At 44.5% G+C, this 70,573-nt stretch overlaps 3 protein-coding genes across 17 annotated transcripts in view; 1 reads left to right on the forward strand and 2 right to left on the reverse strand.

The window, feature by feature from the left end:
* Nucleotides 1–1,336: 1,336 nt before the first annotated feature.
* Nucleotides 1,337–30,050, reverse strand: PLA1A (phospholipase A1 member A). 9 transcript variants are annotated; one of them, XM_059391876.1, is made up of 11 exons: nt 29,712–30,044; nt 22,424–22,625; nt 20,266–20,443; nt 19,656–19,764; nt 18,555–18,656; nt 16,132–16,221; nt 13,791–13,958; nt 12,285–12,374; nt 10,345–10,453; nt 5,314–5,478; nt 4,044–4,457 (listed from the first exon to the last, which is right to left on the reverse strand). In XM_059391876.1, the coding sequence occupies exons 1-11, from the start codon at nt 29,782–29,784 to the stop codon at nt 4,373–4,375; spliced, it is 1,371 nt and encodes a 456-aa protein (XP_059247859.1). In that variant the 5' UTR covers nt 29,785–30,044; the 3' UTR covers nt 4,044–4,372. The 9 variants fall into 9 exon arrangements, with proteins under 9 accessions (XP_059247860.1, XP_059247866.1, XP_059247859.1 ...); XM_059391881.1 differs by lacking the exon at nt 4,044–4,457 and adding an exon at nt 8,918–9,022 and having other exon boundaries at nt 5,392–5,478; nt 29,712–30,049; XM_059391878.1 differs by lacking the exon at nt 4,044–4,457 and adding an exon at nt 8,918–9,022 and having other exon boundaries at nt 5,392–5,478; nt 10,341–10,453; nt 29,712–30,049.
* A 9,212-nt stretch (nt 30,051–39,262) lies between these two features.
* ADPRH (ADP-ribosylarginine hydrolase) lies at nt 39,263–60,904 on the reverse strand. 6 transcript variants are annotated; one of them, XM_059391888.1, is made up of 6 exons: nt 60,809–60,896; nt 50,035–50,120; nt 46,288–46,405; nt 44,265–44,590; nt 42,859–43,219; nt 39,263–41,104 (listed from the first exon to the last, which is right to left on the reverse strand). In XM_059391888.1, the coding sequence occupies exons 4-6, from the start codon at nt 44,575–44,577 to the stop codon at nt 40,690–40,692; spliced, it is 1,089 nt and encodes a 362-aa protein (XP_059247871.1). In that variant the 5' UTR covers nt 44,578–44,590; nt 46,288–46,405; nt 50,035–50,120; nt 60,809–60,896; the 3' UTR covers nt 39,263–40,689. The 6 variants fall into 6 exon arrangements, with proteins under 6 accessions (XP_059247871.1, XP_059247873.1, XP_059247872.1 ...); XM_059391890.1 differs by lacking the exon at nt 50,035–50,120 and having other exon boundaries at nt 46,292–46,405; nt 60,809–60,904; XM_059391889.1 differs by lacking the exon at nt 50,035–50,120.
* Nucleotides 57,845–70,573, forward strand: part of CD80 (CD80 molecule) — a 27,396-nt gene continuing 14,667 nt past the window's right edge. The window contains exons 1-4 of one of the 2 annotated variants that reach the window (XM_059391892.1): nt 61,253–61,510; nt 62,685–62,788; nt 62,884–62,994; nt 70,274–70,573. The exon at nt 70,274–70,573 is cut by the window's right edge and continues 18 nt beyond it. In XM_059391892.1, the coding sequence (XP_059247875.1) occupies nt 62,895–62,994; nt 70,274–70,573 (400 nt within the window). In that variant the 5' untranslated portion in view covers nt 61,253–61,510; nt 62,685–62,788; nt 62,884–62,894. Of the gene's footprint in view, nt 58,063–61,252; nt 61,511–62,684; nt 62,995–70,273 lie in introns of those variants that run through there. The other variant, XM_059391891.1, reaches the window with a different exon arrangement.

A 70,573-nucleotide genomic window follows, 5' to 3' on the forward strand; every position in this document is an offset into this window, starting at 1 on the left:
AACTTCACACAGCAGATTTTCCTACCACTGATAATACCAGGGGATCCACCGAGTCATGTGACTCAAACAGGGGAGGCTGCTTGCCTTGCAGTCCTGACTGGTTGCAGAGCCCTTTCCTGTTTTATAGGTCTCAGATCCAGCCACTGCTCTCCTTACTCTGGATATGGGCCATCAAAGAATTCTGGATGCCTCCAGAACCCAGAGACAACTACCTGGCCTCGGGCCTCCATCTTCATTGTAGCTGGTGAAAGGTGTAATAGTTTGTTTTTCTCTTTGGAGGGGATGTCCAGCATGCCTCTGACCATGGGACCATATATTTTTTTAAAATTTTAATTCCCGTATAGTTAACATACAGTGTCTCAGTGTACAAAATTGGTTGCAGTGTACAATAGAGTGATTCAGCAATTCTGTGTATTTCTCGAGCTCATCAAGATCAGTGTAATCTTAATCCCCTTCACTTGTTTCACCCATCCCCCCACCCCTCTTCCCTCTGGTAACAGTCTGTTCGTTCTCTATAGTTAAGAGTCTAGGGGAGGGAAAAAAAGAAATTCCTGATGGGTTGGAGAGACTACAACAATAATATGGAAAGGAATTAGGTTATATGAATAGTTCATTCAGGTTCAAAAAATCTACTCCACATGAAAGCAAGTCAGCTGGATACAATAGAATATAGACTCTTTAAAAATATAAAATAAGAATATAGACCATAAAAATATAGACTCTATAGTTTCCCTCAAGTGACTCTTGGGCTGAATTACTGGAGGATTATAATGAGGAACATGTGAAAATGTACTCCTGGTGTATTCTGTGGGAGGAAGGGCTATGATATCGAGCCTAGTCCTGGAATTATGGCACAAACTAAACATATTCAGGGTAGGGTGACCAGAGAGAAGAAGAGTCTGGAAAGCATGTTTGTAGTACCACATAAGGGCACAAGCTGACTACTGAAGTGAATTACTTCTGTAATAGTCTCTGTCCTTGAAAAGATTTTCAAAGAGGTTGTGACCGACGTGGGTGTGGAGGTAAGACCCACACCCTTGCCTTGCTATCAAGCAGAATCCCCTGTTACCTCTCCCTTCATCCACACATGCCCCACCTACTTAAAGCCGGGTTTCCAGAAGTGTGGGCTGCTGGGCAAGGTGGTTTAAGGTAGCACATAGACCTGGCTTTAAATAACATTAAATTTCATGGTGAGATGGCTATTTCTGTTTTCTTTTTCTATCAGTTCGCTGATTACATACAGAAGAAAGTCTCTGGCCTTAGTCTGGTTTTGACATTTCTCTTGTATTTACCGATCTTCTCTTTATTTTTTATTTATTTATTTTTAAAAGATTTTATTTATTTACTTGACAGATAGGTAGAACACAAGTAGGCAGAGAGAGAGGGAGAAACAGGTTCTCCACTGAGCAGGGAACCTGATGTGGGGCTCGATCCCAGAACCTTGGGATCATGATCTGAGCTGAAGGTAGCCGCTTAACGAACTGAGCCACCCAGGCACCCCTGATCTTCTCTTTTTAAAAAGAAAAAGACAGGCCTGGAGTGTAGAGCCTTCAGCAAGCCACAGTCTCTTGAAATTTTAAACATTATGTTCTCATTGTATTAACTTGTGATAAGGGAAACTGGTTATTCATTTAAGGTGATGACCTAAAGTTTCCCATGGGCAGGAAAATCAAATGTGGGAGAGTCTAATGGCACTTTAACGTATGAAGCTATTAGCAAAGTGACACAAGAGTGTGTCCAAAAGCAAAACTGAAAGTATGAGGACAAGGAAAAACAGGTCAGGTCCGTGTAATCCCAATCAGCATCACGTAATGCAATTCTGATCGTAGAAGCATAATTTGCACACACTTCAAATCGATAAGCTGTAGGAAAAGCCAAGGAAGCGCTATGTGCTACGCAGTATCTCCCAAGATGGCAAATGAGCTGCAAGGAACAGGAAGTGCAGCCTTAACACAGCTCCAGGTGGGGTGGGCCTGTCTCCAGGGAGGTTCTTGCCTGGATCCTGGGTGAAGGAGGGTGGAAGTAAAAGGAAGAGGGATTTTAGATTTTGAAAAATAAAAATGAACTCTAAACCTGTATATTGGGGAAAGTTTCTTCAGACATGTTATTGGTCCTACTGACCATGGTGGACGGTGCGGAAAATAAAGCAGGTAGGTTAGTATTCACAGCGCATCCCCTATCTTCTCGCTGCATTTCTGCAGCCCGGAGAAAGGCCTGAGCTCTCTAGTCTGGGGAGGCAGTCGGCTCAAGGAAAGCATTTGCAGCCTGTGGGTTATGTCATTTTCCTGCCTTTACTATGGTGCATGAGTCAGCAAGTAGCAGTTTCTTTCAAAGCACATTTATTTAGGTTCTTTTTAAAGTCTTGAACAGATATTTGCATGCCTATGTTCACAGCCACATTATTCACAATAGCCAAAACATGGAGTAACCCAAGTGTCCATGGAGGGATGAATCCATAAACTAAATGTGGACTGTACATACAATGGAATATTATTCACCCTTGAAAAGGAAGGAAATTCTGACACATGCTATAACATGGGTGAACCTTGAAAACATTATGCCAAGTGAAGTAAGCCAGATACAAAAGGGCAAATACTGTGTAATTGTATGAGGTATTCTAGAAGGGTAGAAATCACAAAGACAGAAAGTAGAATAGTGATTACTTGGGGCTGTGGGGAGAGGCAATGAGCAGCTGTTTAATGGGGATACAGTTTCAGCTAGGGAAGATGAAAAAGTTCGGGAGATGGAAAGTGGTTAATGGTTGTACAACAGTATGGATGTACTTAAGACTACTGAACTATAGGGGTGCCTGGGTGGCTCAGTGGGTTAAGCCGCTGCCTTCGGCTCAGGTCATGATGTCAGGGTCCTGGGATCGAGTCCCGCATCGGGCTCTCTGCTCAGCAGGGAGCCTGCTTCCTTCTCTCTCTCTCTCTGCCTGCCTCTCAGTGTACTTGTAATTTCTCTCTGTCAAATAAATAAATAAAATCTTTAAAAAAAAAAAAGACTACTGAACTATACACTTAAAAATGATTAAAATGATGTTTTAAAGAGTTAAAGAAAACGATTAAGTCTAGAAGAATTCAGGGAGTACCTGGCTATGGAGAGAGTGGTGAAGGGGTTATTTCATAACATGCGTTATTTCAGTTCCTCACCCCTAGCGCAGCCACTCTCCAGCCCTCCCTGTCCTGCTCTACCCCCTGGCTCACAACAGCATGCCTCTTACTTTCTGGCTTCTGGATGGTGTCATTCAATGGGGGGCACAAGTAGGTCCCCTCCCTGAAGGACTGCTGCCCCGTGACTGTGTCCCTTGGCTGAAGGTCAAGAGCTCCTCTCAGGGGTGCCTGAGTGGCTCAGTGGGTTAGGGCCTCTGCCTTCAGCTCAGGTCATGATCTCAGGGTCCTGGGATCGAGCCCCACATCGGGCTTCCTGCCCAGCGGGGACCCTGCTTCCTCCTCTCTCTCTGCCTGCCTCTCTGCCTACTTGTGATCTCTGTCTGTCAAATAAATAAATAAAATCTTAAAAAAAAAAAAAAAAAGAGCCCCTCTCAGTCTCGGGATTCCGGTGCTTTTCCCTCTTGCCTCTTCAGACCTAGCACAGTAGCAGCTGCCAGGGCCCCTGGCCCCAGGGAGCCGCGCTATCCTTTGTGGTCCTTCCACTTCCTACCAACACCTTTGTCAACAGTCTTGTTATTAAATTCTCCGCAAATTACCCAATTTGAGCACATCATCTGTTTCTTGCTGGACTATGCTGATGCGAGGTAACTTATAACAAAGTTGGGGAAACACCGACCCAAAGAAAATCCACTTCTATTCTCAAAAGATCTCTCTGATCCCCAAAACCTTCCAGATACCCAGAGGAGGCAATGGTAAGGGATCTTCCAGATGGAAGATCCTCCCTGCCTTCCCTCCCCTCTCTTTTTCCAAGAACTTCTTTTCAATTGCTATTTTAGTACAGAGAATTCAGTATCCATTATTTTCTCCAATCCAATCCTATCGACAGTCATTTTTGTACATAACAGAATTCCATTCTAATAAAACAAATCATTCAGATATTCCATGGTAGTTTATTATTTTTTTAAAAAAGCATTTTTGAATGTTTTATTGAATCCTAGATACAGATGTTCAAGGATATGGGGCAATTGCAGTTAAATATGAATAGAAAAAGCTGAAATGGTATTTGTGTAAGGCTGTTCAAATTGCTAATAGAGACAAGGCTCCACTAGATGAGCTATCTGTCCCCTCTAAAGTGGTTAATATGGGGAAAAAACCCCAAAATTTTGCCTTTCTTATAGTAGTAATGGCCTAGAATAAGTTGAACATAGCTCCCCAACCTCCTCTGAAATCCAGGGGGATGTATCTCGTCCAGGCTTATACTACACACATGTTATTTTCAGGTCAAAAGAAACAGTCACACTTGCTTGTAAGGTCACTGGCTCAGGTAAGCAGACAATCTTCTTGCTGTAAAAGAAGAGCAACAAGAAGGTATATACCCTCAGGGCAGGCTCGTGATTAGTCAGGAGAGGGGGCTAGGAGTCGTGCGCTCTTGTGAACCCATAATGTCAGATGAAGGAAGTCTACGATCATCCATTATAGGAGTCTACTACTCCTGTCCTCCGTGTGCCCACAGGTGGTAAGAACAGTATCAATCCCTGCTAGAGGCACAGGAGGGGCCTCTCTCTCTGCCTGCCTCTCTGCCTACTTGTGATATCTGTCTGTCAAATAAATAAATAAAATCTTAAAAAAGAAAAGAAATCTTTGTTCCAATAAAATCATACATAGAAACTAAATAAGACATATACAAAATAGGTTCTATATTTATATATAAAGTTATCCAGCTATATATCAGATAAAATGAAGTTTCTTATATTGAAGTGGGAATGGGAAGTTGAAAGTGATAATTGTTGCACAACAGTATGGATGTACTTAATACTACTGAATTATAAACTTAAAAATAATGTAAATTATTTTTTTAAAGAGTTAAAGAAAACAATTAAGTCTGGGAGAATCCAGGGAGTATCTGGCTATGGATAAAGTGGTGAAGGGGTGTGCGCTATCTCTCTGTTCCTCACCCCCACCCCAGCTATTCTCCACCCTCTTTGGCTTTCTAACACCTCCAACCCAAGATGGCCTCATAGTAAATTCAAGAAAATGCTGGGTCTTTGTCATCTCTTCATTGAGGAAGCTAACCACTGTGATGAGATTGCACCTCAACAAATGTCACATCTAAGGTCAGTATTGGTCCTATGGGTGTACCGGAGTGGGGTAGGGTGGAGTGGGGTGGGGAGGGATGGGTTGGGGTAGATTTGGGGCTTACTTGTCATTGACCGGCAAAGGAGCAGTGCAGAACTTCCCAACAATGGTAGTCCGGTCTTTTCTCCAAACTCGGTGGGAAGAATGAAACTTGAGTTTCACTTGGTTTATCTGGCACTGAGGGTTGGCATGAGCTATTACTCCTTTCCCCTGGAGTTCCTGTCTAGGTCTGCAAGGGAAAGGGAAATTAAGCTACCCAAGCACATTTGGCCTTTGCTTCCCCCTTGGCTCCTGCTAGTAGTGTTGTTCAGCTGTCATGCACAAAAGAACTCCTTGATGGTGGGGATCAAAATCCCTGCGCCTGGGTGGCTCAGTGGGTTAAAGCCTCTTCCTTCAGCTAAGGTCATGATCTCAGGGTCCTAGGATTGAGCCTCACATCGGGCTCTCTGCTCAGCCAGGGAGCCTGCTTCCTCCTCTCTCCTCTCTCTCTGACTGCCTCTCTGCCTACTTGTGATCTCTCAAATAAATAAATAAAATCTTAAAAAAAAAAAAAAATCCCTTGTATCATACTCACCAGCCCCCTGTGCATATACTCACAGCTTTAACATAGTTCAGAAAATAGTTGTTGATTTTTGAAAGCAAACAAGTGGACATGACAGCAAAATAGTAGCTCTTGGATTTTCATATCTGGAAAAAAAGTCTGTGTTCTTAGATTCCAAATTGGAGAAGATCTTCACTTTCAGATCTACCTACTAGAAGTACAGCCTTCTTTTAGGGCATTAAGCTCCATAAATTTTGTGTGAACTAGGCGGAGCTTGGATGTGTGGATGGGAACAAACAAACAAACAAAAAACGGATCTTGAAACCAGACAGAGCTGGCGTGGTACCCAGGATTTGTCTCCTGCCAACTGTGTGGCTTTGGAGTCACACGCCCTGTGTCTAATCTCCGGCTCCCCCACACTCTAGCCATGAGCCTGACCCACAGGGTTAGGTATGCCTCGACTGCAACCTAAGTGACCCAGAGTGAAAGCAAAATTCAGGTCTCTCTTGGCCCAAGATGGAAAGAGTATGAAGTGACCAATCTAGAGAGGTGACAAAGACAAGATTCGGGTGTGGAGCAAGGAAGCCTGCTGGGATTCCACCAAACTGAGCAAAACCCTGGGGTGCAGAGAAGGCACTTGCCTCCTGTGTCGAGCCCACAGCCTCTCCAGGCTCAGAAGCAGTGGGGCCTGTAGAAAGATGAGGAGAGCAGGGGGCGTTGGGGATCATCGAACAGGGGTACATGGCTCAACCACATGGTTTCTCTTTCCTTTCTGGCTTCTTGGAGTGAGAAAATGTCTTCTTCGTGTCCTTTTTAACCCCAGGTTAGTCATATAATTTGTTTTTTTCTTTTGAGGAAGAATCTATATGACTTTAAAAGCTGTTCCTGGTTTGTTTTTGTTTTTGTTTTTTAATTTAAGAAGTGTTTTGGAATATGTCAGAGGGGGGACAAAATAAGATATTTCCTTTTAAGAAGCTGCATGGATTACAGCAGCTAGTTACAAACTAGCAGGGTATGAAGGATGCTGTGAGTGACCTTGAAGAGGAAAATTACCCAGAGCAGGTCCAGGCCCAGAAGGCCAGCAGATAGAAAGTTACTATCTCTGGGGGTAGAGCAAGAGATAACCAGCCCTTTCTGCTTTTATAAACAGGCATCCCGCCACAGGCTCCCTGCACTGTTCCCATTTAAAGCAGCTCCCCCCGCCCCCAGCCCTTGGAACCCGAACCCCTGCACTCCCCTATAAAAAGCTCTATAACCCTGCTTCCCCGGGGCCCAGAATCTCCAGAGTGAGCAGTCTGGGTCTGCCAGAGTAAAATAAACCCGAGTTCTCTTACTTCTCTGAGGGTCACTAGGTTTCTCTCAGGTCTGATTTTTATTTTTTCTGCAACCTAAGGACTTGATTTGGGTAAATTTTCTAATTAGAAGGAAATCCTGGGGGTTCACAAAGCTATAGAAAGTAGGGAAAGACCACACATAAACCCCCCTCCTTTTTTTCGATTTCTATTCTGCAAAAAGGAAAACAAAAACAAAAACCAAGGAATTAAAGATAGCCACGTTTTGAGTCTTCTACAAAAGAGTAAAACAAAAATAGCTTTGGGGAGAAGGAAGAAATAATCTGTGGACGTCCCTTCCAATCACTTGGGGGCCTTTTTTTTTTTTTTTTAAAGATTTTTATTTATTTGTTAGAGAGAGATATAGAGCACAAGCACAGGCAGACAGAGTGGTAGGCTAGAGGCAGAGGGAGAAGCAGGCTCCCTGCCGAGTAAGGAGCCCGATGTGGGACTCGATCCCAGGACGCTGGGATCATGACCTGAGCCAAAGGCAGCCACCAACTGAGCCACCCAGGCGTCCCTTGGGGGGCTTTTTAAAAAGTGTAGCGGTTGAGGGGTGCCTGGGTGGCTCAGGTCATGATCCCAGCGTCCTGGGATGGGGCTCTGCTCAGCAGGGAGCCTGCCTCCACTCCCGCCTACTTGTGATCTCTGTCAAATAAATAAATACATTCTTTTAAAAAAATCCTTTAATTAAAAGTGTAGTGGTTGAGGCTACATCCAGAGACTCAGCAGTAATTGGCCTGGGGCGGGGCTTGGGTGGGGAGGGGTCAGTGGGGTTTATTGCTCTTCTGGTGATTCTCACCAGAGGCCAGTTGTGTGTCATTGTGTTGACTCCTGCTAGCGTCATCTCATCTACCAAAGCACAGGAGAAGCAATGAAAACACCTGGTGGAAATAACACGACCTCAGACTGATCTACTGAAAATTATTCAGCTATTATCTGCAAGACTTAGGTGGGCACATGAAGGTCTGTGTTAGGATCCTGCCTGCCCACCCTCCCTCTCTCTCTGTGGCCTGTGTGAGCCGGAGCCCTGGCTGGTGGCAGGGTGTATGGGAGTCCAGAAGTGTGCTCCTCTGGGCGGAAATTCGTATCTCCTGCTATCTCCTGCTAGTACAATTAATGTCTAACGCTGCAGCCTGAGGAATCTTTCGATTCCAATCCGATCCAGTCACTTTTCTGCTTCAAAGTCCCATTGGCTCCCAAACTGCTCTCGAGATAAAAACCAAAATCCCTAACCGGTCCTTCAAACCTCGCACGGTCTGGCCCTGAGCTGCGCCCCCGCCCCAGCCTTCTCTCCCAGTGCTTCCCCCCTGCTCTCCGCTCCTGCTCCTGGGCTGCATTCTCACCAACCCTCCATTGGGTAACTCCTGCGAATTACTACTCAAACGTCACCTTCTCAGCCTTGGTCTGGCTCTGTCTTATCTGTTCTCCTAACACCCACCACTGTGGACAATTGGACACATCCGTGCACATGCACTACTTATTCCTGTGTTTGCATGTTCGTGCTTCATCCCGCCCCTCGCAACCCACACGTCCGTCTCAGGCTCCCGTGCCGGCAGGTCCCAGCGAGGTCTAACTTGCAGGAGGCACACTTAGTGGGGAGACCACTTCGGACTGTGATTCCAGAGGGGCTGTATTTCCCGGCTCCCACCACGCAGCCCCCTCCCTCGGTGGATCCAGCTGGCACTCTACCAACACCATGACCACCACAACCACCACCAGGGCTCTGTTCCTACAACCCCACAGGCCATTGGCCCCTTCCCTGTTGCTGATCCCTGCACTGCCTCCCCACTAACCTTTTGGGTTTTCAGCTCTCCTTACACATTTGTAATTAATTCCCTGGGTTCGATTCCTTCTCTTGGACTCCGGGCTTGGGCTCTGGTTTCTGGACTGGACCCTGCCTGAGACAGCAACCTCTCATTAGACTGGTTCCTGCTGGCTTATGATTAACTAACCAGTTGCTTTTTATCATTATTTTTATTTTATCTTATCTTATTTTTAGTAAAGAGATAGAAGTTTATTTAAAGTTTTGGTTTTTTTGTTTTGGGGTTTTTTGTTTGTTTGCTTGTTTGACAGAGAAAGACACAGTGAGAGAGGGAACACAAGCAAGGGGAGTGGGAGAGGGAGAAGCAGGCTTCCTGCCTACTGAGCAGGGAGCCTGATGCGGGGCTCAATCCCAGGGCCCTGGGATCATGACTTGAGCTGAAGGCAGATGTTTAACGACTGAGCCACCCAGGCCCCACAAGCAATAGAAGTTTATTAAGTGAAGATACAGAAAAAGCTCTCAAGAGTGAGAGGGGTCCACAGGGTTGCCAACGAGGGCCTCTAGGGCTGGACTTTTATAGAAAGCTAGCCAGGAAACTTAAATCCTTTTAACATCTCTCTTGAAAACACCTTCAGTGGCTTGCTTACTTTTTAGGAGTGGTTATTCTTTGATGGTCACAGGTGATTATCATAAAGACACCTGCCCCACATGACCCACCCCTCAGGCCCAGGGCAGGATGGTGCCCCATGACCAGTTGCTTTTTAAAGAGACAAGCACGTCTGCTGCTGGGTTCATCTCCCTTGCCGGCCTTGAGCCTCCCTATAGTTGAAGTTCTCTATCTTCCCACCTCAAGATGACTCCTGTTAGCGTCAAGATAACATCTGCCAGCTGGTAGACCCAAATGTGCCCCCAAGGGAAGGAAATGCTCAGCCTGGTTCTAAGGATTAGCCACATGGCCTCAAGCCCTGCTCTCCTCCTACTCACTTGCTAACTGACCCTCTGCCTGCGATTCAGTTCTAGGAACTCACCCAGTACCACACCCACTTTCCAGGAGTATCTATTGTAGATAATATCTACAATTCTCAGGCTCTGGTCAGCCCTCCCTGGGCTAGTGGCTGAGGTCCTCCTACTTGCTGACATCACTGATACCCCCTTCCTGGATTTACATGACTAATGTTTCCTATCAGGGACCCAACTCTCATGTTCTTACTAGCCCTGAAGACATCCCATTACTTCTCTCACCGGCCTCCTCTGGTATTATCTAAATACACCATCCTTGGATTCACTACTGATCCTGAACCTGGGACAGTTCCCAGCATGTGTCTGTGGGTGCATCTGTCGTAGGTACTGCCCTCACCCCACCTCTAGACTGATGGGCTCGGGCCATCCCCAGTAAGCACACAGGGCTGTCATGGGAGGGGTGTGTGTGTGTGTGAGTGAGCAGGGACACTTACGTACATGGTGATCTTGACCAAGGAAGTAATATTGCTGCTCAGGAAGGTGACAGAGATGAGGGTGTCCTTGTTCCTTGGCTCCTGCAAGTAAAACTCCACGAGGCTGTGATGCACTGGGAAACCAAAGCAGAGCAGATGCCCAGGCCAGAGGTCAGTGGTGCCCAATGCACACCAAGCCCCAGAGAGCAGCAGGGCAGGAATCTGAGATCTGCCTCTTAGCAGCAGATTACCTGCTGTCCCAGATCCTCATTGTAAACTGGGGGTCATAAAAATAGTTCTGAATGAGAATTAAATGAGATAATATCTACAAAGTCCTTACACAGTGCCTGTGACTAGGAAGCATTCGATACATGTTAATTTTTGTTATTACTTGTAATGCTAGAACATCCCACTCCTCCCTGCTTGCTGACATTATCTTGGTGTTGTGATTTTGAAAGAACTGAAAAAGATGTCTCTTATACTAAATAAGATCTCATAAAATGTAGCACTCACCCTCCTCTCCCCTCCTCCCCAGAGTTTTAGGAAGCCCACTCATGTGTAGGAGATGACTGTCTCCCTCTCTGTGGCAGCCTGGGCGTCTCTGTGGTATCCCCACCCTCCCAGACAGCTTGGATCCTGGGGCTGTCAAAGCTTATGTCATTGACACCGACTGGCTCTCAGAAGCAGAGCAGAGGCCAGTGCGGAAGCGGGTGGTAGCAAGGAAAGAGAATAGATTTGGGAACCAGAGGACCCGGAGTTGAATTCTGCCTTTTCCACCCCACTGTGTAGCCTTGGGCAGAGGCTTCACCTCTCAGAGCCTCTCCTTCCTCACACCTTACTCAGAGTTGTGTTGTCAGGTGAGTGGATATATGTGAGAAGTCCATCGTGGACTTTTGTAGCCCACCTGTTCCAGGAATTCTCTCTAGCATGATAAGCACCCCCATCTAGTATCCTCCGATTCTGACTGATAAAGGGAAAGGGATCATATTACTTATCAAGTTCCCCGTCACTGTGCTAGCAACTTCCTGTATGCTAGTTTATTTTATCCTCACAGCTGATTCTTTGAAGTAGGTATGTTACTGCTCTCATTTTCTACACACAAATGTAGAGGTTCATAAAGGTTAAGTCCTATCTCCTGATCACATGTCTGGCAAGCACAGAAGCTGAGATTCAAATGCAAGTTTGTGACCACAGTCTGAGCTTCAGGCCCCACATCACATGGCACCAGAAGTTCAGTACAGGGAAGGAATGGCCATAAAGATCCCTCCAGCAACCAGACAAAAGCTGACCCCCAAATCAGTTAGAATTAGCATGGCCATATAATTTATCATCCTAACCAGCATAGTTTTGTCCTGTACCTACAATAAACCAGACAAGATCCCAGATAACAGCCTAAAAAAGGAAGTATAGTCCTTCTACTTAAGATGCAAATAGCACAGGGAAAAATGATGCTCCAGCCTGGGCTGGATTTCATAGATTCTTAGACACACTTTCCTCTCACATTGAACATCTTTTACCAGCATCTGCGCTTCAGTGAACTGCCATGGTTAGAAGCAACAGGGAAGAACTGGAATAGGCACATGTATGGGAAGGAGGGCAGAGGACAAGGTTTAATATTCTTCAGAGACCCTGACCTGGGAGGGCTGCCAGGGTGGGAGATGCATAACGTGGACACCAAGGAGGTAGCAAAAAAGTATGCAGGACGGAGGGGTCTGGGGGCCTTCCAGATACCATACTGCAGAGAACCCACACTGGAGGAAGACAGGAGGAGCTAGGAGAAGTATATAGACAGTAACATGTCCTTAAGTCTTCATCTGAAGCAGAGCAATGGGTTGGACCAGCTCTGAAAGTTCAGGATCTAAGACCAGTCGCTGCTGCCCCCCCACCCCTCCTAGACCTCTTTGCCCCAGTCTTTCACCCCCCACCTCGGCCACCACTGAGCTACATGTCTTTCCCCCAACTTACCACAGTACGGAGCCTGGGCAGTGGTCAGGAGGAAGACTTTCACTTCCTTAGGAAGAGGCTCTATCTTGACACCACTTTGTTCCACGAGCCCTGGAAGTAGAGAGGCAAAGACAAAGACAGCAGAACCCTGAGGAGGCCATTGCACTGTCCCATGGCACCCAACCACGTTTGGATTCCTTCATGCACTCGTTCATTCTGCAAACAAGGCCACTGTATGCTCATTCTATGCCATGCCCTACGGCGAGTCCCAGGGTACCTGCAACCCAGTCCAGCCAAGGGTAAACACACAAACAGGAAGTACATTCTTCAAATCATCTGGCCCATTCAAGAGATATTTAACAGAAATTTAAAATTATGTCTCCGATTTCAAAATAATCTATAAGGCAATTGTTTTGACGGCATTTATACCCTGTGCAGACAAAGCACAGGAAAGTGTTTGACCTGAAGAATAGTGGTTGACAAGTTAGGGAAGGGCATTCCAAGCAGAGAGTACAGTTTGGACAAAGACACACAGGGTGAAGAAAAGAAATATTCTTGGAAATTCAAGTAGTCAGTTCAATTAGTTCAAGTAGTTCACGTTTCCCTGGGGTGTTCACGGCCACGGAAAGTGTAGCAAGAGGTGATGCTGGCCGACAGTGTGAGGTGGCTGTTTATATCAGCAGGCCCATCACATCTGGGGGAAACTGTGGCATATGCCCACTGAGTTGGAAGTAACGTTGATTTGCTTTATTGTGGGAAGCTACATCTCCTTTAACATTTTGTCTGGCTGGTATCCGTTTCATTGATAGAAGGAATGACAGGCTGCTGCAGCTCCGAGTGGCAGCCAGGGGTGAGAAGTGAGAAAATGAGGGAGGGGCAGGAGCCATTTGCACTGCCCAGAGTTCTTCCTGAAATCCTTCATCTTGGAAAACCCTAGGATATTCTCAGCAATGACCTGTGGAAGGTGAGTTGAAGCCAGATCCCTCCACCTTTTCCAAGCCCTTCTCCCCAGACTGGCCTGGATCCAGGAATGTGCCCAATCCGACCAGCAATGAGACAGTCCTCCAGCTGGCCCGTGGCCACCACAGCCTCAAGCCTCTAAAGTGGGCCATGGGTGCCATTCTTGAGGGCTCCCCATAACACCTTGATTTAGAGTCCATCAGGTGTTGGAGAATGACTTGCCTAGCTAGAAAGACCTATGGCAAGCATCTGGTCTTGGAGTAGGGGCAGCAGCTCTGGGCTATACCAATGTTTCTAAAGTGTCCTGAGTCTGGACTTGCAGATGAGGGGCTGTGTGTAAAAGGTGTGTACAGAGCAAATATGGCATCAGGCAGCAATATACAGGGTGAGGAGTGGGACGTGGAAGGCCAAATGCCTTCTTCCAAGTGGGAATAGGCTGAACACCTTATTGGTGAATTTCCTTACTCTGGCTGGATAGACTTCTTGATCATAAGAAATCAGGACTTACAGAGGTGGCAACTAGCAAGACTTGAACTTTCCCGAAATTGTCAAAGTGGTGGCATTTACCAATTCTTGGACAGGAAAGTAGAAAAGGGTTAAAACAATCCAGACATTGTCCAGCAAGAAAGGCCTTGTAGTTGACACAGGGAAAGGCCACGAGTGGACAGGAATTCTCCAGGGCACTGATGTAGAGGTGCACAGCCCTCATGTGATCACAGATTAGGTAACTGTAACCTGTACAGGGGGAAAAAAAATACAACCAAGTCTTTAGTTTAAGACAAATGAAAATCTCTCCATCCTGCTTACTGTAATTCTATTGAATTTTATATTCCAGCAGGCAATAAATACATGGTAACTCTTGAGCCACATTTTGAAATGTTAACAGACATGGCTACTATATTCTCCCTCTTCTTTTGAATTTTCCTGAGATACGTAAACTTAATCGATCAAAAAAAAAATTGCTTAAGGGTACCTGGGTGGCTCAGTGGGTTAAAGCCTCTGTCTCCGGCTCAGGTCATGATCCCGGGGTGCTGGGATTGAGCCCTGAATTGGGCTATCTGCTCAGCAGGGAGCCTGCCTCCCACTCTCTCTTTCCCTGCCTCTCTGCCTACTTGTGATCTCTGTCAAATAAATAAATAAAATCTTTATTTAAAAATTCCTTAATTTGAGATCCATCTTCCACGATCACGCAAACTCTCTTTTGGAAAATGGGAGCTTGCTGGGAATTGGTAATCCTGACCCACTTCTTACAATGAGTATCTGTTTGCATATTTTACCTCCTTCATCATCACCTACACAACCCAATTTTTTACAACTTCATGATACCCAGCCTAGCAATGAGACAATCAAGGGAGTCAGCCACAGTTCACGGTAAGTCTCTGAAAGTCAATGTGCTTCAAGCTCACCTGGTCAAATGACTGACACACTGAATGTACCAAATGTCCCAATTTAATAAAAACTTGGTTTTCTTGTTGTTGTTTACTGTATACAAATTTGAAGTAACTCACAATGGATGAGTTGGCGGGGCTAAGAGGTCTATAGTGAACCACAGCTCCAGGATTCTGGGTCTTCAGATTCTCCCTTTACCTTGGGACCCCCACTCTGGGACCAGCAACCAAGTCTGAGCTTGTATTAATTTGCCTTCCCCCATGGTTGGAACACTCTACGGGCAAGTTCCTTCTAGGTGCAACAGGGAGCTGAGGGACACAAACTAAACCCTTCTCAAACTGTGTTATGAAGAAAAATGAAAAGTGGCCACCTAAAATTCCACAAAAATATTCAAAGGTCATCAAAACTAAAAAGATCTTATCTGATTTAAAAAATGCTAGAAAATCTATAAATTGTGAAAAGAAATGTGTTTTTGGAAAATCAATAAATTTGGTAAATTAGAATAGTGGTTATTCAATAAGATTATCAAGAGTCCTTAAAGTGTCGAAAATTTGGTAAAGCGGGAAAAGACTAAAAACATAGTAAACAGAAATCAGGATAAAATTCTCATAAAAAATGCTGATAGGTTGACTATAGTCATAAGAAGAATAAAAAAAGACTAAACAACCATTGATCCTTAACTTTTGACAAATTCAATGTTATTTAAAATTATGCTAAAAAGAATGTATTCAAAGAGAACATTCCAGAATACAACTGAACCCTGAACAACAAGGGGGTTGGGGCACCGTGCAGTTGAAAATCCATGTATAATTTTTCACTCCACCAAAACTTATTTATTAATACCCTACTGTTGACAGGAAGCCTTACTGATAACATAAACAGTTGATTAACACATATCTTATATGTTACATGTATTCTATACTGTATCCTTACAGTAGAGTAAGCTGGAGAAAAGAAAATGTTAAAAATCACAAAGAAGAGAAAGTACATTTATAGTACTCTACTGTATTTATCAAAAAACCCATGTATCAGTGGACCTGTGCAGTTCAAACTCATGCTGTTCAAGCATCAATTGAGTATTTAGAAAGGAAGAAATGTATATTCATTGAATGTACTCAAGATAATTATCTTGAAAACAGTTCTGGGGAACTGCAAATTTAATATTAGGGAAATGGTCAACAGTGGGTTGATCCTTCAGCTAGCCAGGTTTGGGCATGTCTTTCTACTTCTGCCACAATTAGGCTGTTGCACCAGATGTAGTTAGTGTGGACCATGCCACAACAAGGCGCCCAGGAAGAATAGGGTTTATTGGCTTGAGTGATGATCTATCACTGCAGGACCTAAGAAGTGGGGAGGCCAGTGAAAGTATGGTGCAAGCTTTTCATTTCGGGCCCTCCTCCACCAGAATTCCCTGGGCTCCTAAAGACATGCATTCAGTAAGTGCAGGGAAAGGCATTATGGTGCATAGCAAAGGACACTAGGGCTCCACCCAAACCCCAATTCCATCTGGCTTTCTGACCTGCATGAATGAAGGTGGGACAGCCAGGCTGGTCTTGGCCTCCATTGACATAGTAGTCCACGTGTCCAACAGGAATCCGGATACCCAGATCTGAAAGGAGGAAGAATCCCATTATTCTGGATTGCAGAGGCATATTTTCCAGGCCCCACAGGGGGGTCCCCTGGCAGCAGAGCCTGAACTCTGACTTTGGGAGCCCACCCACACTGTGTGCTCATTGGGTGCCTGCCTCATTCCCCAGTGCCAGGACAGGGCAGACCATGCCCTCTGTTTTCTACACTGAAAGGCAGCCAAGAAGAATAAAACCATGAAAAGATAATCATATTTGTCTAATAAATCAAGAAAAATAACTCTGATATTTTCTGATAACTCACCAAATGTTATAAGTTTAGTAAATATCCTTATCAAACAAGCACTTATTTTGTTTGGAGCAATAGTTCAGACAGACAGATATATATATTTGGGGCCACATTTCCACAGTCCCCCTCATATTTTTGTGCTGTCTTGATGGAGCAGAAACCTGGCTAATTTGAAAGATTGTGCCCTGGAATTCCAATTTCATCAATGTGGCCATATCTGACCCTCAGACTGGTTCTGAGCCATCTGCCAAAGACCCCAAGTTTCCTTTTCGTAACATCTTTCCCCTTCCCACATCACTACTGTAAGTGATTGGTTGTATGTTACTCGTTTAATGGCATCTATCCAGGGCTTAGCCAAGGACCTAGAAGTTGTCCTTTCCCTGATTCCCTACACTTAGCCCAACACCTGTCTGGTCAGCTCTACCTCCAAACTGTATTTCAAATCTTTCTACTTCTCAACATCTCTACTCCCCCAACCCCTGTGTAAGCCCCCACCATCTCCCACCCAGACCACTCCTGCAAACACCTTATAATGAACCTCCAGGCTCCCTTAATGTCCCCTGCAGCCAAGTCTCTGCCCAGGAGCCTCAATAATCTTTACAAGAAATCCTAATGCCTCCCTGTTCTCACCAGCTATAGAATAAATGTAAACTCCTCCCCACGGCCAGCCTGAGCAGGACCCCTTCTCCTGCCTCACTCTCTGTTCTCTAACCATGTGGTTTTCTTTGCTGTCCCCACCTACATCCAGGCTTTGCTTTTCTCCACCTCAAATGTTTTCCCAGATCTTCCCAGGGCTGGTTCATTTTCACCTCCAAAGTCTCACCTTGGATAGACTTTCTTCAATAACCTACCTAAAGGGACTCCCCCACCCAAATCACGCTCTGTTCCCCCTCCTCCACCATCATAGTCACAGTGTGTAATTATGTCTGCTTACTTGTTTGTTCTACAGCCTATAGCAGGGACTCTACCTGTCTTTTTTTTTCTGCTATATCCCCAATACCAGCACCATGCCTGTCATATTGTGAGTACCTAATATTTATAGAAGGAAGTAATGAATGAATGCCTGCTCAATTAGTCTCTATTTCCACGTGGGTGGGACCTTCTTCAATGCCCTGTACACTGCCGTATTCTCAGTGCTGACTCATAGCTCAATAAAAATTGGTTAGACAAAATGGAATGCTTCCCCACCCCATCACATTAGAAGGAGGGAGCCCCCAACTTTGAAGAAGACTGAAAGGCCTTGCTCTGGTAAATGGGAACCTAATAAGTCACCTATTTAGCAAATTTAAAAACAGAAGGGTTAAACGTGACAATCAACCGGTTAACCCAACAGCTAGGCAGAGGCCTGTGGGCTTTGTTTTCCTATCTGTGAGATGATGAATGTGGAAAAGAGGGTTAAATAATATGACTGCATGAGTTTCTTCCAGAACTCTGAATCTGTGAGTGCTAGGTGCTAGAAGAAGGCTTCTGACCCAAAGGAATGAGACACGGACACTTCTCACTTGAACTGCACACTCTTCTGGTGAGGGATAGGCATTATTTCTTCCTGCACCCACCATGCTGAGCACAAGGCCTGGCCACTTCTTGGGCATTTCATAAGGGGTAGAAATGAGGAAGAATGCCCACCCACCCCTTTCCCAGATGGTCAGAATAGCTTCATTTGGTCATAATGTATTTAGGGTTGTAGGTCTTTCCTGTGCCTGTCACTGTTGGCGGCAAGGATTCTATTCTTCACTGGTCTGAAGGCCTGGGCTCCTCACTAGGGAGGAGGAAGTCCTGACAGGCCTGAGTATCTGCCCCAGACATGGAATGCCCCAATCGCATGGGGCCAGTCACATTTACCCTGAAAAAGAAGCACGACTTTCCCAGATGCCTGCCAGGCAGCAATGCCCTCCCCCACACAGCCTCATCACAAGGTTTAGTGTTAATCAGAGGTCAAGATGACTCCTCCCTTCAATAAAAGCTCAGGAGGGAGGGAAACTGCCCGGAACCACACAGATACCAGCTACCTAGCCCCTGCTGGGCTCATTTCCTGCCCCTAGGAGGTCCACCCACCCCCACACTCACTGTCAGCATCCGTGTGGATGGCCTCCACGAAGAGGGCATCTCCAGGGTCCAGGCGCTCCTCCAGGCTGGCTTTGGTGTACTCCGGTCCAGCGGGGTCCAGGCCTGCTGGGACAAACTGATGTCAGGGGCCCTTTCCTCTTGGCTGCCGCAGCCCTCGTGGACCCACCACACACCTCTCTGGGCCCTTCCCAGTCAGTTCCTAGAGTCCTCTAGCAAGGACCCAAGGGTAAGAGGACAGCTCAGGACCTCTGCTCCCAGGAAACCCCACGTTGTCATCTACAACTTTCAATGACCTAGCTTCTCTGGCTCTGAAATGAGCTTCATAACATCAGTCATTTGGTAAGGGCTAATGTAAATAATATTGATCCTCATGTACTCATCACAACAGCTATAATCTTTGGAGCAGTTACTGGATGCCAGACCTTGTGCTAGTCCTCATAACAACACAGTGAAGTAAAAATTACTATCCCCGTGTCTTAGTTTGAATGCCTTTTTCTCTCTTTCCCAAAAAACAGAACCTGAGACAAGGACTTAAAGCCCAAGAAGCTTATTTGGGAGAAGATCAGTGAGAGTATAGTGAGGGGGTAGGAAAATTAGAGTATGAAAAAATGAATGTTTTTTCATTTGGGGCAATTGGGTCTTATCCCACTGGGACCCTTCTGAGAGACTTTGTAGAACATGACTCAGAATTGTCCCACTGAAGAGCCAGAAAGATCGGGGTATTTACCACACAGCTCTAGTCCCTTATTCATTGAGAGTAGCTTCTGAAGCATAAAGTCCCCAGTGCTTTTGCAAGTATTTAGCATAATTGTCTAAGGGTGATTTCCACAGTGGGCCAAGCAGATATGAGCTATTACAACTAATTGTACAGAGGTAGTAACTGAGGTTCAGAAGAAATGTGTGGCTTCTTACACTGACATTAGAGATCACACAATAACAACACAATACTGTTTCAGGCAAAAGGGCCACAATAAATAAATTTTAGTGAAAATAGATAATTCAATCATAAGAACAAAGATCTCCTCTGCTCACCTCAACAGAGGCATTTCCAGGGCATTCTCTATCTCTAAACTTGGGAGGATGGGCAGAGAATAACGTTACCTGTGATCCGTCCTAATTGGCCTTTGTAGAAATGTCCCACCATGCCCCCAACGTGGGCCCCCAGGCTAACTCCAATAATGTGGATTGAAGACTCTGGCACACCCAGCACCTAGAATAGGGCATTTACAGGAAACTGCATGTGAGTCACAGTAGCCTCTGGCCTCACGGGCTCACACTTTTCCCTGAAGCTTCAGAATCAGAGGACCCTGGGTATGACATACCTCCACACATGGTTTGGGAGAAGAAGGCAGAATTTTCATCCCATTCATGACTTGCCCTCTTCCTAGACACCCCACCTTAACGACTGCCTCACTTTCTCTTTGGTGACTTAAGTGTGTGAGTAATGACCATGGCCACTTCCTCTTGAGGGACTCTATATCTAACGTCAGTGGCACATTCTACAGAGGAGAAGCAGAGGTTCAGAGTGGGGCAACAACTTGCCCAAAGTCAACACTGTACATGGTAAAGTGGAGATTAGAAGGAAAGACCCACAAGCTACTGGGTGGCTCTGCTTCTGCCCTAAAGCTCCTCTTCATGTGTTGATAACTCTTTTCTGTCCTCTGTCTCCTCATAAGCAGCCAAACTCACCCCCAAGCCCTTCGGCACCTACCAGGAGTTTTCTGAGGAAACGGGAGATCTCAAGTCCCAGCTTAACCACATTTTCCACGGCTGAGAAGTAGACACCTGTAGAACCATAAACCCAGTCCACGGCAATCACATTAGCATTTGCTGCCCGAAGAAGACTGCCAATGAATTTATCAATCCAGGAAGGCTTTGTACCTAAAGCCCTAGACAGAGGGCCAAGAAAGGATGGGAAAATTATCTGTTAAGTCAATATCCATTGTCATGGAAATGATGACACTCTCTATTAACAGAATAAATGGGGGTGTGTGTGAAGGTCAAAACAATGAAGGGGGGTAAATGGGCAATAAATATTACACCACATTGAGCATAGGAGAGCTTAATCCCAAAGTCACCAAGGCTTCAGCCTGTATATATGGAGACTTTGTGTAAATTATAAAAGGGCCTTTTGTTTCTGGTAGATGCAGCCTCATACCAGGGCCTGGAACTCAGGTGGGATTTCAGCCCCACCAGCCCCCAGTCAGGTATCTTTGTGCAGTGCGTACTACACACACCATGTACATTGACACTGCTTGTGTTACTAATGGGGGAGAAAAGATAGCTTTGTACCTTAGAGTTATGATTTGCCATTTTAATTATCATTCTATAATATAAGCACTGTCTTTGAGGTATGATTTTATTTACTTGTTCATTCAGTCATCCTTTCATTAAGTCAATGAGCCAGGCAGTATGTTAGGTGCTTTGTGAGAAATAAAGAAAACTAATGGAACGCCTGGGTGGCCCAGTAGGTTAAGCTTCTGCCTTCGGCTCAGGTCATGATCTCAGGGTCCTGGGATGGAGTTCCACATCAGGCTCCCTGCTCAGTGGGGAGCCTGCCTCTCCCTCTGCCTGCTCTGCCTGCTGCTCCCCCTGCGTGTACTCTCTCTCTGACAAATAAATAAATAAAATCTAAAAAGAAAGAAAGAAAGAAAAATAAGATATATTTTCTATTCTTTTGGAACTTACAGTATAATAGGCTTTTCTAGGAAAAGGAGAATGGTAGAAAAAATTTCATAAAGCTGTCCCAAGAGATTGAGACGGGGAGAAGTTTTCTCAGTGGCCCACAGTAAGGGAACAGTAAGGGCATGCTCATGTGGGCAGAGGAGCCCAAACTGGGTGTGTGCCACAGAACGTGGCTTTGGGGGATCTAGGAACAGACAGAGTAACAACCTGCTGAGCTCTCCAGCTCTGTTAGCTATCTCTGGGTTGGGATACACTCAGCCTTAGAGAGTGGCTGAATATGAGATTTGCTGGAGGAGAGACTTTGGCACAAGAGTGAGGAAGAACGCCTATGGAGGGAAGTGGCTGGGTCCCTGGAGTCCAGTGACTTGAGAAGCAGAAAGAACCCAGAGACTCTGAAACGGTGATCCTTTGTGCAGTGCCTCGGTGTCCACCTCTTCATTGGACGCCCCCATCTCTAGTTGTTTGATATCACTATTATTTCACTGCATTCTCTCCTTTCCTCCCACCAAACTTCCTCTGTTTCTGGCCTTGTCACTGGGCTCTGGAGAGAAGATATTGGAAGGATGGATGGTGGTTAAATTGAGACTCAGTGTTACAACAAAATTTGGACTATAAGGCATCAAAGAAATTGAAGAAGAGAAGTGTCTAGCACCTGAGGAAGGTTAACCTCAGGAGATGATGGAAGTAGCACCCATGAGTGGAAGTTTTTAAATCGTGAAACTAGGGAAGAAATGAAGAAGAGGAAATAAACCCTTGGATAAAAACACCATGCTGTTACTCTGATTGCACAAAGCCTATGACCTCATTGGTTGAAATGAATCATAAAACCCATGCTTCAGGGAGAAAAGGATCACTGAGACCCTCTGTACCACTTCCCTTTTATTCAGACGTGGAAACCAAGGCTCCATGTGCTGGGGCAACTTGTTTGGGATCATACATTATTTACTGTGTGAGAGCTGTAGACAAGACTGAGTGGAGGAGTAATGCACAAGACCCACAAGAATGCACAAAACAATGTGTATTTACGTTGATATGAGACACCTTCAAAGATAGCAGAAGGTAAAAGATGAAACATGGGACTGTCAGTAAATCCATTTTTCCTCTTGCTCCCACTAACTTCCTATGGCATTATGGTCACTTTCTAGTTCCTAGCTGGAATGTTTCTATTGGCTGATTACTCCCACCTGAATCCATGGATGAGTAGTTTGGTTCTCAGAGTGACATTGAACCCAGAGTTTTGGATGTCACTACTTTCCTGCACTAGCTGCCCACAGCTGGGATCCAAAGGGGTGAAGAGGAGAAACTGGACTTTGAGATTGGTGCCTTGGAGAAGATTAGCATTCTGGAAGTCAGTGCACTTTGTCTGTGCGGTAGGAGGTGCATCTCCTAGAGGAAAAAAAAAACAAAAAAACAAAAGAAAAACAAGAAAGATCTAAGGTGAGGTCATCTGTTCTTAGAAGGAAAAAAAGTATTCTTGAGAGGAAGAAAGAAACAGGGACTTACAAGCATTTATTATAAATCAGCTAGTGCACTATTCTGACTAATTTATTAAACACATCACTTTTGTAACCAAAATCTGTGAATAGTTTTCATGTCTAAAGATACAATGCCAGAAAAGGACATGACTATTAACCAGAAAAGACTAAAGGCCATGGTGAAGTGGGTATTGTTATGAAATAAATCAAGTTGCCCCTATAAATTGATATGTTAAAGTCCTAACACTGAGGACCTCAGAATGTGACTGGATTTGGAGATAGTCTTTAAAGAGGTTATTATGTTAAAAATAAAGCCTGAATCACCTAAGCCACAGGCTCCAGGAGCACTCTGCCTGTTCAGCTACTGCTTCCTCTGTTCTGGCCACGTGTCTTCCCAGCTTTTTCTCACACTATACAGTCCTAGACCCCCTGAGGGTGTTTGCACTGGCCATCCCTTTTGCCTGGAGTATCCTCCCACAGACATCCCCTATCTTCTCCTTTAAGTCTTTGCCTGTCAAAGGTAACTACCTCATTTAAATTGCCACCTGCCTGTGCCTTTGACCCAAGTTCTGTCAATCCTCCTCATCCTGATCTATTGTCTCTTATAGCAATCATCCCCTTCTAACCTCCTATGGCATTCACTAGTTTATTATTAAGTGTATTGTTTATTGATTTTTCTACATTAGGATATACTTTCAAAGAAGGCAGGAATTTTTACCCATTTTGTTTACTCTACTGCCTAGAATAGTGTCTGCCACAGACAATAAACATGAAAACCTAGTTTTTTGAAAAGAATAATAAACTAGATGTACTTTTGATAAGGCAGAGTAAGAAAAAAAGAGGGAAGTCACAGGTAAACAATGTAGAGAATAAAAAGGGGATATAAATAGATTAGATTTTTAAAACCATAAAAGAGCATGTTTATATCCACCCAAAAGTTCAAAACACATTTTCTTCCTAGAAAATGGACAATTTCCTAGAAAAGTATAGCTTACTGAAACTTACTCAAGAAAGAAAAAACAGAAAGTCAAATGTCAAACTGTAGCATTAAGGAATTGAAACAGTAGTTTTCAATCTCTTCATCAAAAAAACTCTACCATGCCAGACAGTTTTACAGAAAAATTCTACCAATCCTTCGATTCTCATCACTGTTCTGGAGAATAGAAAAGGGGAGAGAGAATCTAAATTCATTCTATGAAAAGAACGAAGATATCAAAACTGGACAAGGACAGAAGGAGAAAGAAGAATGGAAGGCCAATTTCACTATTAAACAGACACATAAAAACCTGAATTATCAGCAAATCTAAACACGCATAACACGATAACAAGGAAAAAGGATAACAAGAACTAAACACGCATCATGGCCAAGTAGGGTTTAATCCAGGGAATGAGAAGATGGCTTAACGTTAGAAGATGTATTAGTGTAATTCACATATGAAAAATTAAAGGAAAAAAAGTACTCATCTCAACAGATGTAAAAGAAAAAAGCACAACAAAATTTAATACCCAACATTTCTTAATGTAAGAAAAAGTGTTTACCAAGAACCTATAGCAATGACCATATTTATGAGTGAAACATTAGAAGCATTCCATTTAGAACTGGAAACAAATGAGAATGTCTGCTATCAGCATTTCTGCGAAATATTGTACTGAAAGGTCTAGTTCTTGCCAGGGAAACAAGACAATAAAATGGGATCGAAGTTACAAAATTTGAAAAGGAAGCGAGAAAATCGCTAATATTTGCCGATGATAGAATAAAACTTTAGATCACTTGGGAATATGGAAGGTGACACAGTGAATCATGTTCAGCTATCCCCTCTCCCCAACCCACACTCCAACCAAAGACTAATCGTAGATGAATATCGAAAGAGAAGAGATGAAGACATAGCCAATCTCAAATAGAAAGATTATATCTCTGTGAACAAGAACCAGAACAGAATTGCAAGATGGTGCTGAGTTCCTAGTCTGGCAGAAGGCAGTGGTTGTGAGAATTCGGCTCTGTGAGGTAAGTGGGGTCTAGAGTGCTCCATGTCAGGTGTAGAAGGTCAGCACCAGGCCGACCTGTAATGGGGTGAGGGGGAGGGGGGCTCCCTGACTCTGTTAAGGAAGCTAAAACCAAACAAACAAAAAATCCCTATTGAAACGATTTCCCCAGTGTCCTGGGATCCAGCTCTGTGCTCAGCAAGGAGTCTACTTGTCCCTCTCTCTCTCCCTCTGCCCATCCTCTACCCCTGCTCTTGCATGCTCTCTTTCAAATGAATACATAAAATCTTAAAAGAAGATGAGAAGGGGAGGAGGTGATGGGGGGAGGCCAAACACAAGCTTCTCATTGAACACTGAAATGAAACTAATCTATTATGTTAGAAGACAAGATAATAGTTATCTTTGGGGTAGTAGTGATTAAGAGGGGTACATGGAAAGGGTTCTAAGAACCTTGTAATGTTTTATTTCTTGACCCAGATGTTGGTTACACTGGTGAATTCACTCTGAAAATTCCTTAATCTGTATACTAATAATCTGTGCACTTGTCTCTATATATGCTACACTTTAATAATGAGTTTACCTAAAAAACATCTTACAAACAAAATGCCTACCTATATACAGAAATCAAATGTTTACAAAGATAGTCAATAAAACCAATAAATGAATTATGAATTCATTCCAGGTAAAATAAAATTTTAAAAGCCTTTGACATTGACTTTAAAATAAGTATGCTGAGAATCTACAAGGATAAAAATAAAGACAGAGAAAAGAAATCATGAAATAAAAACATACATAAGTGATAAAATAAGTTATGTAGGAATAAACAAGTTCAAAAATTGGAAATGAAAAAGGTAACCATTGAAATAAAAAAGGAATCAATACTGGGGCGCCTGGGTGGCTCAGTGGGTTAAAGCCTCTGCCTTCGGCTCAGGTCATGATCCCAGGGTCCTGGAATCGAGCCCTGCATCGGCTCTCTGCTCAGCAGGGAGTCTGCTTCCTCCTCTCTCTCTGCCTGCCTCTCTGCCTACTTGTGATCTCTGTCTGTCAAATAAATAAATAAAATCTTTAAAAAAAAAAGGAATCAATACTATAATGTTTAGTACAGAAGTAAAAAACTTTATAAAATTAATTAATTTAGAGAGAGAGCACGAGCAGGGTGAGGGACAGAGAGAGAGGGAGAGAATTTCAAGCCAATTCCACACCCAGTGCAGAGCCTGACCTGGGGCTCAATCTATAAGCATGAGAACTTGACCTGAGCCGAAATCAAGAGTTGGACACTTAACTGACTGAGCCACCCAGGCACCCCAGAAATAAAAACCTTTTAACATGAAAGTACAGTTAAAAAGTATAGACAATAGATGGAAAGGTTCCAATTTTTATCTAGTAGCTATGCTCTAAAGGAAGAAAATAGGAGAGGCAGCAATATTTTCAAAAGATCATTGTTAAGAATTTTCCATAACTGAAAAAATATATGAGTTCTCCAACCTGGCGATTCACAGAACTGTCCCCCTGGGGATAAAAATGTATTATATGTTTATAAAAAATTAAAAATTAAAATATATATATATGAGTTCTCCAATCAAAAATACACTTGGTGATAAGTGAGATAAAAAATAAACACGGGTCCCTGGGTGGCTCAGTCAGTTAAGCATCCAACTCTTGATTTCTGCTCAGGTCATGATCTCAGGGTTGTGGGATTGAGTCACAAATTGAACCCCATGTTGAGCCCCCCATGGGGCTCTGAGTTCAGCAGGGAGTCTGCTTCAGGATTGTGTCTCTCCCTCTGCCCCCCTTTCTCAAATAAATAAATAAACCTCTATAAATCAATCAATCACTCTATAGATATATTATAGTATAACACCAGGACATCATGGATAAAAAGATATTTTTAAAATATGCTTAACTATTTAAACATATGTTTAAACATTTAAACATATGTTGGGGCGCCTGGGTGGCTCATTCGTTAAGTATCTGCCTTTAGCTCAGGTCATGATCCCAGGGTCCTGGGATCAAGACCAGCTTCAGGTTCCCTGCTCAGAGGAAAGCCTTCTTCCTCTCCCACTCCCCTTGCTTCTGTTCCCTCTCTCATTGTGTCTCTGTGTCAAATAAGTAAATAAAATCTTAAAAAATAAAAATAAAAATTTCCGGATGCATTGGAAAACTTTGAAGAAATGGATAATTTTCTAGAAAAATATAATTTAGTAAAACTGACTCAAGAAGAAATTGTAAGCCCAAATTAAACTACTAGCGTCTAAACATTAAACCGGTAATCAAGAGTCTTCTCTGGCACTAAGATACACTAGAGCTAGATGGTTTTATCCAAGAACTCCACCGCTTTAAAGTACAAGTAATCATTATCTTATATAAGCTGTTAATAGAATAAAAACTTATTTCATGAGGTTATAATAATCCTAGAATCAACAGAACATGGGTAATACAAGAAAAGAAAATGATAAATAAATTTTTTATAGACATACATGCAAAATAATATATATAAATATATTTTAAAAATAAATTTTGGCAAAATAAAACAGCACGGTTAAAGGGTTTGTTCCTGGTGATCTTAGTCCGATTGGGCTAGCATGTGGGATTAAGAAGAAAATATGGGAAATTGTCTTTATAGTAAGATTGCTTAAACAAGCCACCAGAAGCATGGAGGTTCCTCAAAATGTTGAAAATAGAACTGCGCTATGACCCAGCAATAGCACTACTGGGTATATACCCTAAAGATACAAACGTAATGATCCAAAGGGGCACGTGCACCCGAATGTTTATAGCAGCAATGTCCACAATAGCCAAACTATGGAAAGAACCTAGATGTCCATCAACAGATGAATGGATCAAGAAGATGTGGTATATATACACAATGGAATACTATGCAGCCATCAAAAGAAATGAAATCTTGCCATTTGCGACAACATGGATGGAACTAGAGCGTATCATGCTTAGCGAAATAAGTCAAGCGGAGAAAGACAACTATCATATGATCTCCCTGATATGAGGAAGTGGTGATGCAACATGGGGGCTTAAGTGGGTAGAAGAAGAATCAATGAAACAAGATGGGATTGGGAGGGAGACAAAGCATAAGTGACTCTTAATCTCACAAAACAAACTGACGGTTGCTGGGGGGAGGGGGTTTGGGAGAAGGGGGTGGGATTATGGACATTGGGGAGGGTATGGGCTTTGGTGAGTGCTGTGAAGTGTGTAAACCTGGTGATTCACAGACCTGTACCCCTGGGGATAAAAATATATGTTTATAAAAAATAAAAAATTATAATAAAAAAAACAAGCCACCAGAAGCACAAATCATAATAAGCACTAAGAATTAAGACAACAATGCAATAACAATTTTTTCTATCAAGTTGACAACATGAAAAATGTTTGATACTACAAAGTATTGGCAGAGAGGCTGGGGAAACAGCCATGCTTACATACTAATAAATTGTTATAGCTTCTTTGCAGGGCAGTATTTCCCACATCTATCAATAATGCATAAGACAGAAATCCTTTCAGATATGGTGTATCATGTATAAATGGCCATGTAGAATAGCAAGATAGCTCTGTGGTTCATATGGCAGAATTTCACATGAACACACAAATTTGATATACATATAAGAAGGCCATTTTATACATAGACACAAATAAGTACTCAAGAGAAAGCACACAGGATGCTGAGTAGCACCTTTTAAAAGTTCCCCGTTAGGGACGCCTGGGTGGCTCAGTTGGTTGGGCAGCTGCCTTCGGCTCAGGTCATGATCCCAGCGTCCTGGGATCGAGTCCCACATCGCAGAGCAGGGAGCCTGCTTCTCCCTCTGACTCTGCCTGCCACTCTGTCTGCCTGTGCTCGCTCTCGCTCTCTCGCTCTCTCTGACAAATAAATAAATAAAATCTTTAAAAAAAAAAAAAAGTTCCCCGTTAAGGCAGGGGTGAATGCATTCATGCACACTGAACTTTGGAGCAGGGAGGGGTGCTGAGAGAGGCAAGGAGGTATTTCAAGAGAAGGAGGGATCACGACAGGTCTCTTGGAAGATGTGAAGAGCATACATCAACAAAAAGGTATGAGCAGCTCTAGGCAGAAGGACTGATACATCCTAAAGCCAGGGACTGAAATTAAATGTCTGGTGAACACGAATGAATGGGGACCTGCAGGGTAGGTGGGTTGCTTTCCCAGCGGAAGGAACAGTGCTCAGAAGAGAGGGATCTTCACCAGCCAGAGAACCTCCAGGCCCTGGGAGTGTTTACATTTGCTACATCAAGCGGCAGGCATGGTGGGTAGGGTTTTTACCTGGGGAAAGGTACAATGCCAAGTGGCACTTGAAGGAATTTTTTCTTAAAGGTCATCCTTTCTTCTGTGGTTAGCAGGGACTTGCTATCCTACCAGGAAGGACAACAAAACTAAATTTGAGCTGGATCAGTTAAATTAGCAAGGACATCTACTGTTCTCAACGACAAAATTTCTATTAGTCTGAAAAATTAAAAAAAAAAAAATTTAAAGATTTATTTATGTATTTAACAGAGACAGGGAGAGAGAGCACAAGCAGAGGGAGCTGGGGAGGGAGAAGCAGGCTCTCCGCTGATCAGGGAGCCCTAGGCGGGGCTCAATCCCAGGAGCCTGAGATCATGACCTGAGCCGAAAGCAGACGCTTAACCAACTGAGCCACCCAGGCACCCCATGGAAAATTCAGATTTTAAAATTAAATATATCTTGGTGCAGTGGATATTAATAGGGGGAATGTAAATCATATTTTGGAAATAATAAGGTCTTATTTTCTTAGAGTTAATCCTGGCTTGTGCCAGGTGAAGAGGATTAATGCACTTCCAGAGAAAAGAGAGAGTGTCCTAGTTGCCATCAGTCCCATTATGATTGTAGGGTTTTTTCCTCCCTCTTCTAAATTCATCTCAAAGGAGGGCTTTTAGGGGACCTTCCAAAGGTTAGCACTGCATAAACAGGTGGCTTAAGAAATAGAACCACTGACAAAGAAATGCCACCCAATTATCCGAGCCCCAGAATTACCTGCACTTCCAATGCTAAGCCACAAAAGGAGCCCCCATGAGCAGAAGAGTCTCTTCCTGAGGCCTGGGGGCATCGCTGAGCTGCAAGTCTCAGAGCTGGGGTGAAGCCGAGTTCCTACAAGCCAGCCTCTCAAAGTTTTGGACAGCAAACACCCACTTGGGTCTCACTAATCATTAACTGGCCTCTTGACCTGTAAAAGAAAAATGAACTCTCCTTATCTGTTTAAACTCCACAGTTTGTGGATTTCTTCTTCTCAACGAACATAAATACACTTTTCTTTCCTTTTTTTTTTAAAGCAGGAGACGTTGAAACACATTGTCCTTCCTCTCTGAGCCAGACATCATCAGGAAATGATTTCCTGCACGTCTCCCACTTCCCATTGTAAAATGTTAGTAAAAACCAAGGCAGAAGTCTTTCATCTCTAGGTGGTGACAAAACCCTCATCGTACTGGAGTCATCTGTGGACATGTTTGACTCCCTAGGAAGACTCTGAGCAACTTGAGGGAAAAGACCTTCTCCTTTCATTCTCCTTTCAGTTTTTGTTTTCATTTTCTTGAGAGAGAGAGAGAGAGAGAGAGAGAGAGAGAGAGAGAGAGAACATGACTTGGGGGCGGGGGCAGTGGTTAGAGGCAGAGGGAGAGGGAGAAGCAGACTCCCCACTGAGCAGGGAGCCTGAAGCAGGGTCAGCCCCAGGACCCCAGAGCCATGACCCATGACCCGAGTCACAGACACCCAGCCCACGGAGCCACCCAGGCGTCCTCCTTTCAGTTCTGAATCCCCACGGCCTACAACAGAACTGAACTGCTGTGTTCAGTGTACATTTAACAGAAAGAGTAGAAGACTATGAAGTTTGCCTCTGAGAGTACGATCCTTTCGTAGACTCTTGGAGCTAGAAGTAAAGCCCGGCCTTTAAAAAGAGATGTTCACCTTCCTAAATTCATGAATAAAGAAACCAAGCAGTCGAGAAAGAAAGGGACCTATAGAAACCCTATTGTTAGAAGGTGCTGAGGGATCCTGGAACCAGGGCGTTTCCAGTGTGCCCACACGGCCTCTCTGCCCAAAAGAGTAGCAGAAACCACAGAGAGCTAGTCTAGGCAGGTCAGGGGCAAGGGGAAGGCAAGGTACTTGCCCAACACTCCTGAGACTGTAGCATGCTGCTAAGAGGCAGGGAGCCTGCCAACAGGGCAGAAAGAAACCTCGGACAATCGGGAAGGTGAGTACAGCTTTAGAGGGTAGAGAAATTAGGTACCTTGCCCAAGGTCATGCAGCCTTGGGATAAGCTAACCCCAGGAGCCATGCTCTGAACCACTGCACCAGACACAAACAGCCCCCAAAGAGGCATTGGTGCCATGCCTGTGTGGCTGTGCCAGGCCTGCCCAGGCTGAGGGTAAACGGTTTTGGAAGAACCAGTGCTGGCTTCTCCTCATGCACATGATCCCCCTGCTGGCACCAGGAAGGCAAGGAGCAACAAATAGGGCACAACCAAAGGCTATTCCAGTACCACAGACCACTCTGGGTGTGCTAGTCCAGTTCCCCGGGGAGGAGATGTCAAGATGGGACTAGATGTGAAAGAGATTTACTGGTGATGACACCTGTGAAGAATAAGGGGCGCTAAAAAAAAGTTAGAGACAGTGATGCAGGTCTGACACCTGTGAAAGGGAGGGGGAAGGAAAGAGGAAGACATGGAAAAGTCTTGCACTGCCTCACGGTTCGTGGAATGTTCTGGCAAGGGAAATGGGGAATCTTCAAGCTGAAGGTTCTTATTAACACAGTCCTATGTCTTATAGGAATGAACCTGGATTAGCATCTCCATCCTGCTCCATCACTAGCTGGGGTCAGTCTCTGCACAAAGACGAGGGGAGATCCAGAAAGAGGGCACCTGGGACCGCCAGTCCATTAGGTACCCCGTGGCAGCAGACTGAGGGCTACAATTTCACAGCCACTCATACCACCTGTGGAGCTGACATGTCATGCCAGTTACCCCAGTTCTCCCAGTTATCCTTGTAGGCGGCATTAACGCAGCTGAGGTTTAGACAGCATCCTCCCTTTCCCCTTCATCATCTAGAACAGTGCTCTCTGGGTGGGGTTGGAGGGCTCCCGTGTGGGACCCCCTGACCAAGCATCATCCAGGGGACCTGAACTCAGAGCTCTAAGTGAGAATCTCTGGGGTTGGGCTCAGGATTCCAGCATGCTCCTCAGATGCTTGTACACATGCTAGAACCATGAGTTTTCTGTTAATTCTTATTACAGCCATCTCCATTTTACCAGGGAGGATACTAAAGCTCAAAGACCCCAGCAGCGTGGGGAGCACAGCTGGAAGAGACCAAGGAAGGGTGGGGGGCCTCCTGGAAAGTGAGGTGGCAGGTTTTAGAAGATGAGGTCAGGAGACACTGAGAAACACTAATTATATTCAGTGTATAAGGTCTGTCTCCCCCAAGGATAATGTCAGCCTCAGAACAAAATTCGGGTCTCAGTTGCTCAATGAGGTATCCCTAGAGCCTAGCGCAGTGCCTGCAACACAGCCGGTGCTCAGGATTTGCCAAGGGAAGGCATGGTACTTCTGGTAGAGTGTGCCCATCTGGAGAGGGCAGCAGCGAGGGACCTGATCTGAGACAACACTTAGACCTCCCATTGTCACATGCAGTCATGTGGCTTTCTTTGCTGAGGATTTAAGAACATAAGGAGGCAAGAAGAGACCAAGAACGGGTGTTCAGCATCCAGTGCTCATTGCTGAGTTCCCTATTGTGTGTTCAGTGCTTAGAACAGTGTCTGACATACAATTGGTACTCACTAAATATTTATTTGCGGGGAGAAAAAAGAGAGAGAGAGAGAGAGAGAGAGATCGCCTGTGGCTCAGTTGGTTAAGCATCTGCCTGTGGCTCAGGTCATGATCTTGGGGCCTTGGGATTGCATCCTGCGTCAGGCTCTCTACTCAGTAGGGAATCTGCTTCACCCTCTCCTTCTCCCTCTGTACTCTCCATCTCTCTCTTAAATAACTAACTAAGTAAATAAATAAAATCTCTAAGAAAAGAGAGAGAGAAGAAAAAGAAAAAGGAAAATCTGGGGGAAAGAAGGGGAGGCCTCTATGCTACCACCCTGGAGTCCGCTGGATTCCCTTCAGCCCTCCCTGTCTGCCTGTTCCCAGCTCTTCCCCCCTCCCTCGCCTGCTGTCAGGACCCCTAGCTGACAGCTCCATAAGTGAATATGGCTTTGTTTATTTGTGTGTGTGTGTATGTGTGTGCATGTGTGTCTTGGAATCACCATGGGGATGGGGGCGTGGGCACATAAACTAGTGTAATAACCAATATGAACTAATTCTGAGAAATAATTCTAGGCCTCACCAGCCAGGGACTACAAAGCAAGGACATGTTAATTTTTAAAGTGTGTTTAACTCTCCATGGGTTCACCAACTCAGAAACTCTCCAAGCCCATTCTTTTGGGATTTTATGGAAGCTTCTTCACATAGGCATGATCAATCATTAACTCCATTTTCAGCCCTTCTTCTTTCAAAAGAGTGGGGAACAGGGCTGAAAAATCCAAGCTTCCAATCATGGCTTGGTTTTTCTGGTGACCAGCCCTCACCCAGGAGCCATCCGTGAATCCACTCAGAGTGATCTCATCAGAACATATCACACTCTTATCACCCAAGAAATTACAAGTGTTTCAGAAGCCCTGTGTCAGGAACTGAGGCCAAAGACCAACTATTAGAACTAAAGATGCTCCTAGCGATCTTATATTGTAGGAAAGTACAGGGGTTTCGGAAGTTTTGGGACAGGAACCAAGGGCAGAGACCAAGATACATATTTTCTATTATCTCACATCTAGTCTCATCCTCACTACAGCCTTCAAGGTAGCCATTATTGACTCTGAAGTACATTAGCCCTCAACGACCTCGGGCCCGGAGGGGTAACTATCATGCCCAGGAGCAGAGCCAGGTCTTTCTGCAAAACAGCACAGATTGTGCTTTTTCTTAGGTTTACTTGCCATGTTCCTGCAAGAGGGAAAACATTCATGCCCTTGGAGGGTGCCTTCCTCCCAGTTTCCTGCATTCAGGGCTGGTGTAAAGTCAGGGACACCTGAAAGCACATCTCATCCCAAAATGTCACCGTCACTAGAGCAGTCTCCAGTAGACATCATCCTGCTGGAGATTCATTTGTCTGCTGAAAGTCATGTTTCCCAATTTCACTCATTCAGTGTCACCTCCTCTATTCTTGCCATGTCCCCCTACCACCTGTGCTTACATGTTTTTCAGGTTTTCATCTAAATAAGGTTTCACAAATGGACTTTAGTGGGACAATTTGCATTAAAGAGAAGACAGGACTAGCCCCTGAAGTGGTCTGACAAGCAGACTGTGTGACCTCTGCCTGCTGGCATTAGCAATGGGAGATGGCTGCCCATATATACCATCCAAAATGATGGGGAACACTAGTTTGAAGCATGGCCCTCTATTCAAAGCACAAACCTCTATCCACAGCTCTGTAGCTCAGGAGAAACCATAAGGTTCTTTATTGGACACTGTCCCAATCTTCAGACAATCTCATTTTTTACTCGTGTTCTTTGGATGTTAGATTTGAAAGTCCATGGGCACCAAGCCCAGAGACCCTGAGAGCAGACACTTGCCCAAGACCACTCTGCCTGTACAGATGATGATACAGAAAAACTAAAGGTGAAGTAGGAACCTTACATGGAACTGGTGTAACCAAGCACAGCATGGAGGAAGTCCTAATCGTGGCTCAGGCATTGGGTGGGGTGTCTTTGGTGTGAGAAGAGGAGGTTCTCTGAAGAAGGAAGTGATGTTGAGAGGAGAATGAAGAGTCTGTTCATTTCACCGTCTGACCTGGACTCCATTGTGCCCCTCCCTACCCCTGCACCCACATCCACATTTGAAGTCCTGCCTTCACCTCATGGTTGTGGGAAGGTGAACAGAGGGCACAGACTTCTGCCATCACCATATAACTCTTGGGGTTTCATTTTTGCCTTGCCTAAGGAAACATTCTAACTATAGCTAACACTTGTAGTATGACAGGACTGAAGACACTGAAAGCCTGAAAACCCCAGCTCCTTCTCACCTAGATGTGTGACCTTGGACAGATGGCGGCTTCTCAGAGCCCAATTTCTTCACCTGTTAATGGGTTGTGGTGAACTGCCTGACACAGGGTAGCTCTTTCTTCTCCTCTTTTTCCTTCTCCAAATGGAAAGAGTCTACCCTACACCCAGGTGTCATTTCTTTCAACCCCTAAACCCTAAGGATGAAAACTGATGGCAAGTCTCCCCTCTCTGCCCTATATGGATGATCCCTAGATTCCTAACCAGACCTCAAGAGCCATTCCTTGAGGAGCTGATTCAGTAGGCTGGTTGGATGTGAAATCATCAGGATTTCCATCCCTTCCTCCACTCTCTCAGTAGCTCTATGGCTGTCTAAAAAAGATGCATGTTTAGTCTGGAAAGGTAGAGAGGAGTAAATGGAGAATATGGTGGCTGAAGAAGCTTGGAGAAGGGGGGATAAGCCTGTAAGGACCTATTTAGAAACTGTCCCTGCTCCCCTTCCTCCAGGGGATTTACTTGGAGACAAGTCCCAGAAACCAGCTGGTAACAAAGCCCAGATACAAAGGTGGGTCAGGCCAGGTGGAGACAGCGCATCAGTGGGGGGATGCATACTGTCTCCCTGGTTACCAAGGAGTATGGGCCCCGCCCTTTGGGCGCCAATCCCAATCAAGGTGTAATAGACTGGTTCAAATGTCTACTAGGGTAAATTGTAACTCAATTGGTCACCTAGCATCACTGTGGAGTTTCCTGTGTGTGTTACAATCTCACTGGCCACCTGTGTGTGGCCAGGCCTGACCGCATGGCCTTTGCCTTTAAAAGCTAGTCTGTGAAACAGAGAAGGGTCGCCCTCTCTTGTAAGAGGTGCGGCCCTGAACTTTCGGTTAGATTTCTTAATGCTTGGCGCGAAATAAAACTTTGCTTGACCTTCGCTTTGTATCAGTCTCGCTCCTTTAATCATGGACCCATTATTGGGGCATAACAAGCCCAGTGCTAATTTTTCACATCTTAAAAAAATATTGCCAAGACTTCAAGATAACATCTAGCAATCTTCGATAACAAAGAAAGCAAATGAAGCACGGTCATATAGCGGGTTGAAAACATATCATTAATCCTGTAACATTCACACGATCTATTCTGTTTTAGTACACATGTATTAACTTAATAAGCAAGATAAATTTTTTTGTGCATCAGATCGTTTTTTAATTTACTTTAACATGCATATAAAGATACCAGGGTGGCTCAGTTGGTTAAGCGTCTGTCTTCAGCTCAGGTCATGATACCAGTGTTCTGGGATCCTGGGATTAAGTCCCACGGAACTCCTTGCTCAGGGGGAAGTTTGTTTCTCCCTCTTCCTGCTGCTCCCCCTGCTTGGGCTCTTTCCCTCTCTCGGACAAATAGATAAAATCTTTAAAAAAAAACCACACACACACTCACACACATGCGTATAATTAAGTTTATTAGCTCTTTCATCTGTTCATTCTCATCCTTCCTCCTTCTACACACACACACACACACACACACACACACACACACTAGCACTCACAGGAGCAAAGGTGGAGACCACGAGTCAATGTAGGTGGATGGGCAGAGGTAGTAAGGGGAGTGTGCAATTGTTCTCTTCTGTTTGCACCTTTTTTCTCAGAGAGATAGCAAGCAAGGTTGCCAGTTGAGAGTAGTCTGAAGAGATTTTGAGGTTTGAGAAAAGAAGGAGGCTGAAAATCTGAACACTTTTTGAAGTTGTGCCTGTGATGAAGAAAGAGAATCTCAAAGCCAAGATAGCAGGATCTCTAGGGTCTTTCTTTGTTTTCCCAGTTGTAGCTGAAGTTCCCCCCAGGGAAATAACAAATGCTTAGTCCCCACCCTCTTACCACTCTCCCCTCACCTCCTCCACTGCATTCTCAAGGGACTGGAAGACTTGAAAAGACAAATCCCTGTAGGGCTTAGGAGGTAGAACCCACCTCCCCCAGCTGAAAACTATAGTGATTCGAATGATAAAAAAAGAGTGTCAGCACTTGGCGGGTTCCCGTTACCTTCTTAAAAGGGGAGGAGAGGTGGTACTCTCTGATCCTCCACAACAAGCTTGTGAGGGAGGGCCTACCCACTGAGACTGAAGGTGACATCAAGGTCACACCAGCACCTCTCTGAGAAGGATGGGTGGAAATGTGAGACAGCAGCAGGTGTGAAGCCTGCACTCCCACTGCGGGATGTGAGCAGGAAGGACAAGTTTCCCCTGGGCTGAATGGACTCCCCAGAAGAGAGCGGCCTTGAGCCTTTCTTACCAGTGCTCCACTAGTGAGAAAGATCTCAAGACAACACTTGAGAGGAGTGAGGAGCCTAGAAGAGGGAGGGGAGGAATGTCCCCATTTGTCCTCTAAGTTCTTTGGGCCCAGGACTGACAGTGGGGTGGAGGGAAGAGGGCATGACCCCAAAGTTGTAGAACTGATAAAACTGGACTGGGATTCCATCCCACTTCTGGGTATAAATCCAAAGGAAATCAGAGGCACCTGGGTGGCTCAGGTCATGATCTGAGGGTGCTGGGATGGAGTCCCGTGCCAGTCTCCCTGCTCAGTGGGGAGTCTGCTTGTCCCTCTACCCCTTCCCCCACTTGTGCATGCTCTCTCAAATAAATGAAATCTTTAAAAAAATAAAAATCCAAAGGAAATGAGAACAGGGTCTCAAAGGGTCTGCACGTCTGTATTCACTGCAGCACTATCCACAATAGCCAAGAAAGGGAAACAACCTAAGTGTCAACAGATGAATGGATAAAGGTGTGGTATATACATAATACATAATACATACAATGAAATATCATCCAGCCCTGCGAAAGAAGGAAATCCAGCCAATCCAGCCATTTGCGACAACAGGGATGGACTTTAAGGCATTATGCTAAGTGAAACAGACAGACAGAAAAAAAGACAAATGCTGCATGGTATCTCACTTACATGTGGAATCTCAAAAAAAAAAAAAGGTCAAACTCAAAGAAACAAAGTAGGAAATTGGTTGTCAGGGGCTGGGAAGTGGGGGAACAGGGAGACATTGGTAAAAGATGATGAATGAGGTCTGAGGCTGAGGTATAACAGGGTGACAACAGTTGATAACACTATACTGTAGAATTGAAATTTGCTGAGTAGAACTTAAATGTGCTCACCCCCCCCCCCACCAAAGATAAATGTGTGCAGTGATGGATATGGTCATTAACTAGATGGGGGGAGTCTAGACACAATGTATATGTACATCAAATCACCACAATGTACTTTAAATACCTTATAATCTTATATCAATTATGCCTCAATAAAGCTGAAATTTTAAAAAATATACTGTACTGGGATCAACTGGGTTGGGTTTTTAATATTCCCCACCCCCCATCAAAAGACCAAAAACTATGTGATCTGCAAAGGAACAGGAAAAGCAGCTTCAACATGGTATACTGAAGGCAGTAATGGAGGAAAAATAAAATTATTTCATGTTTTACTCACTAAATTCAGACAATTTACCAAACCGGGTACAGAAGTAAAACAGGTCATGCCTCAGATTTCACTTGTTAAAATTCTTCCCTGCTCTTTTCTATACTGTAGGCTTGAATCATCCCAGGTCTGCTCTTTGGTTAGTGCTGAGAGAATTCTAGTGTTCCACCTTCAAAGTGCAGGCTCCTAATTACTGAGAAAAAGAAACCTGAGAGAGACAAAGGAGAAATGTTCCCTCTTTTCTTACATCTGCAGAAAAACACCCACTGTTCTGTGCTATAAGAGATCTTATCAAGTGGGAAATAAAAAGCAGTCGTGAGGGTCTCCAACCTAATCTGCTCAGGAACCTTGTGTAAAAAAGTACATACCGTGTATTTTCTAGGATTCTCAAACTGACATCAGAATATTTATATAAAGGAGTCTTTTAAGATGTGGGAATTTGGGCGCCTGGGTGGCTCAGTGGGTTAAGCCGCTGCCTTCGGCTCAGGTCATGATCTCAGGGTCCTGGGATTGAGTCCCGCATCGGGCTCTCTGCTCAGCAGGGAGCCTGCTTCCTCCCCTCTCTCTGCCTACTTGTGATCTCTGTCAAATAAATAAATGAAATCTTAAAAAAAAAAAAAAAGATGTGGGAATTTAAGAAGTTATTACATTGCTCTGTGACCTGTAGACAAGCACCCTTGAAAGTCAACAATTCCAGTTGGTTTTGTTTTCATACTCGTAATATTTAAAACATGCTTGTTTTCTTAAATATTTAAATACATGAGAGCTTTTTGAGCCAGAAAATTAACTTTGGAATTCCCTTCTCCCTATATGTATATAAGACTTATAAATCCCATGCCTCTGCTGGAGTCCTGCTGCAGATAAGGAGCCGAGAGCTTTGTCTCACACAAGTCCGTGCATGGGCTTGGTTAAAGCATCAGACTCACTATTTCTCCCAGCACATCACACGACACTCCCAGAAACGTGAAGTAGTAGGTGTCTGAAACAGACGTGGAACATGTTGAAAGGCATGTTGAAAGCATTCACACCCACACAATTGGATGAACTTCCAAAGTAATGTTTACTGAATGTATCTTGTGGGCCAGGCAGGGAGGCCACAAAGAGAACAATTCCTCACAAGCAATCTGAGACTGTCCTCAGAAGACATGCAACGACCACACGACAGGATCAGTGTGGTGACAGGGCTAAAGACAGAGGGCTGTGGGCATAAGAGAAGAAAGTGGCCCAGTCCCTGAACAATCAGACCAGGTTTCACCTAGAAGGTTCTACTTGAGCTGGGGCTTGAGGGATGAGTAAGAATCTACCAGTTGAAAAAGGAGAGGGAAGAGCATCAAGAAATGAGGAGAGGGGTGCACATTCACTGGACTGTGAGTAGAAGTTCAGCATGACTGATCTGTTATTTGTAAAGAGAACTCTGGAGGGCAAGAAGAAGGGAGTCAAGAATGGAGTTAAGGCACCAGGCAAGTTAATTAACAACATTCACATCATATATACAAATTTAGAACCTCCCATGTTCGCAGGCACTGTGCTAGGTTGTGTCTGGAGGAGAATAAAGACAAGCAGATGGACAACGAAACCAGCAACACGTGAAGTGTCACAGCCAGTGACGTACAGAGCATGCCTAGGAGTGGCACCTCTCATACCTGAGTAGCCTGGACTGTGAAATCCAGCTGAGAGATGGATGGTGCAGAAAGGTAAAAGAGGTAGTACATGTGAAGGATACTGAGGTAGAACCACCTGGCAGAGATGCTGTTGGAACCCCACATTATCACCCTCACTGTTCCGATGCACTGTATGCTGCTGCAAGCACCTGAGTCTTTGCCTAAAGACAGCTGGGTGTGGCTTGCACAAGAGGCCGGCTGAGAAGTGCCAGGGAGTGAGCATCCCTAGGAGATGTCCTCAACCACTGTCAGATGGATAAACACCTTGGTTTGCTTGCTCCTCAGTTGCGACTCCTCTGAGCCATGGCTTACCCCGAAAACCCAGATGGACTAACTCCACTGCCCCCAGTGGTAACGTGCTCAGTAATGTATGTTGTACTGGCCTCCCTGCCCTCCTTGTCTCACGTCCCCATTCTCCTATCACTTCCTGGAGTCACCTCCCCAGTAGATGACTTGTATTTAAATCCTTGTCTGAGAGTCCACCTTTGGGGAACTCAACCTGAAACAAACAGAAAAAACTTAAGTCAAAGTTTAGATGATGAACATGAAGACTCAAGTGTGAGGCTTGAAGACTTCTACCTTGGGGAGACGCTGACTCTGTCAATGGAGATAAGAATTCTTTAGGATGGAAAGAGGGACCGATTTGGGGGAGGATAGGGTGAGTTTGGAAAAATGAGCTTCAGGTGCTCAAGGGACATGTCATCTCAAAACTCCTGGAGTATAAGGTTAAAACTCTTGACCTGGGAAGAAGTGAAAAGAAACTGGATCACACAAGAGGGAAAAAACAAGAGATGACATCACATCTCACTAAAGGGCAATTACAGTGTCCTCCTTTGAGCCCAGAGCATACAAAGCCCTGGCTGTCTTCTCCAGCCGGTTTCTGTATTCCAGTTTCTCATAGTTGGAGGGGCTCACTCCTTTCAGACCATACATAACTCCCCACCAGCAGCCAGCAATAGCAGCAGTAGAATCGCTGTCTCCCCCGTGGAAAAAGGCTCGGTGGGCAAGCTCCTTCCAGGAGTCTCCCGCAGCCAAGATGGCATCGTAGGCAATCATGGGGGCGTCGTGGCCACTGCTGCCACCCCAGCCAGAGTAGCTCACGGAGGTATAGAACTGATCCCTCTCCTTGACATCAAAGGGCTTGGGGAAGACAGGGGCTGACTTGCCATCCAAAATCCCTCTAAGTTTTAGGTATTTTTCCCATTGGTCTTGAAAGTAGGACCTGCAGGAAGGAAAAATTCTACAGTCAATTGAAACAATAAATTTGAGAGGTACCAGATAGATGTGGGAACAGAGAATTCCAAGATGACTTCAACTTCTTGTGCTAATATCAAAATTGTATTAAAAACTCAAAATCTCTAAGTGCCATTTGTTCAATAAATTTTTGCCAAGGATTAATATAAACAAGGCACCAATACCTGCTGCTAAATAAAACAGGAAGTTAAAGGTGAGAAATGAAGCTCTATTTTTCCTGAATTGAGAATAGTATCAAATATCACTTTCCAAAGATGAAACTTACTTGCCTTTTTTTTTCTTTTAAAGATTTTATTTATTTATTTGACAAACAGAGATCACAAGTAGGCAGAGGCAAGCAGAGAGAAAGAGAGAGGGAAGCAGACTCCTTGCTGAGCAGAGAGCCCGATGTGGGGCTCGATCCCAAGATTCTGGGATCACGACCTGAGCCGAAGGCAGAGGCTTTATAACCCACTGAGCCACCCAGGCACCACTTTTTTTTTTAATAGACTCCATGCCCACTGTGGAGCCCAGTGTGTGGGTCCTGAATTCACCCTGAAATCAAGACTGAAACTGAGACCAACAATTAGAAGCTCAAACAACTGAGCCCCCCAGATGCCCCTTCATTTATTATTTTTTTAATTTTATTTATTTGACAGAAAGAGAAAGAGCAAGCGCACAAGCAGGTGAAGTGGCAGGAAGAGGGAGAAGCACTCCCCACTGAGCAAGGAGTCTGACATGGGGTTCGATCCCAGGACCCTCAGATCATGATCTGAGGTGAAGGCAGACGCTTACCTGACTGAGCCACCCAGGCCCCTGCTTTGTTTTCTTAATAAAACTTGTATATATTTAAGGCATGCAAGATGATATAATAGATACACAGTACAAAGGTTACTCTAGTCAGCCTAATTAACACATCATCTCCTTAAACACTATATCGGTTTTTTTTTCAAGATAGAACTTTGGAACATCACAACCACAGGTGATTTCAGTAGAAAGCTTCTGGACCTCTTTATTCCAAGAAAGGTGATGTGACGTCAACTCACCAAAAAGGGAAACTGTGGCTTTACCACTTATAACTAGCTAGTGAAAAAACCTATCTCGTGGGCACTGTAACCAAGGATTTCAAAACACTGTGTATCATGACAACACTGAAGAAATGGGTTCTAGGAAATAAGCAGGAAAGTTCATAGTAACATGAACTTAGCAGTATAGGATAACCACAAAACCGATAGAAGGCTAGAATACAGAACAGGATCCCTACAAAACAGGGAAGCCCTGCAGGTGTACTACCCATTGAGGTCTTCACTGGCTACATGGCGGTAACCATTTCTGCCACTGAACTTGAAACCCTTCAGCAGGTGGCAGGGGGAGGGGCAGTGCTGGATGCAGCAGTGCTGGATGCAGCAGATAACAAAAATGGATGGTGAACACCAGGATGGTTGCTTTGATCTATGAATTCTAAGCACCCATGTGCTTGCATGTGTACACTCAGATTCAGTCTTTTTTTTTTTTAAGATTTTATTTATTTGTTTTAGATAGAGCACATGAGAAAGAGAGCATGGGGCAGGGGCAGAAGGAGAGGGGGAAGCAGGCTCCCCACTGAGCAAGGAGCCCGATGTGGGGCTCGGTCCCAGGACCCTGAGACCACGACCTGAACCAAAGGCAGACGCTTAACCAAATGAGCCACCCAGGTGCCCCCCGGATTCATTTTCCAGCAGGAGCATGCACATACCAACTTACCAGTGTTCAAGGTTCTTCTCCAAAAAGTAGCCTGATTGGATAATGTACTTTTTAGCTTCTGGTAGCACCTCCATCAGTTCTTTTCCCCATTGCCTGGGAGGCTTGCCATTCACAGCATAGGCTGTAAAAAGAGCAGAAACAAGGGCTCCCAGGTAGCCTGTAGGGTGGTGGTGGGTCATCCTGCCGCTCTCGATGCTCACCTGGATCAGCATGTCCAGCTGGCTGTGGTGAGGGAACCGGAGGCCGATGCACATGGCACGCATAGCTGCCCCGCAGCCACCCTCATGGCTGTTAAAGGGAATCCTCCAGCCATTGGCCTCATCCGGCTTCAGCAGCAAGGCATTCTTCACTGAAGCACCCCCTGGCAAGAGTCAGGGAGAGCAAAGGCTCAGTGTAACCGAAGCAAAGGCCTCCATAGGAGGAAAGAACCAAGTTCGGTCCCTAAGTTTCTCTGATGGAAAGGTAAAGCCCCCCAAATATGATGAATGCCCCCTGACTCCAAACCCCAAGCCAACACTTTTCCTAACTTCCTATATAATCTCTAGCATGAGAAGACGGATGACATAAGAACCAGATTCATAGAGTCTTGGGATCTCTATCAGTTATTACTGAGACATCACAGTAACTCAAAAAGGTAGGCTTAACATACAAGATTATTCTTAAGTGACTAAGCTCAGGCTCAGAGTTTAAGAACCCTGCTCAAAAATCACTTCACCAGCTAGCTAGTGACTCCATCAAAACCATCAGACTCCGAACCCAAGCCCTTAGAGAACCCAACGAAAACCTGACCACGGGAGATCCTGAATGCCAGAAAGAGGCTGATAGACGGAATACCAGGCTGGGAAAAGGAGCAACCGGTTAGGAGCAACAACATGCTTTTGGGTGCCCTATGTATTTTGTAAGCCTCATTTTTTAATTTAATATGTATCTTTTTTTTATCAGTCAATACTTATCTGCATAATTTTAAATAGCTGTGAATGCATCACCATAATTAAATAAATCAGAGAACGTTTAGATTGTTTCTATTTTTATCACAACTACAAAAAAATCCTTGATATTGAAATCTCAGTTAACAATTTTTTTTGAAGATTTTATTTATCACAAGTAGGCAGAGAGGCAGGCAGAGAGAGAGAGAAGCAGGCTCCCTGCTGAGCATAGAGTCCGATGCAGGACTCGATCCCAGGACCCTGAGATCATGACCTGAGCCAAAGGCAGCGGCTTAACCCACTGAACCACCCAGGCACCCTCAGTTAACATTTTTAATGAGTGCCTTGGGCCTGCTGTATTCTCCTCCACCTGCCCATGAGTGCCTTGGGCCTGCTGTATTCTCCTCCACCTGCCCATGAGTGCCTTGGGCCTGCTGTATTCTCCTCCACCTGCCCATGACCTCCACTGGCTGCACTTACCTGGTGCGCGGCCATCCATGTCTTCCATGCAGTCTTGGTAATGCTTAGCAAGTAGGGAATACAGGTGAGCCAAATCCAAGACCTTGCCGGCTTCCACAAGAGCATCTGCTGTGGCCAGGTGCATCACCGTGTCATCGCTGACTCTCCACCTCTCCACATCTATGGCATCCAAACCACCAAGCTGGGCCAGCTGCCGATGAATCTTTTCCCCATTCCGGAGAAACTCCCACTTCCCGTTGAAGTACCCCAAGGCATCTCCAGCTGCACTCAGCACCATGGCAGCCACATACCTCTCTATCAGTCCCTCACACATGGTGAGGCTGTCCCTGTAGGAATATTAAGATACATAGAAGATGAGGAAAAAGAAGAATCAAAAAAAATAATGGCCCTATCTACATGTTATTGAGAACTCACTACCTGTAGGCATTGTATTAAGTGCATCTCATTCAAGCCTAACAACTGCTCTATAAACAATTAGACCCATTTTAGAGGTGAGTACATTGAGGATCACCAAGAGAATGCAGTATGAGAAACGTGATGTGCCTTGTCTTAGGTCACAGAGGTAATAAGTGGTAGGGCTGGGATTACAGCTTAGGTCCATCTGACTTCACAGCCGATGATTTAATTTTTTAAAAATTAAAAAATAATTTTTTAAAATTTTTATTATGTTACGTTAGTCATCATATAGTACATTGTTAGTTTTTGATGTAGTGTTCCAAGATTCACTGTTTGCATATAAAACTCAGTGCTCCATGCAATACATATGCTCCTTAATACCCATCACTGGGCTAACACATCCCCCCTGCCCTCCCCTCTAAAACCTTCAGTTTGCTTCTCGGAGTCCATAGTCTCTCATGGTTCATGTTCCCCTCCGATTCCCACCCCCCGCTTTGTTTTTTTATTTTCCCTTCCTTTTCCTTATGTCCTCCATGCTATTCCTTATGTTCACAAATAAGTGAAACCACATGATAGCTGACTCTCTCTGCTTGACTTATTTCATCCAGCATAATCTCCTCCAGTCCCATCCATGTTGATGCAAAAGTTGGGTATTCATCCTTTCTGATGGCTGAGTATTATTCCATTGTATATATGGACCATACCTTCTTTACTCGTCTGTTGAAGGGTGTATGGGCTCTTTCCAGAGTTTGGCTATTGTGGACATTGCTGCTATGAACACTGGGGTGCACGCGGCCCTTCTTTTCACTACATCTTTGGGAATCTTTGGGGTAAATACCCAGTCGTGCAATTGCTGGGTCACAGGGTTCCACAGCCAACGATTTTAACTATGACTCCATCTTTGCCTGTGAGTGGCAAGGCCCTTAAATTCTACAAGTCAAACCAAGCTTGTCATTTTCTCTTTTTCACTGGGATTTGGCCTGGAAGTGTATTCCTCCTTTATTAAATAGTAGTATGTTCCATTGGCGTCGCAATGCAGTTTGTAAAGTACCTGCACTTTTTATCTCAGTAGTAGGCCAGGACGACAATATGCATTTTGCAGATAAGAAAACGGAGGCTCAGAGAGGATAAATTTACACACCCAATGATGGAGGCACTGAGACCCAAATCTTCAGATTTCAGGCCACTCCTTCTCAGCACAGATCTACTTACGTTGGGCAACCTCTTTGCACCTCAGCCTCTACGTCTCTAAAATGGTGACAAAATAGTAACAACCTCATTGGTTTGCTGTGAGAAGTAAATAAATTAATTTTTGTAAAGCTCTTACAGCAGTGCTTAACACATAGTAAGCACCATTTTCATTCATAGTCAACTAGGGAAAAAGATTTTTCTGTTATTGAACTAGAACCTTTCTCCCCACAACCTTCCTTTCAACAGCAGTATTTTAATTTTGTCTTTCTGCTTAATGATTTGGCTTCTAGAGTCTTGGGATCTCACCTAATATTCCCTCGACAAATCTAACCCCTGGTGAGCGAGGTACCATATGTGCTTTCCAATATTCATCACGCCCTATTGCCTGCATCATTCATGTTCAAAGCCCTCCACCATCTACCCCATACCTACCCACCTACTTCACTCGCAGGGACCAGGCACTTTTAAACGCCTGGCTGCCGGTGGACTGCACTTCTGTGGGCCAGGGAGGGCAGGGCACTTCTGTGGGCCAGGGAGGGCAGGGCGGCAAGCACCTGGAGAAGGGTAAATGGTGAAGACAGGCTGAGCTTACCAAACAGGACTTACTGACCTTGCTGAGTTTCTTGACTCATAAAGGATATTTGTAAAACGTAATTTCCATATTTTATTATTTACAAACAATGCCTAGGAACAGGTGTTCTGGGCTACTACACCTGGCTCTGCCAAGAATCAGGTGTATGGCTGTGGACAGCCATGCACTCAGGACCTGGATTTTCCCGTCTATAAATAGGAGAGTAGGGGCTCCCATTTTGGGCTCCTGAGACCTTCGGAGACCAGCTTAGTTGGCTTTTAAGGACCAACTTTTAACCCCCTGTCTCCCTCCCCCAATGTCCCAGATTCTATTCTGCCATTCCTTCTGGCTCTACCCAAAAGTGTGTTTTTGGGAGTTGCAAGCAGGGGTGGGGGACGATGACCGTCTCTTTCCTTGGAAATTCTCTTTTAACATTTACACGTACTGCTCTCAGCCTTCCGCTTTCAGAACACCATTACTGCTTAAACTGCTCTTCTACCGTTCACACTCATGGCCCCGAACTATATATTCGAATTCAAAACTTCAAAACTAAGCTCTGGGCAGAAGCTTCCCGACAGTCCTCCTCCCCACCACCCCCTCCTTAATTTTTCTTTTTTGGTGGTGGTGATGAGGAAACACGCCTGGGCAGGGGGCTGCGTGGGTGCGCGCCTGGTCACCACCCGGTAGACACGAGCGCGCGGAGCACGCGAGGCTGAACGCGCGGGTCTCTGGGGGAGGCGGAGGCGCGTGCGGGGGCCCGGCCGAGGAGAGTCGGCGGGATGGAGGGCAGGCGGGACCCACGCCCGGCCGGCAGGGCGGCGGGTACAAGTACCTGATCGCCAGTTCGGGAGCGCTCGGGAGACGAGGGCGGGGCCGAGCCCCGGGGGTTCAGGGTGCGCGGAGAGGGCCCGATCCGCTATGTGGAGGCGCAGAACGACCTCGCCGCCCGTGGAACGCACGGGGAAGGGGCGGGGCCGCGCAGCCGCGTTCGGGGGCCCAGGCTCGCCGGAAAGTGGACGGGTGGGGGCTGAATGCCTTCCCGGCCGCGGCGTTCCGTTATGAGCCCCGCCGGGGGCCACGGGAAGAGTGTCACCAGATACCTGGTCTGGCCACAGCGCTGCGCAGCCCCTAGCGGAATGTCGCCGTTCAGAGAACCGGACTCGGACTGAGTGACGATGATTCACCTGTAGCCCTTTGCTGATGCCTGGGGACCTTTGGTCTGTCGAGCTTTTGTGGGTTATCGTGAGCCAGGGTGTGGCCAAATACTGCGGAAAGGGTCCTGAGTGCAAGGCCTTTGTCGGAACTTCCTCCCATAAAATGGGGAAATAATAGCACCTACTTCTAATGGTGGTTGTAAGGAATAAGTTAATTTTAACTCATCATTTATTTTGTAGCAGTTTGGAATTTTTGCATCCTGATAGTAAATAAAAGCAAACTAACAGTATTTTTGTTTGGATAAATTAATTATGTTATCCTTGAAAAGAATTAGAATCACCGTATGTAAGTATTCTATATATTTGTCCAAAATTTTAATTTGCTATGCCTATTTTTCTGGCTGTAATTATCCAGACTTGGCCTGAGAGTTTTGTTTTTATTTTTAATCGAGATGCAAATGCACTCCTTTGGTGTTCTGTTCATGAGTTTTAATAAATATCATGAGTATATATATATATATATATATCTGAGTAGTCATAATCAAGATACGGAATATTTTCATTACTTCAGAATATTCCCTTGTGCCCTTTTCCGGCAAACCCACACCTCCACCTTCAACCTTAGCCAAAGTGATTTTTAATTGTTTACAGAAATCATATCACTGCCAGCCTCTGAGGATGTAGTCCAAGTTCCCTGGTGAGGGATGTTTTTAATAAGCATTCCTATAAAACTCATAACTCTTTCAGTTTAAAATGTCTTTTGAGGATATTGTTCATATCACATAGTGCTCTTTCAACAAAAATCCATGGGAAAAGTGTTTCTTTGGCTTGAATATAAATAATAACTAGGGTTGTTCTTTGCCATTAGTTTCCTCTTGCCTGTTAACGTTGTTATCATTTAGACTCCTGACTCATTGATGCTACTGAATGGCTACAGATAGAGTTTTGTGCAGGATCTCTGAGCCATAAACAGTGTCGTCATCCTTCACCAAGTTGTTTTACCGATTCCCCTATTTATGAGCCTCCATCCCCCACTGAAAGCACATTTTTTAACTGGTTGGTTTATATACTGCTCAGTGCATAAGACCAGCCAATAGCTCTGCCTTTACTTGGGAAGAACAACCAAAAATCTGAACAGTAATGCCCCAGGGTTTTCCTGAAACCCCTTCTTATGTCTCACTAGCTTTAAAGGTTGATCTAAATGATACAAAATTTCCTGGAGGTTGTGCATTATTACAATACTTAGATGACTTCCTTCTCTGGTCTCTTTCCTAGCCTCTTCACAGGTGAACAGCATTCATCTGGTAAAACGTTTAGCTTTAAAGGGACATGAAGTCTCTTTAAAAAAAATAATAAAATTGTGCTTTGTTCAAATTCAGGTTTGCTATCTAGGGCACCTGATTTTGGAACAAGGACCTCATTTAGATCCAAATAGGGTTCATGGCATCTTGAATTTCCCCAAACTCAAAACTAGGTACCAACTATGAGGGTTTGGGGGGATTAGCTAGCTACTGATTGTGGAAACTGTCCAAATCTCTCTCTTATGGCCCATCCCATAGATGTTATACTAAAAAAACTACTAACTTGACCATATTATTTAGGAAGATCAAGATGACTTGGCCTTTAAAGCCTTAAAGGAAAATAAATAAATAAATAAAGCCTTAAAAGGAAAGCTTAATAAATCCCTCTGCCCGTGGATATTGTGATGATCAATTTCTTCTTTTTCCCTTTTTGTGCGTTAAAAATAAAGGAATGCTCTTATGGTACTCACCCAAAAACATGGGGACCACATTTACCCAAAGGGTGTGTATCATAGCCAATAACTAGACCCTACTGTACAAGGGTACCCTCCCTTGTCTCAGACCATTTCTCCCACAGTCCTTTTAGTGAAGGCCACTGAAGAAATAATCATGAGATTTCCCCCCCCCCCACGACTATTCTTGCACTCCATGTGGTAGAAGCCTTTCTAAATGCTGACCGTATTCACTACCTTTCATCTGGTTGCCTCACCTGCTATAAAATCTTCTTGCTACTTACCAGATTCTTCCTCAGTTCAATAAGTTTAACCCTGCGATTCTTCTCCCTCCATGGACAAAACCTCTCACTGCTGCTTACTACTGACAAACCACGTTCTGATTCCCATAATGACTTACAGAAACTGCTTTATCATGCCGACTTTCCATGGTTTTCTGATGTTTCTTATTTAAAAGGTAAAAATGATACATTTTGTGCAAGCTATACAGCTGCAACTCTTTGATGTTCTTGAGGTACCTTGCCTTTGGCTACCTCATCCCAACAGGCTGAACTGTATGCTCTCACTCAGGCCTGCATTTAGCCAAGGATCCATATCCATACGGACAGGAGCTATTCCTTTGGAGTAGCTTATGACTTTGGAATGCTATGGAAACAGCAAGGCTTCCATACTTCCAACTAAGATAAAATTTGAAATGGTTCTTACCTTCAAAAAGCCGTATTATTAGGTGCCATACTTCTACTCCCACTTTGGTGATTTTTCCGGTCCCTGGGCATTCCTCACTGATGTTTCTACAAGAACACTGCACTCAGAAGAATGAACAACCATGCCTCTGTCACGGTCCACAGAAATGTTCCCCCAATGATAATCGAGAAAAGTTTACTAGAGATGCTCAAAAATTGGTCCCAGGAAAGGGAAAACAAAACTGGAAACCTCATAACTGTTGGTTCAATAAAAAGAGAAATTTGGTTTGGCCCAAATAGAAATCCAGTCCTATCAGAGTCCAGAAAACTCCCATTACTGACTACTACTGTACATGCATTGAATCACTGGTTCACTGATAAGATCATAACTCTTATGAACCCAGACTAGTGGGGAAATAATGACAGAACTGCAGAAAGTGCCTATTTTCTTGCCCCACCTGCCCAAAATACAACCTAGAGAAACACGAAATACAACCATCACTACTGGACACTTTAAATTCCCCAATGGGCCATTCAAGGTTTAGCAAATGGATTTCATTCAGGTTTTCTCACCTCAGGGATAAATTATGTTTTAGTCATGGTTTGTATGTTTTTTCACTGGACTGAAGCTTTTCCCTGTATGCAGGCTACTGTGTCCTCTATGGCTAAAAATCCTATTATAAAATATTATACCTACTTGGTAACCCCCCTCAAACTTCATAGTGACTGGGAAACTCACCTCACTGGTCAAGTACTTGACAACTCCTTTATGTGAGGAGGTTTCATAATGGCCCCTATACTCGGGGCAGGTCACTGTCTTGACAGCTGGAGGATGAAAAGGGCAATGTGCTCTTCCTGTATTTACTATTCTGTTTTCTCTTCATAACAAGTCAGAAGCCTACCACTGGTCTACTCCACTAAACCCTCATGGCCATCTTAAACAGAAACTTCTAGGAAGCATACAGGACTCTGGGTTTGCTGAGGAAGAGACGATCAGGAATTTCTTCCTAATACTGGGAGAGTTAGTCAACCACAGCCAAAACAATAGCAGCCCAAAACTAATCACTTGACTTGCTGCCTAAAGTAGTTTTGGATGATTGAATAGCCCTCGGTTATTTACTTGCTGAACAAGGAGGTGTTTGAATAGGCAATACCACCTGTCCTGTATGGATAAATTCTTGTGGGGTATTAGACCCCCAACAGCACAAAATTAGGGAACAAGCACATTGGCTACAATAAATTTCATGTAATGTCCTTTGGCCTCTTTCTCTGGTTACCTCTAGATCTGGGCTCCTGGTTTAGAGCCATCACCCAAACTGGATTTGTCACATTACTTTTAATTTCATTTTGCATAATCATTTTTAAACTTTGTACCTATTGCCTGTCAAGTCTTTGTAGAAGCAGCATGCCAAATAGGGAGATGCTAACTCAGCACTTTGAGATGATCTCCAATGGTTATTTAAAACCCTGGTAATGCATAAACTTCAGAAGGGAAATGCCTGAGAGTTCTCCCTCCTACCCTTCCTTGTTACTCAGGTGTGACCTCGATGTTTTCCAGTCTGTGCACTTTGCCTCTGACATGGGTCATGACAACCAAGGAAGGTCCTTTCTGGCACCAAAGGACAAAACCACTAAATGCAGAAAAACTGACTCCTGATCAGTGATGTTTTCAAGGAAACATCTTGAACAGAAAGGTGAAATGTGAAAATGAATAAAAGAAGACTTTGTTCACAACGGAGTCAGGCAGCCCTGAAGAAGGAAGCTCTCATGCATGTACCACGCATTGCAGTTTATTTTATATATGCTTAGAGGAAGAAGCTTACTTTACTACAACAGCAAGAGTGAAGATTTTCCCTTTGCTCCTCAACAACCCAGCCAGTGAGAAACTGCCACATCTCAACCACTGAGAAGTAGCCACAACCCTGATCTCTGGCTCTTCTTCCATAAGCTTTCATTCAAAACTACCCCACCCAGCTTTCTCCATTCCTCCATAAAAGCAGACCCCTCTCACTTGTTCTCTGGATCTTGACTATGTTTTACTGGTGTTTACAAGTCCCAAACTGCATTTCCTCTGCTATTCCTGATTACACTCATTTTGCTGCTAAAATAATTGGCTATTTTATTTTTAAGGCTAACCTACTGACACTTTTTTCTCCTCGGTCAAAAATCAGAAAATATTTCTGGGACATCAAGGATGTGGTCATGCAAACCGAAAGAACAATTTGTCAGTTAGCTCCAAATACCTGCAAATAACCATTACAATCTCCCTACCCCCCTCACCATTCCCCACACTCACCGGCTTAAATAATAAAGACACTTACTATCTTATATAACAAAATGTCTAGACATGTCTAGATTAGCTTACAAAAAAAATATCTTAGAAATGAGAAATCCCCAGGGTTAATTCTTTGTTACTATCAAGGATCCTGTTCCTTCCATCTTTCTGCCCTGCTATTCTCATTGTGTTAGCTTTATCCCTGGGCTGACTTCTCTGACAGATACCAAATCCATTCACAATTACAGACAAGGCCTAATGGGAAAGGCTATGTCTATTCTTTCAAGGATGAAGAAACTGTTAAGAAAGCCTCTCTCTGCACCTCCTTTCCTAAATCAACCACTAGCAGGCAAGTTAGATTATGAGCTCCCCTTTGATCAGGGATAGAACATCTTCCCCAAGAGGTGGGGGGTCTTATACAAAAACCAAGATTTCGTTCATAAAGGAAAGAGTGAATGCTGTTCTGCCAAGAAGAACTAATATTTACCTGGCATTTTACTACTGCTAGGCATCAGTGTAGATGATGGAAATATAGAGGTGTTGAAGATTTAGTTCTCTACCCCCAGTTTTACTGAAGAAGACGTACTACAAGTATTGTATTACTCACCAATCCAGTATTATCTGGCATTTTGAGGCTTTTCCTGAGAAACAAACTTGTGGGACTCAGACCTGACCTCTGAGATGTTTCAACTGTAAGGTGGAAATAACAATACTTTTCATAAAGAATTGTTAACAATGTCTTGGAGTGATTTTTATATATCTTACAGACATTAAATACCTACGGTGTACCAGCTATATGCTAGGCCCTGACCCAGGACCCTCTCTCATGACATGGACCCAGCCATGTAACCTCATTTGATGCTGCTGCCTCATGAGAGTTTTAAAATGTTTTTTAATAAAATGTTTACCTTGTGGGGTGCCTGGTGGCTCAGTGGGCTAAAGCCTCTGCCTTTGGTTCAGGTCATGTTCCCAGGGTCCTGGGATCAAGCCCCACATCGGGCTCTCTGCTCGGCAGAGGGCCTGCTTCTCTTCCTCTCTCTCTGCCTACTCGTGATCTCTGTCTGTCAAATAAATAAATAAAATCTTTAAAAAATATATAAAATAAAATAAAATAAAATGTTTACTTTGTTTAATGATAAAAGTAATGCATACTTCCAGCAGAAATGTTGGGAAAGCTTCTAAAAATTTCTCCTAAAAAAATAGTCACAAATATTCATGAAGATATATGTTCCTGAATGTCCTTTGCAGAATTGTTTCTTTTTTTTTTTAAGATTTTATTTATTTATTTGACAGACAGAGATCACGAGTAGGCAGAGAGGCAGGCAGAGAGGAGGAAGCAGGCTCCCCGCAGAGCAGAGAGCCCCAGAATTGTTTCTAATAGTAGAAAGTTGAAAACAACCTCAGTATCTATTTACATGGGAATATGCATTTCCTTCTCCTGAATCATGGCATAATTATGGAACTTTTCAAAACCATGAGGTAGACATTTAAATCAGTAGAGTTTGGATAAATAATCAAGCTTACATGGAAAGAGTTGAGAGATAATTTTGTTAGGTAAAAAAAAAATCTAATTTTAGAATGAATAATATATATGCTCTTAGGTTAAAAAAGGGGGGTTCTGTGTGTGTGTGTGTGTGTGTGTGTGTGTAAAATGACTGAAAGGGTACACATCAAGTTGCTAATGATTATGATTACCTCTCAAGGGGGTAATGGGAGAGTTTTCCAGAAGTATGGAAAAACTTTTAATCTTTCATAATCAGAATTCTTATTTATTATGTGCATAAAGAAATTTTAGAAAACAGAAAAAACAGAACCACTCAAATTTCATCACTCATGCTGTATACAGTCTTTATTTTATGCACATTTTTTTTAATTGGGTCATTTTGTATACAACTTTATATTCTATTTCTAATACTATACTATATACAGTGATACATAATTGATTGCAAATGCTCAGATAAGATAATGCTTCTGGAATAAATTCCCTTTCATATTGATACAAAGAAAATGAGGCCCTGGTTCTGTTGTCCTCCAACCAAAGTAGGTCAAAGCTACTCCATTTGAAGGAAAACAGAAGAAGCATAGATAACTGAAAAACAGGGTATTAAACAAATCTTTGCCACTTCACAGTCCTGAATGTCTAATACCACATCTAATTAAAGCATGAGAACGTACAAAAGAGTGAGAAAGCAAGCTTATGCACCAGCTAACAGGAAATGGTTAATAGGCAGGGCCCCCTGAACTCTCTAACAGACACAAAATAACAGAAAGATTCAAAAGAAAACATACCACGGAAGAGAACTTCAATAAACATCTGTTAAAATGACTTACAGTGGGGGGAAAAATCAAGCTGAGGCTTTTTAAAAGAAAACAGAAAAAAGCTAGTATAGGAGAATTTGGAAGAGCCCAAGGCAGCTGGCTCACATATCCTGGATCATCAATTCAACTCAGGAGACTCAGTGAGCAAATTACCTTGGGCAAGGCAGTAATACCCAGATATTTGGTCAAACATTTTCTTAGATGTTTCTGTGAAGGTATTTTTTAGATGAGATGGATGCTGGAATCAGTAGATACTAAGGAAACCCAATGATCTTCCATGATATTAGCAGGCCTGACCAATTCAGGTGAAGGCCTTAATAAGAAAAAAAGACTGACCACCATGAAAGAGGAATTCTGCCAGCAGACTGTCCTCAGACTTGATAAAGGAAGTTCTCAACTTTTTATATTTGTGGGCCCTGCTTCTGAGCTCCCAAGGAATCTATACTTCAACAATTACCAAGTCAAATCAATTCAGCAAGCCCTCAAAGCATGGGCTCTATTTCTGCCCAGAGCACACATTGTATATCTGCTTCGTTAAAATCACCACAAAGGTGTCTCCTGAGCACAAAAGACAAGAAAAAGTAAGAGATTTCCCTCCTTCCCATAAGATTAAAGTCATACAGCCCTGCATGTTTTAGAAACTTAAGGTCTGCAGCTTTCTGAATGTTCTTTGTCTAATAATCTGTAACTTTTTATGTAAAAATGTACATATCTGGGGCGCCTGGGTGGCTCAGTCAGTTAAACATCTGCCTTCAGCTCAGGATGTGATCCCAGGGTCCTGGGGTTAAGCCCTGCATCGGGCTCCCTGCTCAGTGGGGAGTCTGCTTCTCCCTCTCCTCCTGCTCTCTCTCACTATCTTTCTCTCTCTCTCTTTCTCTCAAATAAATAAATAAAATCTTTTTTTTAAAAATGTACAAAACCCTATACCAAATGTTCCCTCTCTTCTTTGTGAAGACTGTATCCCAGGCAGCTGTCCTAACTTGGGCTCAAATAAAACTCTCTTCCTCTTCTTTTATAGAAATTCTAAAAGGGACATTCACTCTGCCTCCATAGACTTGAGCTGCAGCATCTGCTCCTCCCTGGGTCTCCATCCAGCCTGCTGGCCTACTTTGCAGATTTGAACTTGCCAAACTCCACCATTCAAGGGAGTCAGTTCCTTAGAATAAACCTCTGTCTCTCCACGTTTGTATATACTGGTTCTGTTTCTTCAGAGAATGCTCACTGATATAGCATACAAAATGTGCCAGGTACACTGCTAGGTGCCCCTTGCAGTTAGAGATGAGGCAAAAATCACGGTCATAGAGGAGACTTGGTAGAGTTTGACGACATTGGGCCACGAGAACGTGACAAGAGGAAATGTTCAAGATACGAGATCAGCAGATATGAGAGAGACATTGCCAGCTTGGAGTGTTCAGAGAAAGCAGCCAGAGAAAATTACACCTGGGCTGATTTTTGAAGCGTAATTAAGATAAAGATAAACTAAAGTTGCCAGAAGCCCGAAAATAACCCAAACAGCACATAAGAGAAACCCAAAAAAAAAAGGAAAACCAAAAATGAAAGTTTAGGTTGGCATTTTCTCCCCAAACGATGCACATTTGCTCGGCCCAGAAGAACTAGCTAAATATGCACCTGCAGGATGGTAAAAATGCCAACAAAATATTCATGGAACCCTCAAGGGGAAATTGTGGAAGTAATAGGTGGAAATACAACATACCATGGCCAGGAATTATTTGTGTGGATTTTTTCTAAATGAGCCCAGACCTTTATTGGTACATCACTACATTCAGGTTCACACTGAATGTAGAAAATGGATCCAGATATAAGCAGTAACACGCAATAAGGAAAAGGATGTTAAATGGATAACTCGGGGGAAAAGAGCAATGCAGAGCTGAGATTTTTTTTCACACAGACCGAGTGGTTTTGAGGAACTGGGTAGTAATTCTCTATCGCCCTAAAGTATTTCTGTTTTGAGCTTGTAATAGACATAAATGACACCCCCACCCCCGCACCCCTAAACTTCTGTGGATGACTGAACGTGAGAAAGTAAGCTTAGAGAAAAGCAGGAGACAGCTCCGTTGTGTTTAGGGAAGAATTTTTTTTTTCCAGACCAAACTAGAAAGAGCTCCTTTCAAAGAAGCTTGCTGTTTTATTGCTCGATCCTTTAAGAAAGGAAGAGATAAACACTGTGTCCGGGAGACCTGAAGGTAGGGACCTGCCCTAGGATCCTTGCCAGTTCCTGTTCTAGGATTTAGGTGGGGAATTAAGGGTCACTACAGCCATTGGCTGCCACTCCTCCACCCAAACTGTCCACCAGAGCCGTTAACAAACTTAGAAAAATCACTCTTTTCAGTTTTCTAATTCATTTTCCTTGTCCCCTGAGAAACAGTAAGGAGCCAACTGTATAGGCAGAAGCCGGAAATGTTCTTAGTGCTTTCAAAATGGTACAGTGTAGTGCTATGAAAGCGAACTTCAATGAATTAAAGGTCGTGGTAATTAAAGATTTAACAGTAGTGTGTTATTTACTGCTTAAACACACCAAGCTATTTATCCACCCCTAAAACGGGGTAATCGCCTTCCTTCACGTTCCTCCTCCTTCCTCCTTCTTCGTCTTCCTCCTCCCCCTCTCTTCCCTTCCTCCCCCTGCTCCTCTTTCCTCCTTGTGGGACATTTTTCTGAAAAGTGAAGTGATAGTCGCCGTTTGCTTCTTATTGACGATGTAATATAAACTGAAGGGGAAAACCAAAAGGTCAAAAACAAAGGTCATGGTCACCAGACTTCAAAAAGGGGGACAGGGGAGTCTTACTTGAAGTCTATTCATAAAATTAAAGAGATATTGCTTAGCTTGAATGGAAAGGGAAATTCATCTCTCAGCATGTCTTCCCAGAAACAGCACCGTTTAAAGCAGACCTTGCACAGACGTTTAGCTGCTATTGAAATGCAAGAAGGAATCTATCTGAAGCCTCTGCAGAGAGCAAGTACCCACGAAGAAGGCAGAATTTGACAGAGTGAATTGCTTTCACAGTGCTCTCAGACTGAATCCCTCCAGCTTGGGACTGGTTTCTCAGGGCCACTGCAGGGGAGGTTGAGGGACTCTCTAGGCGCCTGACACCAGAAATCTGCCCAAACCAATGGCCATTGTGAAGTCCTTGGTGCGTTCCCCACCCCAGGCTTCACCACCGGAGTGGTTACTTCGCATTTCCTGGAAGCTGTATTTCTCTTCATTGAGAGCCTGCAGGTAAGCAGTGAAGTCTGTTACCTCAGGACTGCAGGCTGGAGCGTCAGAGACCCTGGCAAAGCCTGGGAGGGGAACTTGGGGAGTCAGCTGGGCCGCTGAGCTTCCCTCCCTGTGGGAAATCCCAAGAGGACTGAGAGAAGCAGAGAGGCCGAGGCCATCTGGCAGGAAGTATGCCAAAGAAGGGTTCCAAATCTCCTGGTGGATGGATCTCCCAATCCCAGGTTAGGAAATAGTGACTTACAGAAATGAGCCGCTGCTCTGGGGGAGGCGTGGGCTGGGGGCGTATCTTCCCCTTCAGTGAATTGCTCTGCTCCTTTCTTCCGCTATTCTCGCTTCTTCTGCTTAGGGTCCCTCCACCTTATTTTTTCTTTCTCTCATTCTACTCATCTTTGTGTCCCCCATGGCACAGTTCTGGGCTCACAGTACAAACCCAATAAATTTGAGGTGAATTGGCTTGCCATGCCAAAGGAATGGTACATACATTAGAAGAGAAGAGAGAGGAAAGAGCAGATGGGGATTAGAAGAGTTAACGAGAGCTTCTTGAGGAACTGGCATTTCGTCTGGTCCTTTCAGGAAAGATGTTAGGACTGGCAAAGAGACAGGGAAAGACATCTAGAAAGTTAAGGGACGCTCAAGGTTTCCAGGCAGGAGAACAGAGTGCCCAATGCAGGCAGGAGAGGGCAGTAGGCAGTAGGGACAGTTTGGATAAGGGTTAACTCTGAATGTTCACTTCTCTTCTCCCTTCAAGAATTCTAGTGATTTCCATTTCAGAGAACCAGAATGTAAAGAGGAAGAGGCGACCTCTCTTCACACTGATGACATTTCTACCAGCCTGAGCAGACCATGACACCATTTGGGAACACCATGGTCTGAAAGCATAGATGGAACGGCCTATTCTGGGTGCAGGTTATAAGCCTGTTTGAATGAAGCAGGGAAAGGAGCCAGAGGAGACTTTCAGCTCCTCCACTGAGAAGCTGAAGGTCACTGCAACTGTAAGGTAGAAGTTGTTACATCCTTCCTCATCATTATTGAAAATGTGCAGCTGACCCTCAGAGCGAAACACAGATGAATGAAAATGCTCACCGAGCATTTTTTTTTTTTTTTTTTTTGTCCTCACAGAGAAGATGAAAACACCTGGCCCCCTGTCATAGAAAGTCTTGCCTGCCAGGCTTTATAGAGCTTGAATATTCCAAATCTAAGATAGAGCTGCCACCCACTGAACCCTGCCACAAACTTGTCACTGGGGTGAGGCAAGGTGCCGGTGCTTTCCCTGCCTCTTACACATATTCTCTTTGCTCTTTCTGGCTGCCTCGAGAGAGATGGTGCCTTTGCCAATAGACAGGAAGTAGAAGAGGCCACGTTTATTTAGTAAATGCTGCCGCCACTCCTGTCACCCCACTGTACAGAACATCTGCGTCTAATGGCACATTTGTACCTCTACAGAAACGTGGACACAATTTGGGTGGGGGGCATGAGACCCTCTCTTGGGCTTAGATTATCTTGCTTTAAGAAGGCAGCATTGTTTAAAAGTCCAGTATTTCCAATTGTTTCTTTCTTTGGCACCCTGAAGTTTTTTCACTTTCTAGAACATTCAAATCAGGTCAGAGCCTTTCTCTTCTAATATGGAGAAAAACAAGGTCCTTCTCACTGCAGGTAAGTTTTACAGAAGAGTCCATAAATAAACTGAAAATCTGGAAAGAGATTCTCTTGAAATTACCAGGGCCTGCATACCTTTTGAAAATCTGCAGGTGCCCTTGGGGGTTTATCTCAGTTTGAAGATGCACCATAGCCCAAACAGCCACTTCCTGTGGGTGGCCAGGAAGCCTAACATTGTGGACAGTATGCCAGGAGGGCCAGGGTGGGAGCAGACCTAGAAGATCACGTCAGAGAAGCCACCACTCATTCTGTGCATAAGATTTGTCTCAAATGCAGTCAGCAATTCTTTGAGGCCAGGGCATGAGTTGAGCCTGGAGACTATATTCTCCCCAGCAAAGTCCTGTAATCTGCCACACTGCAGCCCTTGTCAGAGCCTAAGCACAATGATGAAGTGGAAAAGCCTTTATTCTTTCCTTTTCTTCCTTCAGGATGATTGTCACCCCAGGGATATCCAGGGGCCTCAAATGTCATCCTTCCCTGTCAGCTTTTAATTTAAAGGGATCTCAGTGCCTTCCTTAATACTGAGAAATATTAGGCTAGATGGCAGCTTACACTGTGAATTTTGCCAGGAAAGGCTACTTTCTAATAGCCTAAAGTCAGTAGTTCAGACACTTCTCTACCATAGTCACAATGTTTGCCATATTTATGTAACATATCTACTGTCATTTCCTTTTTTTCTCTGAATTGACTTACCTTTCTACTTTTACAAATTTAGATAGAAAACTATTGTGTCTGTACCATAAAAGCCTCCCTCCTGTCTTAGCCTAGAGTATCGAGAAAGCAAAACTGGAAACAAAGATCTAGTTTATTGGGAATATAATCTGGCAGTGCAGAATGGGAGGATTGGGACAGGGAAGAAAGAAAAGCCAGTACAAGCATGCTTTGCCATGCTGGCCTCTGCTGCAGGCAGCTAGTACTCAGTCTCACTGGGGCCTTCTGGAAACCCTCATGGAATGTTCTCAGAACTCCCCATGGAAGCTGTCATCTTCCAACCTCCTCTGGTCAAGAGTGGCTCCAGGTTGCACATGTTTAAGTACAGAACTTGCAAGGGGTATCCCATGCCAAAGGAGAAGAGATACCCCAGGGCCAGGAGCAGACTGTAAAAAGTGCAAGCCCATCCAAGGTGCTGGGAGGTTCTATCTGTGCAAAACCTGTTGGTCAGCTATGCCAGTATGAGTCAGCTGTTTACCCACAGAATACTCCAGAATTCTATATAGTCTGGTTGAAAACAGAGGGAGGCTAGGGGTGGGGAGGGGGGGTGGTACTAAAATCTTCTTTACCCTACCCCCTCAGTTCTATCATTGTGCTCACCTGAGGTGTCTGGGATCCTGTCCAACATGGCTGCCAGTAGTCCCGTCTGTGAAGATAGTGGGGGTGGAGAGGTGGGAGTGCGGTTGAGGGTGGCCTAGTGAGCCCAGCACTCTCCAGAAAGTGACCACGACATACGAGGTAGACAGCCCACTCCTGCAGCAGCGTGACTATTGAGTAGAGAGAGGTAACTGGGTGCTAAAACAAAACTTGAGACTCAGAAACTAATGGCCCACAAAACTCACAATCTATCTAATGCCAAAGCCAGTGCCCTCCCCCTCTCTGGTCTCCCACTCACTCCCAGCTGCCCACTAGAGTCTTCTCTCCCCTGAGACTGTTGGTTTTCGTGAGATTGTGAGGGAGGGACTGTGTGGTTTGTCCTGGCCACACCCTCAGAGGAGGTTGCTGACAAAAAGGGATAGCAGGGTAAGCTTCCTCAAATCATAAATAACAACCTACCCATCCCCGGCTTTGACTTACATGCTTCTGGTGAAAGAAAATTAGATTGATTTTCCAGTGAGTAAAGGAAGTTGGAAGGGGATTGCCACCTCTGGTATATCACCCAAAGAAAAGCTGAGCAACTTGCCATTATTTTGGAGACAGCAAGAAGAGAACATCTCAGAACTGGAACCTTATTATTTGATTTTTTTTTTTTTTTTTTTTTTTTGTAAACACAAGAAAAAAAGAGGACTTGTTCTTCAGCCAGTAAGTACATTTACTTTTATCTTAATATGGGATAGCTCAGTAGGAATAGTTACCGACAACCTGTCTGCCTTTTAAATAAACATACTGCCACTCCTATCTCCAAGATGCATACTTGCTTCCAAAGGAGTCCGCCCATTGGGGTCCCATTCCCATGGGACGCTGAGGCTTCCCAGCATGGCTAGTGAGTCGTCAACAGAGTTATGGCTCATAAAACTCTGATGAAGAAGTGAATCCAAGCTAATCCTGACTAAAAGAAGTGTGGTTCCCAAAAAGGAGTACCAAGCGTCGTCGTCTTCTTTTTTTTTTTTTTTAACGATTTTATTTATTTATATGAGAGACAGAGATCACAAGTCGGCAGAGGCAGGCAGAGAGAAGGTGGGGAAGCAGGCTCCCTGCTGAGCAGAGAGCTTGTTGTGGGGCTTGATCACAGGACCCTGAGATCATGACCTGAGCAGAAGGCAGAGGCTTAATCCACTGAGCCACCCAGGCACCCCTAAATGTCTTCTGAGTAGCATTGGATTATGTCTGTGGTGGCAAGCTCTGAAGATCACATTGGAGCACCACATTCATTTTTTGTTCTAAATTTTGATAAATTTACTGAAAAAAAAATCAGTTTCTTCCCATGGTAATACATAATATAAATAAGTAATTTTTGTAGTATGTCTTTTCCTTTTTACTAACAGATTTTTCTGTTGATTCAGAACCTCTGCCAGTTTAAGACATGTTCTTTGTATAGGACGCTTAAGAATGAAGATACTTTTTTATGTTAATGTATTGAGAAGGAAGTAGTTTCATAACTTAAGTCTTGCCTTGGACAAAATATGACCTCACTGGTGTTTTGCGTTTCTTGGTATGTTTTGAAGAGGATCTGAATTTTGGCCGGCTGATACTGAGGGCCCTTACAATTCTCTGTGCTTCTACCAAAGTCTTATTGTTTCCATTAAGGAGAACCATTCCATGGGAGAGCTGTGGTTCATTTTGGAAACATGTACAAGGCAAGATCACCTCCTCGGAGTTCCCCTACCTTTCTTTACCCTTGAGATTGTGTGGTTTAGATGTTGCTCAGATTAAAGTTCCCGACTCATTTCAGGCAGGCAATTAGGGAGTTTTATGACCCATACTTAGGCCAACCTTCCTTCCTGGGTGACTTCATTTTTTTTTTTTTCCTTCTCAGGTTGTGAAAGTAAATCCACAGTATTTTATATTCAGAAGTTTGGAGACCCAGGGACACCGTACACAGTGTTTCTGCAAGCAACACAGGAGAACTGTCTGAGTGAGGTAGCTGAATTGTGTGAGGCAGTTTCTGCCTGGTGCTTGCTGGGAGGTACCCAGGTCTCACTGGGTTTGAAATTGTTGTCGCTCTCTACCCTAAGCCGCAGAAGCCATGCATCACCCAGCAAAGCAAAGAATACCACTACTCGAGCACCCGTATCTCAAACTCTTCCAGCTCCTGATGCTAGCAAGTCTTTTTTACTTCTGTTCAGGTAAGGAACTCCTGGGAGCTTGACTGAGTTTGCTGCTTCAGGGTCTAGGAGGTGGAATTTTCTGTGCCGCCTCCTTCTGTCACCCTGCAAACTGACCTTCAAGGCTGGATTTGGGGAAGGGGGCTGTTGAGAAGATTGGGGCTCAGCCTGCTGAAGAATGGTTCTGACTTTGGTTTTAAAATCAAAACAAACGATTCTCTTTCTGCTGAAACAGCATACCATCTGGTGTCCCCAAAGTAAAGAGGAGGCTTTTGGGCTTCAGCACAGTCTGCCAGTTTGCAAAGACCCCAATGTCAAAGGCCCTTGTGTTAAGAGCTGCTCACTTAAAACATGTCTAAACATGCTGTCGTCAACCAGAATGTCTAAGTGGTGGGGGGGGTGGGGTGGTTGGGGAGAGGAAGAGGGACAGGAGAGGAGTTTGGGCACATGGATTACACACCTGCTGTAGCAGTAGCTGTGCATTTTCTGTCCTGGGCTGGGAAACTTACTATTCTACGTGGTTGCTGAACCAAGAGAACCGTGATTTAAGTTTCAAAATTTATGCACCAGATACTATATACAGTTGACAATTCAATGACATTTCCAACAGTTACAATTTTCTTCTAGGAAGCTGGGGGAGCACTCTCTAATGAGTCTTCTGGGGGAGTCCAAAGAGTTTAAAAATGTTTAGGAGGAAATTTATACAGGCTTCCTAGAAATGTGGGGTGGGGGGACAGCGAGGGGCCGGGGAACCAATGAAAAAGAGAAAGAAAACACAAAATTAAAACCAGGGTTTTAGCAATTATACCAGGGAAATTAGAGGCAAGTGGAAAGAGATGATCTTCAAGCTAAAGAAAAGTATTTAGGAAAGCGCTTTGTCCTACAGCTACATTCAGATTTTACTGTTGCGGTACCAGGTCAACAAATACATTCCTGGGCATCTTATGTGCGGACACCTGTGATACACTCAAAAACTACATCTGGGATTCCTGCCCACTGAGAGATTTGAGTGTGTTAGCCGAAGAAGGCACAACTCACCCCCAAACTAATGCAGAGCAGCGAAGTGCTTGGTCCTGATTCTAAGAGCCTGAGACCTGGGAAAGGTGGGACCAGGGTGTCTGGGGTGGCTGGGTGGGCTTTATGGCTCTATGGCCAAGGCCCAGTGACGACCGGAGAATTCTGGGTGGGGCCACAGCGCAGACAATGGCACAAAAGTAAGGAAGAGTTTGGCGCAAGTGTTTTTTCTTCTGTGTACTCATCTCTTAATTCAACAAATATTGAACGTCTCCTCTGTTCACAAAAGGATACTTTTGTGGTCCTGGGGACAAGTTGTGAGCAAGACTGACATGACTTTTGCCTTCATGGACTTTACAGTCAGTAGGAAGAATGTGACAATCCATCAAAGAACCCCTCAAATGAGTGTAGGCACAGCAAACCTCTCTGCCAGAGGGGAGAATGGTGAGAGTGAGCGGGGTGAAGGCAGAAAAGCAGCATGTGAAAGAAGCAGAGGAGCAAGGAAGTGGAGATAGCGTGGTGGGACAGGCCCAGGCAGGTACCAGACTCCACCATAAGGCTAGAAGGTCATGGTCAGGAATCTGAATGTGATTTGGAGAGACTGGGAAGACACAGAAGGGTTTTAAGGAGGGACGTGGTCTATACCAATCACCCGGGGGACCTTGTCCAAAGCAGTTTCTAGCATAAGGGATTTTCAGGGCAGTGAAAAAACTCTGTATGATACTGTAAGGGTAGACAGATGTCATTTTACCTTTGTGAAAACCCATTGAATGTATAGTGTCAAGAATGATGCCTAAAGGAAACAGCAGACTCTGGGTGGTAATGAGGGGTTAATGTAGGTTCCTTGGTCGTCACAAATGTACCCTCTGGCATAGGATGTGGATGGTAGGGGAGGCTGTGTGGCTGCAGGGGACGGAGTATATGGGACCGCTCTGCACTTTACATTCATTTTGCTGTGAACCGAAAATGCTCTAAAATAAAGTCTGTATATTTTTTGGAAAATACAGTTTCTGCTGAGGTGGGCCAGGGAGGGGCCCAAGAGTCTGTGTTTTGAACAAGGACTCAGGTGATGCTGATGCTGTTGGGCAACAGACCTTCGGTTTGGGTGGTAAATCTCTGAAATGATGTTTTAAAAAAAGAAGTGTCGCTAAAGCATTCAGATGGCTTGTAGGGCTGCCAGAGTGATGGTGTAAAACCTGTCAGGAGGCTGCAGTCAGAGAGCTTTGATGAGGAGCCTGGAGTCAGGGGTGAGGGGATTGGAGAGTGTGTGTGATGTAGTTTTGGCGGGGGGTTGGGGGGGGGGGTTGGGGGGGGCACCAGGGGCTTGGCTTCAGGGAAAGGGATTTACCACACACCCTCCTCTTCTGGTCCAGCCAGGAAGCGGGACTACCACCCATCCCTGGCCTGCCATTGCTGCCCAGAACAGGGGATCACTTTGTCCTAAGAAGGGAGGGGCTGCTTGAACTCCTCTCTACTCCTGGTTGGGTCCATGGAGCAAAACACTAGACTCCTGGACTCCGGAAACAGGCAGTTATAAGGCAGAGGGTCTAACAGGGTAGCTCTCACAGGCGCTGAAAGGGGCAGCTTTCTCTCAGAGGTGGGGTGTTTTCAGGGAAGCACAGCTCCAAGAGGAGGGGAGAGGCCTTTGGTAGGAGTGGGCCAGGGACACAGGAAAGGTGTTGCCTCTAAGTCTATGGCATGAGGAAGACTGAGCCAGAGGGAAAAGAATGCCCTCAGAGTGCCACAGAGACTCTTTCCGTTGTCACATACTATCTGAACACTGCCAGTCAAAGGCTCCTATGAGCCATGGTTCTTGCTGGGACAACCCCGATATTCAAAGTCCCTGAGCTTTTTTTTTTTTTTTTTTTTTTTTTAAGATTTTATTTATTTATTTGACAGAGAGAGATCACAGTAGACAGAGAGGCAGGTAGAGAAAGAGAGAGGGAAGCAGGCTCCCTGCCGAGCAGAGAGCCGGATGGGGAAAGTCCCTGAGCTTTTTAAAGATTTAAGTACCATTTGGAAACACAAAGGGCCAGATTTGTACAGAGCATACAGGCTGGGTCTCAAGAGAAGAGAAAGTCAGGAGCGATGCAAAAATCAGGCGGCAGGTCTCAAATCTCTCAGTGGCTGGAGAGCAGATACTTACCCTCCTTGTGTGCCCAGCGCCAAGCCCAAGTCCAACACAAGCCCCAGGGGTGCTGGTTCACCTCACAAAGAGCACTTAGCGGTGTCCCAAGGGATCACTGCCTTTCGAAGGATATACACAGGCCATAGCAGTAAATGTCTAGATGGTGAGATTATAGATGACTTTTACCCTTTGCTGTATTTACCATTCTTTCTATAAATTTAATGTTTGTCTCCTTTAGAGTCAGGAAACATCTTTATTTATTTATTTTTAGTATTTTTAAAAATATTTTTATTTATTTATTTGAGAGAGAGCAAGAGCACGTGCCCGTGCGAGAGTATGTACGTGTGAGAGAGAGTACAAGTTGGGGGGGGGGGCGCCGGAGGGCAGAGGGAGAAGCAGACTCCCCACTGAACAGGGAGCCCAAAGCAGGGAGATCCCAGGACCCTGAGATCATGACCCGAGCCGAAGGCGGATGCTTAACTGACTGAGTCAACCAGGTGTCCCAAGAATACCTTTATTTAAAAAGCAGACTTAAGGGGCAACTGGGTAGCTCAGTCATTAAGCGTCTGCCTTCAGCTCAGGTCGTGACTAAGGGGTCCTGGGATGGAGCCCTACATCTGGCTCCCTACTCAGCAGGAAGCTTGTTTCTCCCTCTCCCACTCCCCTTGCTTGTGTTCCCTGTCTCGCTGTATCTCTCTCTGTCAAATAAATACATAAAATTTTTTAAAAAAATAAATAATACAAATAAAAAGCACACTTAAGTCCCAGTGAGATAACATACATCATAGCACATGGGGACTTAAGATTTTCTGCCCAATTGCAGATGCCTGGTTCAGTCCAGATGTCAGCCAGTTACCACGGTGATTCTGGCCTGTCCTAGGTGTGATTCAACAAATCACGTTCTATGAATGATAGGAACAGCCCCATTTAGGAATCTGTATAATGTTTTATACTTAACTAAGCACTTTTACATCTGGGTATCATACAATCCCCATGATAATCACGTGAAATTTTAGGGCAGAATATATTATGCCCATTTTGCAGAAATTCCCAAGGAACAATCATAACCTTGTTCAGGGTTATGATTCTAATGTGCAGTGGATGGAGGCCGATCTCATCACCTAATGCGTAGCCCTGCATTCAGCAAATATTTATTGAGCACCTACTATGGGCACGTCCTTGTCCTAAATTCTGCAGATATAGCAATGAACAAAACAGATAAAGCCCCCGCTCCAGTAGCCTCAAAAGTAATGGTTGCCAGGGACAAGCTTGAAGAGAAATAAATCAGGGCAAGGGACTAATGAGCAGCAGGATGGATGGGGAGTCTGGGAGGAGGGTGCTGGTTAGATAGAGTAGGAGAAGGGATCTCTGACAAAGGGGGACCAGAGCAGAAACCCGAGGGAAGCAAGGAACCAGGCATATGGATGTCTGGGGAAGCCGCCTGTACCTAGCCTGTGCCAGGGACTGCAGAGGCGTCCCATGTGCGTGACCTCACAGAATCCTCATGCCCACTTTGCTAGGTTAAGTGTCACTTTGCCCATCTGTAAAACGGTAAAGCAAGGTCCAAAGTTCAACTAGGTTTCAGGCAGTAGTGTTCAGAATTCAGGGACCTGACTCTTCCCTCCAAAGCCACTGAGGCAGACAAAACACTTCAGAGACCTCTCAGTTGTCTGCATGCAGCAGGTCTGAGTATGGAAGCCAGGTCCCAGTGGAATTTCCAAATTGCTCAGAAGATTTTGGTTCCTCTTTTCGGTCTGGTTCTTCTTCAGCATGAGTGTGTGGTGAGAGGATTTCACACAGGAACATTAAGGATCTCATTGATGGTCACTGACCTTTAGAGGGACACCCACACTTCTCCTCAGATGGCTGGACAAAAACTCCTTAAGAGTCATCATTGAAAGTAGCTCGTTTTCGGTTCAGATTCCTCTTTTGCTAATGCCACCACATGTCAAACTCGGTTAGAAATCCTGGAGTCTTTTCAGATGAAAACAAATAGATCATAGGGAAGGATCCTATTTGGAATCCCGGGTGAATGAGCTGCTTTCTGTCATGGTATCTGTCTGGCCCGTAGCAAGACCAGAGTCCTGAGTCCCTGACATAATCCCTGGGTGCAATGGAAGGACCAGCGGGTAGAAGTTGGGAGCAGGAGTCGGGACAGGGAGGAAAGTCTTACAGAAGACTTGCTTTGTAATAGGGACTGTTCCGTGTATATCATTTAATGGAATTTAATTTTACAATGATCCTGGGTGGTTGGTATCATACCCTATTTACAGATGAGGAAATGAATTTATTAGCAGGTGGCTGAGCTGGGGCTAGAATCCAAGTCAATAGAAACCCATAGTTCATGCTCCTTTACGCCTATCAGTCTGCTTCTGCTCTATCTTTTTAAAGAGAACTCAGGTTATTTAGCTATTATATGCTCCCCTCAAGTATATCTTTTCATTTCTTCCCCCTTTTCCAGATCTGTTCCTTAAAGCTGGGGTTGGCAGTGTTCAGCACAATTGCCAAAAGGGGTCCCTTAGATCATTCTGAGTTCCTTCACCCTGCTATGAAGATATCTGCCATCACAAAACTCACTTCCTCACACTGTGTGGCCCATAGCCAGTCTGATGAAGGCCTGAAGAGTGGCTGTTGAGATAGAGAGGTCCTAGTGCTCGTGATCCTGCTGTCTGAGGAGAGAGAGGGACTGGAGACTTGATCCCTAGAGAGCAACCCCTCCCCCCAGGGAAGGTTGTATGGCTCTAGGAGATACAGGGCATCATTGCATTGGGTAAGGAAGCTGGTGGCGAGTTGTGAAAGAGCTTGCGCTTGGGGGCTTGGGGGATCTGCTTGTAAGTCAAGCCTAGCAAAGGAAGAATGACCAAAAAAATCGGAAAACACGGCCTGACAGGGAAATTTGGTGCCACTGATAAATGCTTAGGAGCTAACAAAAAGACAGAGCTTGATTACTGAAATGTTGGTAATCCTGGAATACACTGATGGGAAAGTGGGCAGAATGTTTTAAATGGGAACCGTCTTATAGGGCAACTGTTGCATGGATGGCAGAGAGCTGAAAGAGATCAGGACCAGATAGGGATAATTTAGGGTCACTGAAGAGAAATAGTCTGGAGGTATAAACTACACCTCGTCTGGTGGGGAAGTTAAGGAGCCAATTCAACCTGAGGTTATGAGGCCAATCCAGGCCTAGAAAGAAAAGGACTGTTTCTCAAAGCAAAAGAGCTCAATAGTCGGGTCCGGCTGGGGTGTGGGCAGTGTTAGCCTATTTATCCTGTAACTGGAGACTAAAGTTGGGGAAACCAGTGAACAAGGAGAGTGGGTGGCTTAAAAGGTCTGCACCAGAAAGTGTAGAGCTGGGACAGCTTCCTTTCCTGGGCTGTTTCATCCTCTATAAATAAAAACACAAAAATGAATGAACATGGAAGTCCCTTCAAGATCTCACATTCCAGTGATTTCCATATCCCCATCGGGCTGAGTACATTGTGTACCCATAGTTGACATTCATCTGCCCGGTCTCCTAAAGTCCTCCTTCTTGTGGGAGTAGTGGACCTTCTCTCTCACTGTCCACTGACAGATGAATTGAAAAGAAAATGTGGTATATATATATACAATGGAATATCATTATCATTATCTTACTATTCCTTAAAAAGGAAGGAGATTCTGGCAGATGCTAAAACATAGATGAACCTTGAGGACACCATGCTAAGTGAAATAAGACCCTCACAAGAAGAAACAGTGTATGATTCCAGTTATATGCAGTAACCAAAGTAGTCAGACTCACAGAAACAGAACATTAAGTGGTGGTTACCAAGGGCCTGGGGGCATAAAGAAAGGAGAGTGGCGTAATGCATACAGAGTTCCAGATTTGCGAGATGAAAAGTTCTGGAGATCTGTTTCATAACAATGTGAATATACTTAATACTACCGAACTATACACTTAAATATGGTTAAGATGGTATATTTTACATTTTTAAACCACAATTTAGAAAAGGGAGAAAAAAAGACTGGTAACCAAAAGTATCAAAATCAAACTGAACTCTCTGATCATACGCAGTCACTAGATACAGCACCCTGAGTTTGTTTTTGCCGACTTGGAATTCCTGCTTCTGCAAGTGGCTGTATTTAATAGATAGAAAATCCTCTCTGTTTGCCTCTCCTTAGGCATCATCCAGGTGAACAAGACGGTGAAAGAAGTAGCAGTACTATCTTGTAATTACAACATTTCCACTGAAGAACTGACAGAAGTTCGAATCTATTGGCAAAAGGATGATGAAATGGTCGTGGCCATCATGTCTGGAAAAGAGCAAGTGTGGCCCAAGTATAAGAATCGCACCTTCACTGACTTCACCAAGAACCTCTCCATTGTGATCCTGGCTCTGCGTCTGTCAGACAATGGCAAATACACCTGCATCGTTCAAAAGCCCGAAAAAGGGTCTTACAAAGTGCAACACATGACTTCAG

The sequence above is a fragment of the Mustela nigripes genome, chromosome 2, assembly GCF_022355385.1.
Source record: "Mustela nigripes isolate SB6536 chromosome 2, MUSNIG.SB6536, whole genome shotgun sequence".
In the NCBI taxonomy this organism is placed as follows: domain Eukaryota; kingdom Metazoa; phylum Chordata; class Mammalia; order Carnivora; family Mustelidae; genus Mustela; species Mustela nigripes.

Bases quoted from the DNA above. Each gene is read 5' to 3' on its own strand.
- PLA1A (XM_059391876.1), bottom strand. From the start codon at position 29,784: ATGCCCCCAGGCCTCAGGAAGAGACTCTTCTGCTCATGGGGGCTCCTT. The intron at 16,222-18,554 runs GTGAGTGTGGGG...TCCTCCTTTCAG, and splicing joins CATCCACACGGATGCTGACA to ATCTGGGTATCCGGATTCCT. The intron at 13,959-16,131 runs GTCAGAAAGCCA...CCCCCTGTACAG, and splicing joins TCCCACCTTCATTCATGCAG to GTTACAGTTACCTAATCTGT.
- ADPRH (XM_059391890.1), bottom strand. From the start codon at position 44,577: ATGTGTGAGGGACTGATAGAGAGGTATGTGGCTGCCATGGTGCTGAGT. The intron at 43,220-44,264 runs GTAAGTGCAGCC...GACTCTTGCCAG, and splicing joins CATGGATGGCCGCGCACCAG to GGGGTGCTTCAGTGAAGAAT. The intron at 41,105-42,858 runs GTAAGTTGGTAT...TCCTTCCTGCAG, and splicing joins GAGAAGAACCTTGAACACTG to GTCCTACTTTCAAGACCAAT.